Below are 72,089 nucleotides of genomic sequence, written 5' to 3'. Positions count from 1 at the left end.
TTCAAAGCTGCTGGCAAGCTGTAATATCTATTCATTGCTTTACTTAAGTATAATTGCTTTCTTTGAAGCCTGACAGAGGCAAATAATTTGCACTGCCCTCAGGCAGCAATGGCAACACATCACCCCCTTCCTGGAAGCTGCCAGCACCTCCGAGAGGGCAGCTCCCATACTGAGAAGCAATAATACAGCTTGGGCTGCTCAATTTCATCTTCTTTTCATCCCTTCCTTTTTAACTTTATTAAAAACAGCTTTTGTATCCAGTGACAACTTTGCACAGCGAGACAGAGGGCTCGGAAAAAGTGCGTTTTTTAGGGGCACGCTAGTGCCGGAGCCACTTCAGAGGAGGGTTGAGGGAAAGTGAGGAGAGGTTATACTGCAGAGGGCAGCCACTTTAATTTAGATCAAAAAGAGACTCTGGAATGCATGCGGGCCCTGCCCCTCAGCCAGGGAATTAAGGACATAAACACCATTCCGCCTCTCTGTGCTAGGGACCTGCAAAAGGCTCACAGAGCTAGAGCTCAGCCTCTGTCTTTAACTTACTGCTCTGTAACAAACAAACCAATCAAAGTACACAAGGGCCTGGGCTGGGGCCTGCACTTTGCGGTGCCAGCTTGCTGTGGTTTGTTTCACACAACTATGATGTTCAACGGTGCTGGCTTGGTGCCTGATCCAAAGCCCCTGGCAGTTGCTGGGTCCTATGCATATTGGTGACGGTAGTTGGGCCATCCCTGCTGAGTGAAAGTGCCATGGCAAACATTGACGCATGTTGGCATTATCTCCTACTGTGTGTTGCCTTCAAAATGTTAAGGCAGGTTGAAACACACTAGAATTATGTGAGCTGTGAGGGATCACTGTGGGACCCAATTGAATGCAATCCGCCCAGATAGTTATACTGTGCTCACCCCTGTAACAGCTCAGTGCCTGACTCTGGCTGTTTTCAGTGACTAAGGAGCAGGGTTCTCTCTCTGGGCAGAGTCAATTTTTGGAAAGTGGGTGGGGCTCTGTGATTGGCTGGTGGGTGGATCTTCTGTGGTTTGGGGAGTTTTTGGTTGATTGGTGCCGGTGGGCAGAGTTAATGACCTTTTCTGTCACTGATGAGCTGTTAAGAAAGAATGTACTTTTAGAAGTATTTATTTATTTTTCACTCAGTAGGTGATTAATTATTATTATTTGTCAGGTGCTAACAATGTCTTTGTCGGTGAAGAAAAATAAAGATAGCCTGTGCCCCAAAGAGTAACAATATAATATCTGCAATTAGACCAAATTAAATCTCGATTCTTTTATTGAAACTTGGGTTATCAATTGTTCAGGGCAGGGATCATTTTTCTTAAATGCTTGTACAGCTCCCAGCATAGCGGGAACCCAAACTTGATATGAGTCTTTGAGTGTTACTTTAGTGTAAATATTAAATTACATACAAAAGCTACATTATTAAAGTTATATAGGTTGCAAAGTCAAGCACCTAGTAATCAGGAAATGGCAGATTTAAGGTTGCCTCATGTTGTGTATATATTTTCATATACGGTCTTCAATTACATGGTCACGTGCTATTTTTTTCCACAGTATCCCTGCCTCAGACAGTGCACAGGATTGATGGTGCTCAGGAAAATGAGAGAACTGTTCAATATTTTTTTCCTCATCATATTTTAGCACATGCCCCCTGCTTTGTGTACTGCATCCCATTCAAACCCTGCTTGGAAGATGGGATTAGTAATGGCCTAGTAGTGGCTGTGTCACTGTAACGCCAAAGTGTAGACACGTCCTACATCAAGAGAAGGGATCTTTTTCTGTCAATGTAGTTAATCCACCTCTCGGAGAGATGGTAGCTAGGTTGATGGAAAAATTCTTCCATTCACCTAGTTGCATCTACAGTGGAGGTTATGTTGACCTAACTATGGCACATTGGTTGTGAAATTTAGGTGTAGTAATTTTTAGGTGTAGCCTGGGCCTAAGAAATGATGCACTACGCATGCATGGGGATTACTAACTTCACTGGAAAATGACTCCAAACACCTTGACAACATACCATGCGAAGAACTCCTCGGCTACTCCCAGAACAAAATTTCTCCTCCCTCCTAGGGCTGCGTTCTAATCCCCCATTTCTCACCAACTGCCCTCAGTAATTGTTTATACTGTACAGCCCTTGTTCAGTCAGACCAGAACAGGGCTACTGTAAGGCCCAGAAGGTCTAGAACCCAGGCCTGCCACGAAGCAGACATCTTCATGCTGCTAACCAGTAAAGGTTGTAACCAGATTGTGCTGACTCGCTGTGAACACAGACCATGGGAAGTCCTATCTCAAGGGGTCTGAGAGGCAGCAGTCTCATGGCTCGTGATTGGCTCCCTGCTGTATATAAACCCAAGGTGCATTCCAGGAAGTGTCCATGCAACAGTGCAGATCTCCTGCTCTGCACTTCTGGCATTGGCCTTGACTTGATTTGGAATTCACTCCTGATCTGGACCCTGAAACCTGACTCCGACTCTAACAATTGGCGTCAACCCTGGCTTGGAACCTGACTACGAACCCTTCTGCTACTCCCAGCTTCAGGTTTGACCCTGCTCTGACCCTTGGTCCTGACTGCCCTTGCTAGGATCCTGACAGTTTGCCTGGACCACCCTAGACTGTGGGAAGGCCTACCCTGGGGGAACACGGTGGCAGCAGACCATTCCCTGCCTGGCATTCCCCTGCCAGTACTGGAGATGCCTGAATGAACTGACCATTCCCAGGAGGAGCAACCCATGCTTCAAGCCCAAGCATCACAGCTTGCAACAGAGAGCCACACTCTGTGCAGGCAATCCACCCAGCTCCACGATGAAAACGTGGCACTGCGGGTCGAACTGGCACAGCCGACTGCAGACCACCATATGCTATGAGAGCAGGAGGCCCGGCTGCAGGATAAGAACATTGCACTTATGGGCAAGCACTGCGCCTGTGTACCCGGACCCAGTCCCCCTCCCAGAACATTTTAATGAGCACTGCCAAACATTCATGGGGTTTATCAACCAATGCCACCTGCTGTTTCTGCCCCAGCCCTGGTCCTACCCCACTGACCAAGCAAAAGTAGAGCTTATTGTTAAACCTTCTGATGGGCGATGCATTGGACTGGGCCTTCCCCCTACTCGAATGAGTGAGCCCGATGCTATCAAACTGGGATGCCTTCCTCCATGGGTCCCAACATATTTGATGATCTCCACCATGCCTGCTTGGCAGAGGTGGCCCTGTGCAAACTCTAGTAGGGGCAGGAACTGGCCTTCTCCTACACCACCCACTTCTGGCAACTAGTGTCCAACACTGAGTGGAATGAAGCAGCCCAGCCCTACCAGTTCTGGTGGGGACTACGCAAGTAGATTAAGGATGAGCTAGCTCATGAGGAGGCCCTGACCAACCTAGATGCCTTTGTCAACTTTGTCATACACGTTGACAATAGGCTTAATGAGCAACATGAGGAAGAGAAGAGGTCTGTGCTACTACTCGACCGGTGCCCATTGATACCTGTTTCCAATCTGGACCCTGGACCCATGCAGCTGGATAGCACCCACTGCCATGTGACCCCTGAGGAAAAAGCAACATTGCCACCATAGGCTGTGTTTCTCCTGTGTAGGATCTGGCCCTACTATTGCCCACTGCCTATCCTGAGGGCTAGCATGACACAGTTCAGGAAATGACCACGTCCAGGCCTGATAAAGGGGATTGGCCTGGGCAAGCCCTGAGATAATGCCCCCTTACTTCTCACCAAGGCATGCCCCTGGCATGGTGAGCATTCCCCACACCTTAAAGTCCAGGTCTGCCTCTGTGTTCCAGGGGAGCCTTACCGAATCCCACTAGAGTGGACATGGTGCAACGAACGGGGCCTAATGGTCAGAGCCAAGGGTCAAAACTGAAGGCAGCGTCAGATGCCAAGCCAGGGGTCAGAGATGGAGACAACGTCAGAGGTAAAGCGAAGAAGCGGGGTCTGGAGTGAGGCAAGACAGCAGGAACTGGGAGTAGACTGAAGTCTGGGGTCAGAGGACTGGAACCAGGAGCAAGCAGGAACCGGGAGCAGGCAGGAATGCAGGACTCAGGAGTCTGGTAAGCAGGAAGGATCCATAGTAGCAGTAAGCCAGAGATTCCTCTAGTTGCTCAGACAACTTCCTGTTGTTACTTCCTGGTTTATATAGCTCTCCTCAGCCAACCAGGGTGCTGCATTTTTTCTCCCAATTGAGAACTTTGGGGGTGGAGCCCTCTGCGAGCCAACCCTTCACTGGTTTCTCAGGTGAGCTGCTGGTTGATGGTTATGGCCTGAACACTGTCTGGGGCCCTATGGGCCCAGGTTCGAGGCCTGTGATCCCTCACAACTGGTGGATTCTGGGACAGGGGACAGCTTCATAGATGCTGACATGGCTCAAGCCCTGGGTATTTCAGTTCAACCAAAAACTGTCCCTGACCTAATGGAAACTATAGATGGCGCACTCCTATCATCGGGGCCAGTGACACAGGAGATGGTGCCTCTGGAAATTGCCATTTGGGACCATCAGAAAGTCCTTCAGTTTGGAATGATCCATACTTCCCCATAATCCTTGGCATTTTGTGGCTGGTGGCTCATGATCCACATGTTCTTTGGTATGAGCACCAGGTTAACTGCTTCTCCCAGGTCTGCCTATGCATCTGACAAACCCCAGAACCAAGACAGGCCCCCTTTGGCCCTGACTGTAGGTTGACTCCAGCATTGCCCCCCAAGTACAGCAACTATGGTGGTGTCTTTGAGGAGAAGAATGCTGACACCCTACCACCACACCGGGATTAAGACTGCCTGATCGAGCTGCAACGGTGGGCCAAAGTGCTGTTCTATGTGGTGTTGGAACCTGAGCTGGCTGCCCTGTGTTCCTGTCTCCAGGAGAATCTGGCCAAGTGTTTTACATAGCCATCTACTTCTCCTGACAGAACCCCTGTTCTGTTCATTAAAAAGAAAGTTAGGAACCTGCACCTGTATTCCATGCATGGATTACTGGGCCCTCAAACAGGTTACCATCAGAAACCGATACCCCTTCCACTCATCCCAAAACTACTGGCCATGTACGATCAGCCCAGGTATTCACAAAATTTGACTTACAGAGGGCCTACAACCTGGTTTGGATCCAAGCCAAGGATGAATGGAAGACAGGTTTTCAAACCCAGTATGGCCACTATGGTAACGCCATTTGGCCTCATAAATGCCCCTGCAACATTCCATCACTTTGTAAATGAGGTCTTCCATGACCTCCTAGACCAGTACATGGTAGTCTACCTTGATGGTATCCTCATCTTTTCTGAGGATTCTGAGCAACACACCCAGCATGTCCAGTTGGTGCTGAAATGGCTCTGCCAACATGGTCTATATGCAAGGCTGGAAAAGTGCATCTTTGACCAGCACTCAGTGGAGTTCCTGTGCTACATCTTGTCCCCTGATGGCCTCCAAAGAAGGTGGAGACTGTATGGACTTTGGCATCCCCCAAAACATCAGGGAGAAACAATGCTTCCTGGAGTTTGCTAAATTTTATAGGCACTTCATCTCTGGGTTTTCAGGCCAAATTGCCCCATTGACAGTACTTTTCTGCAAAAACAGCACCTCCACCCTTACACCTACTATTCACAGAAGCTCACTCCAGTCAAACAGAATTACAAAATTCTAGATAAGTAGCTTCTAGCTGTCAAAGTGGCCTTCGAAGAGTAGTGCCAATATCTGAAGGGTGCATGGTAGCCAATACAGATATACATGGATCATAAAAACTTAGTGTATCTCCGCTGAGCCAAAGTGCTGAATGAGAGATAGCTTTGGGATTCAGTTTCACCATGCTTCAATTTCACCATCACGTACCACCCAGGGGCCCAGAACAAGATTGCTGGTGTATAGAATCTGGGTGCCTGGAAGAGGGCTGGCTAGGAGAAAGAAGGTATTGGGGAAAGTGTTTTTTGAGTGGCCTGAAGTGGTGTTAGCCTCAGGCCATATTTAGGCTAAATTCACCTGTGGTCAGGAAGGGACACAGGCAACATGGCTAAAGGATGGGGGCAGTAGCAGCTATGACTGGGGGCAGGCTCAGATCAAAGATAAGTTTGGAAGAGAGGGAGCCAGGTTCTGCTCTCAGTTCCATTGGCACAAGTCCAATGGCTGCAGTGCAGTCAGTGGAGTTACTCTTGGTTTACACCCGTTTAACTGAGATCAGCAGATCACCTGCGACGCATTAAGTGAGTGCTAAGTAGATATGAGACTAGGCAACAAAGTTCTGGTCTGAGAAAGATCGGAACTCCTCTTAATCTTGGGGTTGTTTGTATCTGGAGTTTGTTTGGGCCCAACTCTTATGCTAAGTATTACTCATGTATCTTCATGGGTGGAGCATGAACCCCCCATTTGGGGAGACTAGCCCCTCACCCCATCCCACCGCTTCTGCCACCCAGGGCCTTGCTCCTTCAGCCACCCCTAGCCCTGGCCTGGCGGCCTAACCTAGCCTTGCAGTTCCAAGGAGGAAATGACTGTACCTGTGGGTCCAAGAGGATAAAGTGCTAGTGAGTTTGGAGCCATGACCATGAAGGACTTGAACTCACCATCATCAGATATGGGATCACAGAAAGCAGCTCTTCAGGGGCAACTGATTTCAAGAAAACAATTTGTGGGGCCGGGAGCAGTTTTTGTGGAGAAACTCTGTAATTTCTGCATGTGGAAGGAAGCTGGAAGCACTGACGTTCCTGTGTGAGGAAACAAGGAGGAATCACTGGCGTTCAGACGTAGGGAAGGCGCCTGTGACTGGGATGGGAAAATTGTGGTGATAAAGGCTTTGCCAACTTCCCAGCCTAGTTTGAATTTACCAACCTTTTAATTTTCTGTCATTTGAAACCAAGTTTTCTTTTGCCAGGATGATTCATTTAAAAAACAAATGTGTTTGTAGGGAAAGTTTTTCCTTTAGAAGGATGAATGGCCTGCTGCAGTCTTGGCTGGCTCAGTGAGGTCAGGGAGGGGGAAGAGATGGTCAGTTCATACTGGCGCTATATTCAGTCTTCATATTTATTTTATTTAGAGGAAGGCCGAGTTTAGGAATTGTGCTTCTGTGAAAAGCAACAGAGGGTCCTGTGGCACCTTTAAGACTAACAGATGTATTGGAGCATAAGCTTTTGTGGATGAATGTCCACTTTGTCGGACCCCTCTGATGCTTCTGTGAGAGGATCTCTCTGGCATTTCTAACTTAGACAATGGTTTGCTAGAAAGGAGCTTTCTTACTGAGCAAGTGTCCAAATTAGGAATGGTTCTAGAGAAGGTAGATTGGGGCTTCTCTCCTCCCTCCTTCCCTTCCGTTCCCTTCCCCAGCACAAGAATTAGAGCACATGTAATGATCTTAAAATGTGTCAAATTCAGAATCGATAAAAGGAAATACTTTCTCATGGAACACAGAATTAGAGTCACTGAGGTCAAGAACTGAGGCCAGGTTCACAAAGGGATCAGACATTTATATGGGTAACAGAACCATCCAGAGTTATAACTGCTATTAGTATCAACACTTTTGGAAGGATAATATTTGGATATTAAACCTTCTGCTTCGGGGGCTTAAACCAATCTGTAACTACTAGATCTCATCCTGATCCCGCTGTGGGAGGCAGATTATCCCCCCTCCCCCATGTGCTATTACAAGGTTCTTACACCTTTTTCTGCAGTGCCTGGCTCTGGGCACCATCAGACAGGATAGGGGACTAGATGTACTGTGGGCCTGACCCCATCTGGCAATGCCTCTATTCCTGTATTCCTATCATGCAGCTCTCCTGGTCTTCTCAGCCAGGAGTGCATAGACTGCAGGAGCTGCAGAGTCCGAAGGAATATAATTGTGGGTAAGGTGCATTGCTGTGTCACAATGTCCAGGACATCTGAATTACAGCTGTCCGTCTGGTACCTGTTATTGGCACAAGCTGGGACTCCATCCTCCAGGGTGGCAAATTCTCCCCCACACCAGCAGTAAACTCATAGCTAAATAAACTTAGAAAGATGTTCTATGATGGGGGTTTAAAACCCAGTTGAAAACAATTCACCTTTTTCTGTACCTGAGCACTCAGTGGCTCTGAGAGTTATGCCATGGCAATCAATGCAAGGGAGCTGGTGTCTAACACAAATTCCCTTTCCATTTTGTAATATTATGCCTCAGGGCCTTACAGAATTCCTCAGGCTGTGGCAGTGAAGATCAGCTGTGGGATCCTTTAACTGCACCTTTCACTGATGTCTCATATATGGGAAAGCTCTTGCCTGACTCGTTTTTAAGCTGCTTTTTCTGGGCCTGTCCCTAGATGCAGGACTCCTCTTGCCTTCACCTGGGGCTCCTTATGAGAGGGTCTATAGGGTCAGATGCCATGATTAAACTATCTATTTATGTGAAATATAAAGAGACTACACAAAAATGGCCCTAATTATAGCATATTATTGGAGGAGGTTTGGGCAGACATGCAATTACACATGCCATGGAGCCAGGCTACACTGAAGATTGTACAAGAGCGATTCATTACGGCCTTAATTATTTCTCAGTTATAAAATCTGAATAAACAGCCCTGTCCCTGTGTGACTGATACAGTCACTTGACTCATATTGTACATGGTCTGTGCACTACTGTCCTGCTGCAAGAGCTGTCATTACCTAGGAAACAGGCAGGCTGAAATCAAGAAGCCAGCTGAAAATCAACCCGCCTTCATTGATTTTGCAACTGGTAATAAAACTCTCTTCCTTTCTGGACAATTATGGATGTTTTTACTGCTTGAAAAGCAGCTCTCAGTTTATACTGTCAGCAAGATTTACTGTAGTAGTTTGACTTCACAGACTTAATATTTACTTACAGCTTTATATCAGGCAGTCTGCCGGGAGTATTTCTTTCAGTATCTTTCTCTGCCAAAGATCGCCTCAGTGATTTCTTCCCCCTTTTTCATTGAGGTAACTGCCCAGGTCACTCCCATGAGAAATGCTAAATCTCCCCTTCAGATGGCTCTTCTAGATATCACACAGCAAAATCAGTCATTGCTGGGAGTGGACGACGGGGGATGGATCACTCAATAAATTGCTCACTGTAAGATCCTGCAATATTCAACACAACCATTCTTCCCTTCAGTACACCTCCACGCAAGAGGCAGCCTTGTGGTTTGGATGGGGAGTCTGGCTGGTAGCATTTAATTTGAAAAATGTAGTTCTGATCACTTCCTTCTTCAGACGTATCTCTGATGTAACCAGGGGGGGGCAGGTTTATATAATTTTTGGTGGTGCCCAGAATGGGTCCAAGTCCCAACCCACACATGAGGGGGGTTTGGGTTGTGAGAGGGGCTCAGAGCTAGGGCAGAGGGTTGAGGTGCGGGGGTGAGGGCTGTGGGGTGGGGCTGGGGATGAGGGATTCACAGAGCAAAAGGGGACTCAGGGCTGGGGCAGAGGGTTGGGGTGCTGGGGGGTCAGGGCTCTGGCTGGGGATGCGAGCTCTGGGGTGGGCTGGGGCTGAGGAGTTGGGGTGCAGGCAGGCTGCCCCCGGCTGGGGCCAGAAAGGAAGACTCCCCCCAGCCCTCTCCCCACCGGCAGCAGCAAGCTCCAGGGGAGGGGGCCCCCTCTTCCCCACAGCAGCACACTTACCTTGCACCACTGTCATTGCATGTGCTCCTAGGGACCCTCTGAGGTCCAGGAAGCCCCCTTGCCTCCCCTGTGGTGGGTGCGGGGGGAGAAGGTTACCATCACATGTGTGCCTCCTCCCCTGCTGCTGCCCTTCACTGTAGCCTCACTGGGGGTGGGGGATGGGGCTGCCCCTTGCCCAGCATGTGGCAGGAGCGGTGACAGCGGGCGGGGGGCCCCCTGTGCTGGTGGAGGGTCCCGCCGGAAAAGGGAAGGCAGAAGGGCAGAGTCAGGGTCAGCCTGGGTCAGCCTGTCCTGGCACTAGTGGTTGGGGGGCGCTAGGACCCTATGGCAGCAGTTGATGCTGGGAGCCAGCGGAGTACAGTGCGAAAGAGCAGGGGACAGCCGCCTGCTGCCCAGGGTCCAGGCAGGGACACTGGGGCTGCGGCCAGGGCTGGGGGAGAGACCCGGCCCTGAATATTGGTGGAGCTGGGCCCCCGGGCCCTGAATATTGCCAGAGCATGAGTACCATGGGCCCATATAACTCACTGCCCCTGGATGCAATCTCCATAACGAAGGTGACCTTTGCAGGAGAAAACCATGGGACTTTTGTAGACTCCATTAGTCAAATATTTTTGTTTGATAGGGTTTTGTCTCGTTATCAAAAAAACACCAAAATAACATAAGTTAAACTGGCTTCTAAAATGGAATTCAAATATATAATGAATTTTAGCAATTAATATCTTTAACACATCAGTTTTGGTCACCTTGGCACAGAAAGGATGTAGAGAAATATTCTTCAGAAAAATCATCCACAGACAGGTGACAAAAATGACTTGGGGCATGGGAAAACTCTCATCTGAAGAGGGACAGAAGGGGCTTGCGACTGCTTACCTTCAAAAGAAAATGAACAAGAGGGGAGATGAAGATTGAGACAATGGCTGCCCTATAGAGGGGCATCAGGAGCTTCTAGTCACCCTGTCTCATTGCACAAGGACATTCAGTGACACTGAAAGATGTTGAGCCTGTTATCAGTTTAAAATTTGCCAATTTCCTATGAGTTTCTACTCTGTGGAGACAGCAATAGCCCTGCTATATTTTCTCTCCGGGGATGTGACTCTACCCAAATCAACTGGGATAAATGTCTGTTTGAAGCAGCCAAGTGTCTTTCTGATGCAGTGTCATTATTGTGGTGAAACTATGTGATGTACCTTGTTTTACAAGTGTGGTGCTGTGTGCCCAAAATCTCTGCGTAGGTGAAGCTGTAGTTCCAGGCACAGATCAGAGAGCACGTGTCACCTTCCCAGGACATCAGAGTTCCCCAAAGCACCAAGGTTAGGGTCCCAGCATGTTCAGAATTGAGGCTGTACTGCCACAGCAAACCACACAGTCAAGTTCATTTAACCAGAACAACCTTAACTTTGCTCCAGCAGAGCAGTGACAAGTTAGCGTTCGTGGAGTGACGGGAAAGGTCCTGCATAATGTTCTTGTCAGGTTGAGCTGGAGGAAGGCTGTGTTCAGCTGGTTGCCTTTACGGGAGGGAAGTCAGGAGAGTGACCATGAAATTGTTGAAGTGACTTATGTACCAACTGTTGATGAATGCCTAGCCAAGAAGGTTATTGTCCCTTATTTTCTCCTGGTCCCTGATTCAGCAAGGCCCTATCACGTGCAGGCCCTCTCAGAGGTCCAGAGAGGCCCGGGCCACTTCCAGCTTTTGAGACCCATAGCCATAATAAACATTAAAAATGACGACGCATGAAGACAAAATAAGGCACCAAAAAAAGAGTGAGACAATTTGAATATTGTTTTATTTAACAAATGCTTTTCTAGCCTTTTTCTGTGCAAATGGAATGGACATAAAAACAAGTTGTGAAACTTATCAAATGCCAAAAAATTAACAAGTGTCTAAATTTGAGGCCCCCTTTGAGCTTGATCCCCAGGCCAAATGGCCCTGCTGGCCCCCCCTCTGATTGGCCCTGATCACGTGCCTGACTAAGCATAGGAGACACCCATTGCAGAATCTGGCTCCTGGTGAAAACCAGAATATTCAAATGTAATGAGAGATTTGGCTTTTTCTGTCTCCTGGGGTAGAGTTAAGGCTGTACTAGTTATGTGAATGAATGTGGCACTGTGAAAGTGCTACCTTAACCCTGCATCTGCTGGGATGCTAATGTTCTGGGAAAGTGGCAGGCACTCACCCAGCTCATATGCCTAGAACTGCAACTTCATCAGCACAAAGGTGTTTTTATTCTTGAGAAGGTCATTGGTGTGCAGGGAGAGGAGTGCGGCTGGGAGAAGGAATGGGTCTGCAATGGGGCTCAGGGAGTGACAGCTCTCTCCTCCAACACAAGCTACACTAGGCTTTGCAGAACCAGAGAGCTCCCCACCCTGGCCCTGTCTAGGCTGAGCCACAGGGCCTGCCTGGCTGTCTCCTCCCAGTCGCCAGATCTGGCAATGCTTTTGCACAGATGGGATGGGATTTTGGCTGGGGCTGGTGCCAGTCTGGCCATGGCACAAGAAACTTCATCCCTCTAGCATATTTCAGCCACCTGATTGGGTGTCTGCTCCACAGGGCTGCCTCCTGGAGCAGAATAGCCAATCACAGCTGCTGCAGGTGGGGATCTCTTCCCTTGCCCCTCCCCTCAGCAACCCAAAGTTGTTCTCACAGGAGGGGCTGTGCTGATGGGACAGGCAGATGTGGGGCAACAGCTCTTGCTGCAGGAGTCAGGCAGTCTTGTACTTGGGTGGCTAGCCAGTGCCGCTGTCCATGCCAGTGTCCACACTGCTATTTTTAGCATGGTGGCTCAAGCAGCACAGTGTGAATCTGTCGGCTTGGGTCCAAACTGCGGTGTAGACATACCCTAAGAGCCAGGTTCTCCAAGGTTAGGTGCCCCAGGCCCACTAATGTCACTTGGAGTTGGGCATTGTAGGACCATGGCCACTTACTGCCCTCCAAGAGCCCCTTTGCATCTAGGGTTGCCTCAGTGGCTGTCCTGCCTCTATTTATTCTTCATCCAGGCCCCTCTAAGAAGTCAGTCTCCAGTGACCAGCTGAGCTCAAATCCTTTAATTCACTCTTCACTAGTTTGCCTCAGGCTGGCAATAGTTGGTCAAAAATGTGGAACTCAAAAGTCCAAAATGAACAAAGATTTTCAGCCCCTCTTCCCAGCTTTAACTCATAGTCCCAGGCTTTATCTGGCCAGGGCTCTGCAGGAACCAGCCTTTCTCCTTTCATTAGCCTCAGCTCCATACAGTCTCCTGTTCCCAAGCCTCTTTTGCCTCTGACGGTCCGGCTGCTTCTCTCTCTCAACCACACCCATCCCTGCAGCTTCCTGCTGCCCTTTATATGGGAATCCCCTGATTCTGCTCATGTTGGGCTCATCTTGTAATCAGGGCTGGCTTAGCCCCAGGCTCTCCAGCCCATGGACAAGCCGTCCTATTACAGGCACCTAACTAATTTTGGTACCTTGGACAATCCCACTTGGTGACTAACTGCACTGTTAAGCACCTAGGGCTAGATTTTCACAAGTATTTAAGACTTAAGTGATTGTGAGTTTCCCACCTTTTAATGTCATGGAATGCTCCCTTTTTCCTCTTATGAAGCAGGGGAACAGAGGCTCCCCATCTGCCCTCCCTAGACCATTCACCATTTTATAGAGCTGTATCATGTGGCCTCTTCTCCACCCCCTTTCTAAGGTAACAATCCCCCTCTCTTCAATTTCTTGCCTTAATCTCTTGTCATGCCTTAAACTGGCAGAACTTGGAGCATTGTGGAGGCGGCAGAGTCGGTCCCTGGTGAGGGTTTTTAAGGCATTTACTGGGGACCACGTGAAGGTGAAAGTGCAGGAGGGAAAGCAGAGTGAAGGATGCAGTGAGACCCCCTGCCCAGGACCCTTCTCAGATTCATGCTTTAACGCGGAGGTTCCACTCACCAGGGTGGCCCAAATATTGTGACATCCCCTTCCCCTCTCCCTCCCCCCCCCGGGCCCAGTACTTTAAAATATATTTAAAAACAAAGGGCAAAAAGGAGAAAATCAGCCCAGGAAGGTTGAAAGGCGAGCCAGGCCCCTGTGGCAGAGGAGAGTCCCCCTTCCATAGGGAGCTTCTCCACAAGGGTCCTAGCCCTTTTGCCTGAGTTCGCTATTGCCCAGGAGCAATGCCAGTTGTTTGATCAAAGTATGTGTGGCACCGTCAACCAAAACCCTGGGTCTAAACATCCCAAGATGGTGGAGATGTTTGAATCCAGACAGATTTTGCAGCTCAGTCTCCTGTCTAGTTTCTGGAGGAAAAAAAAAATAAATGTGGGACACTCACAGTGGTGGGACTGCACAGGTGGAAATCAGGACTTCTCTATTGTATTCCCAGCACTGCCATTGTCCGACCCTTAGGGAAATGGAGGCACAGAGCCCCTTTCCCCATGTGTAAAATGGGCTCACGCTTACTGAGCTCACAGGGTGCTGGGACAACGAGGGTATGTAAAGCACAGTGATGTCCTCAGCTGAGAGCCTCCCAGTGTCATGAAAACTTTTCATTTTTAGAAGGTCACTGGGAGCAGGTGGGGGATGACAGGGAGATCAGTGGAACTCATGACAGCAGAGCATCCTTTCTTGACTCCACAGGCTGAAAGGACTCTTTTTCCTCTAGAAACATTTAGATCTTTGCTTGATGGTCTCCAGGCAGCCAGGGTTCTGAGCAGTATTCTAGATAGGAAACCTGTCATGAGGAGTTCAAGCAAGCTTGAGCCAGACACTGGCTCTGATGGCCTGATATACTCAAACCACCTTAGCTGGCATGCTCTTCCTGATGAGAGAGCAAGGATCAGACTCACCCTCAGCACTTTATATGGCTTAGCTGGTTGCAGCCAAAATTCTCCACCTGCTTTGCTGAAACAGAAGCCAGTGTGGGAGAGTGGACGGGAAGGAATGGGTTGTGTTTCTAGGAGTGTTCTGAGAGCCCAAAGCAATGCCAAGGGAGCATGGAAAAGCAAGATGCTGAAAAACGCTCTTCGGGCAGGGACACGTTTTCACTAGGGCCTGGATTTTATGGGACAAAGCTGAGCTATTTGGGAAATGGCATTGTAAGGTATTGATCAGCTGTTTTTTTCTCTTGATGAAGCTTTCATTCCATGTCCCATCCTTGGCTGCTGAGTGGGGGTGGTGAACATTCTGTTCACAAAATGGGAAGCTGCTGGCCAAGCAGCTGAGAGCTCCACTTCCAAATGGAATTTAGAGTCAATAAGTGGACTCTTCCTGGTTCTGATTCTCTCTCTTTCTTAGGGCACAGGAGCGCTGAAATCCCCTACTAGTCCATCTCTGCTATATAGCACTGGTGGCTGGTTCCTTGCCTATCTGGCTATGTCAGATGGGTACTGGTTAACAGAGAAAGCATTATATCCTTTGGGAGGAGCTGCACCTGGATCCAGTTTCCAATATCAGGGGTCCTCGACAATGGAAGCTTGTCTTCTCTGCATGTGAAGAGAAGGATGAAACACAGAATATTCTGTATTTGTTGGCTCTCCAGCATGCTTTTTATTTAGAGGTCTTAGCTGAAGGCAAAGAGTTCACATTTGAAGTTTGGAGAGACTCACCTAGCTGCAGAACTGCTCTGCTTTGCATTAGGGAGACTGGTTGCCTCTTTCTTAGAATGGCATTCTTGTTTCCTGAATTTACTTAGGAGCCTTGAAGACCATGACAAAAACTTTTTTTTTTTTTGGTGTGGCAGGTTGCTTCAATTAGCCTGATAGAACACATGTGACATCAATCAAGGCTGGCATCTCCCATCAGTGAGTGCTCCCACTGATTGGCTTGCTATGCTAATTAAAAAATGCAGGAGGAAAGAGTAGAGTCCCCCTGATTGCCTTTTATGTTCTTGTCCACCCAGGTTTTTCTCTTTGTGTAGAAGCATTTAATACTCTGGAGGCCTGCAGCTGACCGTTGGCAAGAGGCTTGACTTTTCAGCTCCCTCGCGATCAGTTTGGGAGGTAAGGTTTGCTTTAGAAATGCTGCTGTGCTGGTGGCTGACTCTGTTTTTTAAGGAAAGACACAAATTCTTTATACAGCAATGTTACAAATAACTTTCCTGCCCTTCTTGTAAAATATGAATGTAGCTGTTCCTTGCCATAGATGTTACCCTTTAACAAGCATTAGACAGATACATATGACAGACAAAAAATATGGCTTTCCTTGCCATGTTTCCTTAAAGCAATGAACACAGTGGTTTTCAGCCTGCTGCATATTGCATGTATTCATTAAGCCTACAGCTGCACTGATTTCCAAACCTGGGTCTCAGGTATAAATTGATATTAAGGCAACACACAATCAGTGGCCTGGCTTGCACAAGTACTGAGCCCCCAGCTGCTGCCATTGAGGTGAGACACCCAAGTTTGAAAATGTTGGCTAACTTTTCACCTAGATTTGGAGAATCCTACATGATGAGCAAACTAGCGCTTAGCTTTGAACTTAGCTGAGCTGAAAACCAGTCTTCTGTAGCTTGAGCTTCCTTTCAAAGAGTGGGTCCTTTAACTTTGAGACCACATTACAGACACAAAGAGACGTAGCAAAGTTAGTTGCGATGCAGCGTCGGATTGAGGAGGAAAGCAAAGGAGAAAGCGGGGAACTGGAGAACCAAGAGGCAATGGTGTCAGTGGGGAGTGGAGAGATTCACTAGCTGTAGCAACCATGGAAGAAGCTGCTGATGACAGGAGCTGGGAGAAGTGCCAAAGAATCCGCAAGAAGTGGCTGATAGTAGCATGAGCCTGGGTCCTGGAGATGCTGCTGCTTTTGCTGTTTCCCAGATCAGCTGAAGCCCAAGTTCCAAGGACAACTTTCCTGCAGAGCAGCTGGGTGTCTTCCATAGGGGGCTTGTGGAACATATCCCTCTGGTGGTTTGCCAGAGCTCTGGGCTCCCTTAAGCATTTGTTTGACTGCAAAAGGTGTCAGATTCCCAGATACCAAAACAGTGGTTGCAGTACACTTATACAGAACTTTGTTCAACAAATAAAATATATTCCCAGATAAGTCACCTCAAGCTGGAGTTAAGATGGAGAGCACTTGTCAGTATTATAGGGTTAAAAACATTGGGGGGCTGGTGAAATTATCCCCCGAACAAATGTTATAAACCCAAGAAATTCAGGGTAAGAAATCAAGCCATGGTAAGGTATGGAAGTGTACAATTAATGCACCCAAATAGCCTTAACTCTGCCCTGTAGTGATATCATGAAATGACCATATGGTTATGATTAGTGTATAACAGGGGTCGGCAACCTTTCAGAAGTGGTGTGCTGAGTCTTCATTTATTCACTCTAATTTAAGGTTTTTTGTGCCAGTTGTACATTTTAACGTTTTTAGACGGTCTCTTTCTATAAGTCTATAATATATAACTAAACTATTGTTGTAAGTAAAGTAAATAAGGTTTTTAAAATGTTTAAGAAGCTTCATTTAAAATTAAATTAAAATGCAGAGCCCCCCGGACCGATGGCCAGGACCAGGGCAGCGTGAGTGCCACTGAAAATCAGCTCACGTGCCGCCTTCAGCATGTGTGCCATAGATTGCCTACCCCTGGTGTATAACATTGTTTGTAGAGGTAACTGGTTTTTTTTTTAAAGACACACTGCTCCTAGTGTCACAATAGGGTAGATTTGGACATCCAGGGGAAGCAACCAACCGCCACCTCCAAAGCTGCAGCACCCAGCAATGTATTCAAGAGAAGTGCAACCTGCAGCTCTGTCTCCCGAATGAGAGGGTTTGAGATGCCATATAATGGTTTATTAAAAAGTATATCCTGTATGCAGCAGCTAGGCACCTAAGAATGATTCTAGTCAGAAATTCAGGCGATGACAAAAACTGTACCATGTGTGATGGTTTCCTAAGGGAATAGCATCATGCGTACCAACACATAGATCTAACTGCCAATACACCCAGCTAAGCAGAACATATAGGACTGTGTGCAGAAGCATAACCTACTGACTGACAATTACTAGAGACAACCTAGGTGAGGTAATCTCTTATTGCGAGACATGCTTTTGAGCTTAGACAGAACTCTTGGGTCTGACTTGTGTGGATTTGTGCAGGTGTTGGATGAGGGGTGTATGTGTTAATTTATGTCTGGGTGTGGGCTGTGCTGGGAAACTTATGGTGCTATGAGAGGGTGGCAGTTGGGCCAGGTAATCCACCATCTGTGCAACCTTCCTCGTACAACCTTTGCATGCAAATTAGCTGTAGGGTTGAGGTGGTGATTGGTTGAGTTACCTCTGATAGCATGATGAACTAGGACTTTGACAAGGCATAGAGACAGGCCTCACTGAAGCTGTAGGCTGCATTGGTCTAACTTGTAAAGTCAAAATGACTGAGAACTTAAAAATTGTATGGTGTCGTGGGATATACACACCCCATCACCTCTTTGGCGCAGGGTAGGGTTGTGATACCGCCGCTGTCACAGTCTCCCTGACAATCCTTAGGTTGCAAGCGGCACGGCCCAGAGGCTGGAGATGGTATAGCGGCCCTTGGGGTCAGGGCAGTGTAGCCAATGGCCAGAGTCAAGTGTTGTGGCCATGGTGTTCAGGACAGCTCAGCCTAGTGGCCAGAGTCAACTACGGCAGCCCTCGCATTCAGAGCAGTGCAGTCTAATGGCCAGAATCAATTCCAGCAGCCCTTGTGGTCAGGGCAGCGTGGCCTAGTGTCCAGAGTCAATTTCAGTGGCCCTTGTGTTCAGGGCAGCACGGCCTAGCAGCTAGGGTCAACTACAGCAGCCCTTGCATTCAGGCAGTGTGGCTTAGTGGCCAGAGTCAATATTGTGGCTCCTGTGCATGGGGCTGTGAGGCCCAAGGGCCAGTGTTAATATAACAGCCTTTGGGTACAGGGCAGTGCAACCCAATGGCTAGTATCAATATAGTAGCCCATAGGCATAGGGCAGTGTGGACCAATGGCCAGTACTCAGGGAGAAGAAAGGGGCTGCCACCAGTGGGATGGCAGACCAGGTAGGGAGGTCAGGGCCCACCCGACTCCACTGGGCCTCAACCCCAGAGCCCTAATGGTGGTGGAGTGGTCTGCTATTGGGTAAGCAGGGATTCCTACCGAAACCACACTGACCTCACTCAGGTGGGAGCTACCACTCACGCACCCACCCTAGGTCACTTCCTACCGCACTTCCAGACACTGTAGTAGTCCATTGAGCATCGGGGTTTCCGGGCTCCTCAGCACGGGTGATTCCCTGTGGCTCCATCGCTGCAGCCCTCCAGTCTGGCTCTCGGGGTCTTCAGTTCCTGCAGGCAAAGGCTGTGATGGCTCTTCAGCTGGAGCCTCTCCCTAAGGTCCTTCCCCTCCAGTGGTCCACCCAGAATGAGTTGGGCTGCTCCTTTTTGTACTGAGGCAGTAGTTGGAGCATGGAGCATGCCCAGCACGGTCTGAGGGGTGGGACTTCTGCTGCCCAAAGTGTGGAGTTAACCCTCTCTTGTCCACTGCGGGGTATACACACCCCGTCACAGGGGGTTACAGACCACGAAGCCCAGTAATGATTGAACCTGGGGATATTCTGAACAAAAGAGCTCTGGGCCAAGCTTGTAGCTGCTTCCATTACTTTACGCTGGCTCACCAGACATTCTAGGCTTCAGAGTGACATTCCTGGAATTGTATCCTATAGATAATAACGGGGATGAGGGAGCAGGGACAATGGGGATGAGGGGAAGCTGGGGATGTGGTTCTAAGGGCTATTTGGTGCAATGGAGGAGTAGGGGACCCTGGACCCAAAATTGCTAATAATTCCTTTTGCAGTTGCACCATCCTCAAAACTGTGCAGGCCCTTGCATTAAGTGATCCCTTACAGGGCATGGGGCTTGTCTCTGAGACTTTTAGAAATGACTTTTCCTCCATTCCATACACCTGATTAAACAGTCAGTTTCTAGCAGCATGTGCACAAAGGACCAGTATAGGCAGGAGGATAAACTTGGTGGGATTAAAAAAACAGTTTCAGCTCACCCCAGGGCCAAGCCTAGCCTGAAACCAACCAGTGGAGATTTGGGAAATTCAGCTTGTTCTCTGGAGCTTAATTTCTGTTCACTTAATTTCCAAGTCTCAGCTCTTTGTGGTTCCAGATAAGACTGAATGTGGATGACTCTGAAATTTGGGGAGGAAGGTTGCTCCATTGAGTCTTCTGGTCTGACCTCAACTGGGAGGTACCAGGAATTCCTGGCAAAAGTTCTCATTAGATTTCCATCCTGTATCCAGGCCCAGATGGCTCAAAGGTCTGGGTAGTTCTGCATGAGTGCCTCTCTTTTCCCTTCCCTGGTCAATCCCAGAGCATCTGCATTTGTCTTACTGGAATGTTGCCTCCTGGACACATGTAGTGGGAAATGGAATTACTGTTGGCCCTTGTGGCTGAATTTTGGGACAAGTGGCAAAAATCTGCCCCCTCAGCTATGGAGAGAGGCATGATGGAAATTCTCCTGCCCTGTAGGTGATGGTGCTGTCACTTATTGCTGGAGGAATTCTGGTGGTTGGTTTGCCATGGATTTCTTTTTGGCGGCTGTGTCCTTCACCACTAAAGTCCATTTCAGTGCCTGACACCGTCATTCCTATGAGCAGAGCTGCAGTCTAGTGTTTGTGCTAGGCAAGGAAAGGAGGACAAGATGTTGCAAGGCCTGTGAGTGCAGACACAGGTGAGGACTGTACACTCCCTAGGGCAGAGATTGTCTCTGCTTTATATTTGTACAGCACTTAGCACCATGGGGCCCTGGCCTCTCAGCACTACTGTCAAACCAGCAATAGGGTAGAACGGCATGTGACCATGCAGATAGAGGCTATATCATAATGTACGACACACACTGAGTTAGCGTTGGAAGGACATTTTCTAATCTTCAAACTGGGGATTTTCAGAAGTGCTCCTTCTTAGTCTGACCCTGCTCTCACTGAAGCCAGAAGTAAAGCTCCCACCTTAATTTCAGTGAGAACAAAGTTCAGCCAGTACTGAGCACTTTGAAATCTCCTTAATGCTTCATTTTGCAACCCTAACTTTCAAATGTGGCTTTCAGAGATGGAAATAAATGATAAATACACAACGGCTCGGCGAAGGAGAGTGGTCTAGGGTCAGAGCAGTTGGTCATGACTACTGGGTTCTGTTTCTGGCTCAGTCACTAGTGACTTTGGATATTTAACATCTCATTTTGCAGAGCTCCTACCTGAAAAATAAGTACAATTACTACTGTGCCTGCTTGCGGGAACATTGTGAGGTTCATGTCATGTTACTGATGTGATTTTTTTTTTTTTAAATAAGCTGAGCTTTTTGTTTTGTTTTTGTTTTTTGGTGGCCTGAGTAGTATTTTTGGGGGGAACTTTGGGGTTGGCGACACTGCACGCTGAATGCCAGTCTGAAACAAACTCTGTTAACACCTTTCTGGGAGAACAAACTTGTTTGGGGGAGGTCTGTCACTTCTCCAATACAATACAAACCTGGTGCAGGTATCCTGAGCCTATGATGGCTCCTACCTGTCTCTCCAGCCATGGCCCATCCCCTTCTCTCTTCCCTCCAGACCAGAGAATGCACCAGTTTACAGGCATTGCCATAAATCTCATCCTCTAGCTCCATCTGGGTTCCCTCCAGCCCAACTCATCCCTTCACTCTCGCCAAGGCCTTCTTGGCTAAATCTCCTCCATCCTCACCCTTGTTGGCCTCCCTGTTGCTTTTGACTCTATTGGTCCATGTTCTCCCCCCTCGACTTTCGTGGCTCCCCCTCGACTTTCGTGGCTCCCCCTCTCCTCCCCCTCCCCTTATTCACCTCTATTTCTGCTTGTGCCCTTGTCCCTCTCCCCACCTTCCTAAGGGCTCTGCACTTGGCTCCTCCTCCCCTTGCACCCTCGGGGGCGATTTCCTATGGGAATCATGTGACCTCACCTTCATGCTGCTAACTCACAGATGGGCTCATCCAATCCCGCATCTCTGCCTTCTCCCCGACCGCTCCCACAATGCAATCCTCTCCGTGCCTCCCATTCACTGTAGCTGGCGACAACAGCATTCTCCTTCCTGTCAATCAATTCTGTAAAACTAGGGGATCCATACTGGCTCCTGTCTCTTCTCTATGCACCCAGACTGTCCTCAAGCCCCACCTTGTCTTTTCCCTCTATCACGTTTCTAACCCTGCTGCTCGTCCTTGTGTACAGGTAGCCAAGCTCTCCCGTAGGCCCTTTCCACCTCCCGCCTGGGTTACAGCAGCTTCCTCCTCACTGGTCACCCATATTGCATGTTGCTCTGACCTCACCCCTCCCCTAGAATCCCTTTCCTGACCCTCCCCACACTGCACCAGGTGCAAGCTTTTTGTCTTCACCTTGAGACTTTTTGCAAATCAACCCCTTGTCTTGTCCATCCCTGCCCTCTCCACTCCCCACACAATGCCAGCTATGGTCTCCCACTTTCTCCTCTGCTCCCCTAGGCATGGAACTGACCCACCACCAGCCACCAATCGCTCCCTCAAACACCTTCTCCAAAGCCACTTCTGGCTCAGCACCTCTGTGGAACCAGCCACAGGCTCAGAGGCAGGAGGACAACCAGTATTTATCCATTCACTAACTGGTTACATACATACAAAATATTGAAGTATTGCAATGTCCGTATCCCAGTGTCTCTTTATGCGCCACGCTTTGTGTCCCGCTGGGGCCATGCCTAATGTTCTCATAGTACAGTACCTAGCATACTGGGGCCCTGAGCCTGGCTGGGGATTCTTGGTCCTAATGTCATACAAACAAAGCAGCAGAAGGAAAAACGCTTCAAAACCATCATTCCTCCTCGCTACACTTTTAAGTATCTAATTATCATTAAACTTGCTTTGGACACCTACCACGCCTCATTTGCTCTACTCTGTTGGAGTCCATTGCTGATTTGGGATATTCCTCTGGGTCTGTGTTGTAGAAATGTGGGCATGTCACTGCTGGTTAGCTTTTACTTAGCACAAGAAGCTTCTGCACGTTTTGCAAATGCAAATTATGAAAATTATGTGTAAATTCTCTGACTGTTTTACTAATCAGACCCAGTGTTAATGTCCATGTCACATTACACCCAGCTGTAATTATGCAGGATGAGAAAGTTTGTGGTTGTTTTCTTTAGACATTAAAACTTAATTCAGGGGCTGTTCTCAAAGGCCTAACAGGAAAGCTGAGAGGTAAATCTCTCCCAATCAGACTAGCCCATAGAATGAAATGCTTTCTTCTACAGCTAATCACCATATATCTCAGCTGGATAGAGGCTAGCTATGTCATTTCCTTAGGCATTTGGTACATATTTGAATTTATAATTTGAAACATAAGTGGATCTTTGCATTTAAGAGAGAAAATCTGTGATGCATAGGAATATGAGAAACCTGGCTCCATCCTGCACTCCTCAGCTTAGAATGGAGAGAGGGAAGTCTTGTTTTATTTCTGCTGTCACCGTTTGTAGCTGTGTAACTGGAACTCTAGAGGCTCTTTCTTGTCTTGTCCTTTTCTTTCATCTAAAACAAAAAGTTGCTCTTTGTGTTTGGAAAATATATTAAAAAAATCTTAATATCCCAGATAACTCTTCAGAGTATCCTCCACTGACTCTCCTGTTGCCTAGTGGCGGCTGCATTCATTTTCCTGGTGGAGGAAGAGGTCTTTATTACATCTGAACATGGCTGACAGCTTTGCAGAGCACTTTGAGGCTTGGGACGTGCTATATAAACCAATCACTAATACTTGCTCTCAGTGCAGTGAGTCCGAAGACTGTGCTTCAATGAATGAGGGCAGCGAAGTGTCATGAATCGTTGGGTGGGTCATTAGAGCACTGGTGCTTGTGAAGTCTTGTAAGGAATATTATTCCATGCTGTATGTTCACATGCACCTGATCTCTGGGCTGTACTGTTGAGTTTCCACCATGGGGATCGGGTCAGGCTGTTTCTTGTCTGCCTTCCCTGCATAAGGGAAGCGGGTTTGAGGGTGGGCCGACGTTTACTAGAGGATGCTGACCGTAGTCCATTTCCAGCCATTAGACTCTAGCTAATTCACACAAAGCCCAAAGCTTGCCTTCTCCTTCTGGGTATGGCAGTTCCTCACTGTGGGCTTTCCAAGCACATTGTACTGTTGTTTGGAGAAAGGAAGGCTGTGCTGTGTGCATGGAAAACACAGAATGTATACTGACCAACACGGGAGTGTAGAGTACACAGGAATGGCACGATCTGCCCCACCTGTTGTAGTTCATCACTGTGGTTGGCTGGGACTTGCAAAGGAGCCTAATCAAACGTCAGTCACTGGGTTTTGGGTGCCTAACCCCCTTTGGCAATCCCAGCCATCAGGATTAGCTTCATAGTGCTGACAAAGGTCATGGTCAGGATCTGGGCTCTGTGGTGCTAGGTGCTGTACAAACACAAAGGGAGGTGTGCTCCCGGTGCCATTCCTGTGGAAGTCCATGGGAAGACTTCAATGGGGTCAGACTGGATCCTAATCTAAGAGGATTCAAGTGTAACAGGCAGTAAGAGGGAGGGGTGAGAGAGTAAGAGATGGAAGAGCCACATGTTCCCTGCTATTGATCTGTTCCATGGCTCCCCATCATTTGCATGTCACTGTGCAGGACTATACATGCTAGTGTGTGGTGTCTTGTGCAGAGCTGCATATTTATCATCATACCCACACAAACCAGCTGCCTCTCAAACCCATACCCTATCGCTGCAAACTCCCCCTGGGAGTTTGGGGGATACAGAGCGAGGCCCAGTATTTTCTCCACTGGGCATTGAAGGATGCTCCTCATCTGGCATGCACCTTGTTCCTGAACAATTCAAACATGCCAGGAGCCAGTGTGTCAGTCAGGAGAAGAGGGATGACCACTGGCTAGGGCTGTAGCTTGGGGCTTAGGAGATGTGAGTTTAAGTGACTGCTCTGCTACAGACTCTCTGCATGACCTTGGGGAAGTCCCTTAATTTTTCTGGGTCTGTGTTCCCCATTTGCACAGTGGGGATAATAGCGCTGCCCTATCTCCCAGGGGTGTTGAGGATAAATAGTGACATGATCAGATCCTACAGTGATGGACATCACTTTTTCCCATGTAAAACATACACATATAATATAGGACTTTCCATGTGTTTGTTATATTTTAAAGGATTATGCAATACAATGCAATCAATATATATATTTGCTGATATAACATATTAGCAGTTATAGAATTGGCTGGTTTTATTACATTGAAAATATGGTCTGATACTTTTTTTCAATAGCTTTAAAATATGTTGTATTATCCCACATTTTACCCTATATATACACATACAACATGTGTATCCAGATGTAAATATATTCCAACTTTGAGACATTTGATCAGCTATATGGGGCATGTTTGACATATTGGGAGTACATTATATATTGCGGGGTGTGATATATTGTGTAGTGGGCAACATATTTAGCAAATGCTATATTAAACAACCCCCCCCCCCCAACCAAATGGCAATTTGTTTGCTTTGGTGCATCTAGACACTGACCCAGTCTTCATTTCCTTTTCCATTTAACTCTTCACTGGAAGGACAACTGTGGGGGTAAACTTGCTATTGCTGGGAAAGTAGCATACATTTAGGTCTAGGGAAGAGTGGCTAAAGAGTCCTTTCCTTCCACTGGGACTGGTGGGGTATGATTGTTAGTACTCCTAAGACATAAGCAGCCTTGTCCTTTGCCTCATCTTCCAAACTGTTCTGTACTCTGCCAAAGCAAATCTCCTATTGCCTTCTCTCTGGAAAGCAGTCTTTATAGCCAAGTCCATTTCAAAACACATTTTACAGAATAAACGAGAAAGGGGAATAAATTAACATCAAACATCTGCAGTGAATTTGCAAATTATAAAACAGATCAAATTAACAAATGTTGCCTTTTACAAGCTCTACTGTGCAATTTCACATTTGACACAGATTAAAGTTGACACAAAATTTCTCATAATGCTTGATCAACTCAAACCACAAGAATGTGCAAAACAAGCTTAACATTACAGAATTGTTGTTTTCTATGTGAACTATTGTTCATGGTTTGGATGTGATTCAAAAGAAATGTTTTGAAGAGCAACAAGCATATGTGAAGTATTTCCTCCTAACACCCAGCCCAGAGAGGAGAGCAGATGAGAATGAAATCAGATCATCACTCCATCTTGGGATGGAGGCATTTCTAGAGCCGTTACAAGCCTGCCCCTTCTATTGACTTAAACTCTGCTCTGAATGGCATTTTAACTATGGGTGAACAAAATGGTCATCTCCACTTTGAAGGGAAGCAATTTTGAAGCCTTAGTGTTTTGTTTCTCCTAATATTTGACTAAGGAAGTGCTTGGGATCTCCAATTTATGCCTTTCCAGGAGAGAGCTGAGTTATTAGCCAGAACAAGGTTTAGTATTTCACTGTGATTGAGAAAAGATAATGTCATTTAAAAATGTACATATAGTGGAAGGGAGTGGGGCTATCAGACCTTGCTTCTAGGGGAACAAGGATCCAGGAAGCGCTTTCTATCACAAGGATACAATAAGCAATACATATGCAACATAGGTGAAGCTGTCTGGAAACAAATGGTGGTCTGAAAAATCATAATACACGTTCTAGAGGCTAGACTTAATTAACAAAATACTCCTGCCTCTGTAGAGTGTGGCTCACCCCGAATCCTTGCAGTGCTTTACAGCTAGGTTGGCTGTGAACCCTCCTTGCATGACAGAAGCCTGCTGTTATCTTGCCTCCTAGGTGAAGGATTCAATGTATTTCTTCCTCTCCCTCAAGATACACCAGTCCCATCCTTTGTCTGTATTCATAAACAGGACCCCACCCCTGCTGTTCTTTTTCATCTTGCAGATCTCCTTTCATAGATTTCACAGTCTCTTGTTTTGCCTATGGCTCAGCAAATAGGCCGACACTGCGAGGCATAGAATACACACTAACCTCCTGACCAGACCGGGAGATAGGGGTCTGTTACCCGCTGCCTGAAAGGAACATATATAAGGAACGTAATCTTCTGATGACCTGCCTTAACTCCAAGACCTTGAGAACATATTTTTGGTATAATACATAACTCCTTAACTATTATCTGCACATGCAATGATTATATCAACCTCATGCTGTCCCTCAGTGAACTATTATGCATATATCTAACCCAAGGTATCCCTGCAAATCTCTTCCCTGTGCCCTCTTCCAGTTATCCCCAAGGGGTCCTTGGGTCACACCACACACATCACTGTCTAAGAGCAGGACCTCTAGGAGGAGCATCTAAATCCTAGAGCTGTCAGGGAGTGCAAATTGGGGGATAGCAGGTATTTGTCCCTGCATTGCCCAGATTGGCACACTTGGCCTTGGAGTACTGCAGTGATGAGTGTGGTACAAGAACCTGAAGAGAAGAGGGAACCTGGGAGTGACCTCTCACCTAGCCCAGGGTAGGACCCCTGTGGAGCAGACATCTCACTTCCTTGCTGCTGAGGTTGCCATGAGTCAGTGAGTCCTCCCCTGGGCAGCTGTGCCACATCAGTGCTATGCGGCCCTTACAGCTGCACCAGAGTGCTCACACCTTGTACCTTTGCCCCCAGTACACAGGCAGTGGTAAAAAGGAGCAAAGCTTCCTGCTCAGTTTTTGCTGCCCTCTCCCACCGTCCCTTTGAGGGCCAGGGAATTGTGCCCAAGGTCACAGAGGCCTGAGCCAACATGCATGGAGTTCAGTGGGAAGACTTGCATCGATTTGAATGGGCTTTGGATCTAGCGTGACCAGACAGTAAGTAATCCGAAGAAGTGGGCTGTAGCCCACGAAAGCTTATGCTCAAATAAATTTGTTAGTCTCTAACGTGCCACAAATACTCCTGTTCTTTTTGCGGATACAGACGAACACGGCTGCTACTCTGAAACCAGACAGCAAGTGTGAAAAATCGGGACTGGGGGTGGGGGGATAATAGGAGCCTATATAAGAAAAAGACCCAAAAATTGGGACTGTCCCTATAAAATCAGGACATCTGGTCGCCCTCTTTGGATCAGGCCAAAGGGAGTTATTGGGAGAAGCAGGAACAGAACTCAGAGTCCCCCACTCAACCCACAAGCCCTCCTGCCACCTGCAAAAGGCACCGAAGACCATCCCTCCTATTGATCCCTCCTCTTCATGCAGCTGTTGAATTGATGCAGCAGGAGTTGGGTAAAGAATGTGAGCCTTGTGAACTAGGGGCCAGCAGAGAGCTTAGCCAGCTCTGGTGGCCTGGCTACCTGGTGAGGAGTGCATTATCCAAACACACAACTGGCAAAGTACTCATGGTCCTGCAAAAATAACACAGCCATGCATCCACCTTTGCACAGAGACCTTCCTCAGTTGGCAGGAAATCCACGGAGAGCACTGAACTGAAAAGGGACCTCTTTCCAGGCTGGACTGCAGAGCTTGCTGTTCCCCTGCACAGCCTGAGGGAAGCACCTGGCATCACTGTGGCCTGCAGCAGCCCTGACCCAGCTCTATGGACTAGACACACCCAGCTTTCTGCTCTTTCTTTGCTAGGCACTGGCCAAACTAGTTGTTTTTTTTTGGAGAGGGGCCAGGTGCAATGTCTCATGGAGCTAGCGAGGCAGTGGTAGCTGTGCACTGGCATTGAACGTGCAACCACTCACTGCAGGCTCTGAACTGGCAGCAGGGACAGGCCTCAGGAGGTGGCGGCCATGAGATCCCCATACAAAAGCCAGGGTTGCTATTTGCAAGGAGTGCGCCTTGCTATGACCTTCTGCTGATGCATGCTGCACACGGTGTCTGTGCTGCAGGAGATGCTGTCGTTGGGCATATCCGTCCCTGATCACTTGCACTGGTCACTAGAGAACCCATGGCCTTTCTGTAGCAGCCAAGACCATTGCATTCTCTACCATTGTCCTGCAGTTCCATGGTGGGGAAAACTCACTGCCCTGCTCTGCTTGCATTACTCAGGCAGTGCAAAGGAGAGGAAACTACCGGCCTTTGCAGAGCAGCTGGGGCGTAGACATGCCTCAACCCACTGCCTGGCCTAGAGAAGTATAATATAATATATGGAGATATACCCATCTCATAGAACTGGAAGGGACCCCCAAAAGGTCATTGAGTCCAGCCCCCTGCCTTCACTAGCAGGACCAAGTACTGATTTTGCCTTAGATCCCTAAGCAGCCCCCTCAAGGATTGAACTCACAACCCTGGGTTTAGCAGGCCAATGCTCAAACCACTGAGCTATCCCTCCTCCACTACACCTCCTGCACTGGTGGCCCTGCAGAGGTGAGTGTGTGTGCAGGGATGGTTCCGTATAATAGGTGGGGTGTCATTCCCAAGTGGGCCTGTGACCAACTCCCATGTCACCTCTCCTCTCCTGCTTGGGGCTTCAGATTCTGTGCCACAGGCTGATGGCAACGGGAGCGGGCACCTCTGTCCATGCCCTTGGCTGAGATAGGGCAAGAGGGCTCCCCTGTGTCTGTGTTGGCACAGGGGTGTTTTCTTACATACTGTAGGCACGGCATCACCACAGTCTCTGAGCAGCTCCCAGACTGAAACTACCGTAGCCTCTCTTTACCCCCACGAGGTAATGGGTATTATTCTCCCCAGTGTATACATGGGGAACTGAGGCACTGAGAGACTGAGTATCTAACCCAAGTCACGCTGAGAGTGTGTGCTAGAGACAGTATCACAGAAACCACAAACCTGTGCTAGTTTATTTCCTTTCTGGCATTGCAGTGAGAGGAAGTGGACCGCACATGATGCTATTGTTGCATAGTTATGGCCCAAGGCATGGTACTGACTCTAGTGCAGTGCTAGGGCCTGGGCGGTGCGCTGTGGAACTCTGGGGTCTACTTGGTGAGGGGGTGTGATAGCCATGGCTGTGTTTGTGAATAGTGAAGCTGGGCAAATCCCATCAATCAGGTTCAGCAGGTAGAGTCACGGTTGTTAAAACGAGCTTTGCACATGTCCTTAGTGTGATTTGCCTGTGCTGATTTTAGCAGCATTGCGCACAAGAGCCTCCCAATGGGCTGATGTGACCATGTAGGTCATACGTGCTCTCTGATTGTGCAATGGGCGCAGGATGCCTGGCGCTGGCTCTCAGCCCTGCCCACACACAGTTCCAGTGACCACTGAGCTTGGCTTGTTGAGGACACACACAAGAATTGGCTTCTGAAACACTTCCTTGGCTCCTGCACATCCCAGGGCCCAGCTCCATAGGTGACAGTCCATATGTTGTGTATGCCAAATAGCCCCTTGTTGTCACCATAAACTGAAGTGCTCAATTTAAACTCTTCCTCAACTTCAAAGCCCACCTCCTAGCAATGTGTTCTTTAATCAAAGCAGAACCTGCAACTGTAGAGCATTTGAGATCTCTAGGATGATACATTTCTGCATCTTGGTCCCTTCCTGCTGGAGCTGATGTGTTTGGGTAACAGAGATTGGAGTAGCATGGCAGGTAGAGAAGGGCTTTTGATGCTGGAAAAACAAAAAGCAGAACGAGCTGAGTAATTTTTGACATTCCCACCCAGCTTAACGCTCCTGTCAAGAGGAGGCTGCCAGCTAAAAGCCGAAATATCAAAACTGCAGGAACTGCCCATCTCAAAGCCATTGACCCATGTATCTCTCCAGCTTCAGAGAGCGAGCTATCCCTTGATCCACACCCACCTCTTTTTCCTAAGCGTCTCTATGGCTAATGGGTAATTTGAAGCACATGTGTTTCTGTATTTTATTAACCAACTTTGAAAGGTAACATTTGCTCACCAAAATGCAGCACACCCATTGCAGCCAGCCTTCCTCCACAGGGCAGTGACTCCACTAGTACATTGCAAAGGTCAGCTTTATTCAGCTCATTTTCTGCAGCCGTTTATCCCAAGTTTGCTATAGAAAGACAGGAGTAACACTGGACTCTGAGGAATTATTTATTGCCCTATACAGTGGCATCTCAGGGAGTTTTGATTGATTCCTTCCTGAGACTGGTTGGTCATCATCATGCAGGTTTTAACTGCTGAAACAAAGGGTATGTCTACACTACGAGAGTAGTTCGATTTTACTTAAAGCGAATTTGTGGAACCGATATTACAAAGTCGAACGTGTGTATCCACACTAAGGACAGTAATTCGACTTTGTGAGTTCACACTAACGGGGCAAGCGTCGACATTGAAAGCGGTGCACTGTGGGCAGCTATCCCACAGTTCCCGCAGTCCCCGCTGCCCATTGGAATTCTGGGTCGAGCCCCCAATGCCTGCTGGGGCAAAAAATGTGTCGAGGGTGGTTTTGGGTAACTGTCGTCATTCAACCGTCACTCCCGCCCTCCCTCCCTGAAAGCGCCGGCAGGAAATCACTTTGCGCACTTTTCTGGTGATTGACAGCACGGAGGCCACAGCACTGCAAGCATGGAGCCTGCTGTAATCATCTCTGCAGTTATGGCCGTTGTCAACACCTCGCACCTTATCATCCACTTTTTTCAGAGGCAGATGCTGAGAAATTGGGGGAGGAGGCTACGGCAGCGCGGTGAGGACATTAAGTCTGAGAGGGACACAAACCTCTCACAAAGCACGGGACCCCGCACCGTGGACATCATGGTGGCAACAGGTCATGTTGATGGTGTGGAATGGTGATTCTGGGCCCGGGAAACAAGCACGGACTGGTGGGACTGCATAGTGCTGCAGGTCTGGGATGAATCACAGTGGCTGCGAAACTTTCGGATGCGTAAGGGAACTTTCCTGGAACTTTTGAGTTGCTGTCCCTTGCCCTGAAGCGCAAGGACACCCGGATGCGAGCAGCCATGACTGTCCAGAAGTGAGTGGCCATAGCCCTCTGGAACCTTGCAATGCCAGACAGCTACTGGTCAGTCGCGAATCACTTTGGATTGGGCAAATCTACCGTGGGGGTTGCTGTGATGCAAGTAGCCAACGCAATCGGTGAGCTACTGCTCTCAAAGGTAGTGACCCTGGGAAACGTGCAGGTGATCATAGATGGCTTCGCTGCGATGGGATTCCCAAACTGCGGTGGGGCTATAGATGGAACTCACATCCCTATCCTGGGACCAGCCCACCAGGCCAGCCAGTACCTTAACCGAAAGGGCTACTTTTCAATGGTGCTGCAAGCACTGGTGGACCATAGGGGACGTTTTACCAACATCAACGTCGGATGGCCGGGCAAGGTTCATGATGCTCGCGTTTTCAGGAACTCTGGTCTGTTTAGACGGCTGCAGGAAGGTATTTACTTCCCGGACACAAAATAACTGTTGGGGATGTGGAGATGCCTATAGTCATCCTTGGGGACCCAGCCTACCCGCTAATGCCCTGGCTCATGAAGCCCTATACAGGTGCCCTGGACAGTGAAAAAGAACTCTTCAACTACCGGCTGAGCAAGTGCAGAATGGTGGTGGAGTGTGCTTTTGGATGTCTGAAGGGGAGATGGAGAAGCTTACTGACTTGCTCTGATCTCAGCGAAACCAATATCCCCATTGTTATTGCAGCTTGCTGTGTGCTCCACAATCTCTGTGAGAGCAAGGGGGAGTCGTTTATGGCGGGGTGGGAGGTTGAAGCAAATCGCCTGGCTGCTGATTATGCCCAGCCAGACAGCCGGGCGATTAGAAGAGCCCAGCGGGACGCGCTGTGCATCCGGGAAGCTTTGAAAGCTAGGTTCCAGAGTGAGCAGGGTAACCTGTGACTATTAAGTTTGTTTAAACAGAAGCTGAACCTGCCCCCGTTTCTTTACTCAGTTAATGTTGACTATCCTCTCCAGTTACCAACCCCCTTTTCCCCCCTTCCAACACACCTTTAAAAATAAAATAAATGAAACTTTGTTCATTAACACCATTTTCTTTATTAAGGATTTCGTGGTAAAGTGTTGAAACTGGGACACCGACTGTGGTGGGGACCGGGTGTACTGATGGAAAGGACGCTTCTAAACTGTAGGAATGACAGGCTCCTGCTCCTAGAGCAGTCCGCAGTTGTTGTTTCAATGGAGCCTGCCACCCCTCCTTTTCGGGACTCTGTGTGCGGGGGGTATGTGACTTTGTGGCGGAGGAGGGCGGTTACAGATCCCCTGCTGCGTGGCTCTGTCATCCAGGCTAAGGACTGCTGCATAAGATCTTTAACCGCCACAAACTCACATAGCTCCCCCCCCACAGAACATGAAAACCACCTCCCAGACTGACCAGGGTGCCTAGTGACTGCAATGTGTGTGTGACCTTCTGCTGAACCTGCCCCTGTGTCTGTACCCTGGTAAAGGTGACTGTCCTCTCCAATTACCAACCCCCTTCCCCCCCTTCAAACACACTCTCCTCTAAAAGAACATGATGGAAACAGTAATTAACAGAAACGTATTTTTTATTAACAACTACACAGTTAGGGGATGAAACTGGGACGGGGGCTTGGGTGAGGTGCTTTTGGAGTGAAGGAAAGGACTTATCGTATCTTTGGGAATGAGAGCCTTCTGTTACTTGAGCAGTCTGCAGGGGTGAAGTGACTGTTTTCATGGCCCCTGCCGCCCCTCCTTCTTGGGACTTTGGGTGACGGGGGGATGTGACTTTGTGGCGGGAGAGGGCGGTTAGAGAGAGAATGCAGCGGGGCTCTGTCCTCCTGCCTCCGGTCCTGCAGAACATCTACAAGGCACCGAAGTGTGTCCGTTTGCTCCCTCATAAGTCCAAGCAGCGTTTGAGTCGCCTGCTGGTCTTCCTGCCGCCACCTGTCCTCCCGTTCGCTGTGTGATCGCTGGTATTGCGACATGTTCTCCCTCCACTGGGTCTGCTGTGCTGCCTCGGCTCGGGAGCAGCCCATAAGTTCTGAGAACATCTCGTCCCATGTCCTTCTCTTTCGTCGCCTGATCTGTGCTAGCCTCTGGGAGGGAGATGCCGGGGTAGCTCAGGAGACACTCGCAGCTGTGGGATGGGAAAAAGGGAGTAAATTCCTCACAAAGATACAGTTTTGCGAACAATAAATATAGTCTCTCTGTGAACAAGACCATGCACAACACCTATCACATGCGCACTCAGTACAAGGTCAAATTTTTGGCCTTCCCATTGAGTGCCTGGGGTCTTGCTGTACAGATCACACAAGTGGGGCCGGACAACGGAATTCGGCTAGCGGGCGGACATGGTAAGCCGTAGACTTTTGGCTGCTTAAAGCTTAATTTATAGCAGTGCCCTCCTTTCACGTTCAAAGCAACGCTCCTAGCGTTGGCCAGTTCCTGCTGCTGACAATCTGGCCAGCATGAACTCTGCCCCTATCCCACCCCCCTCGTGGCTCTCCCTGGGAAAGATCCCTCTATGCTGCCCCTGTCATGCCTCCACCGTGTGGCTGTAAACGGCCGGTTACAGTTATGTAAAGAAACAGGCAATCAGTCCCAATACTAACATTCCCCTAATTGAAAGCAGGACACCATGAGTGATATCACTCTGATGAGGATTTCGGAGACAGAGAAAGACCGCATGCTGCGTGAATGCCAGCAAGCACCAGGGCCGTATGCCGCCATGCTTTGCGAGGCAATGTGCCCGGAGTACTTGCTGCTAGCCTGGCGCGGAAAAGTTTCCTACCATGGAGGATGCAATAAGGCTGCTCTCCCCAGGAACCTGATGCAAAGGCTTTCACAATACCTCCAGGAGACCTTCGTGGAGATGTCCCAGGAGGATTTCTGCTCTATCCCCAGACATATTGACAGAATTTTCCAGTAGCTGCACTGGCAAGGACTAGAAACTAAAGCGCCTAGGGCAAAATAATCATGAAAAACCCATTGTTAAGATACCATTCCTATTCTGTTCAAAATAAATGTTTAAAACACTTACCTACTGATGTTTCCCCTGATTCACGGTCTGGGTTACCGCCTTGGGAGGGTTGGTAGGGGATCTCCGTGAGGCTGATGAAGAGATCCTGGCTGTCGGGGAAATCAGCGTTGAAAGCGCTGTCGACTGCCTCGTCGTCCTCATCTCCTTCCTCATCTTCCCCATCTGTGAACATCTCCGAGGAAGCTGCTGTCGACAATACCCCATCGGCAGAGTCCACGGACAGTGGTGGGGTAGTGGTGGCGGCCGCACCTAGAATGGAATGCAGTGCCTCATAGAAACGGCATGTGTGGGGCTGGGATCCAGAGCATCCGTTTGACTCTTTGGTCTTCTGGTACCCTTGTCTCAGCTCCTTAATTTTCACGTGGCACTGTGTTGCATCCCGGCTGTATCCTCTCTCCGTCACGGCTTTGGAGATCTTCTCTTAGATCTTCGCATTCCGATCGCATTTTTTGATCGCAGCTCCGAAAGCACGGACTTATCGCCCCACACAGCGATCAGATCCAAGACTTCCCGATCAGTCCATGCTGGGGCCCTCTTTCTATTCTGCAATTGCATGGTCACCTCTGCTGGAGAGCTCTGCATTGTTGCCAGTGCTGCTGAGCTCGCCACAATGTCCAAACAGGAAATGAGATTCAAACTGGCCAGACAGGAAAAGGAATTCAAATTTTCCCGGGGCTTTTCCTGTGTGGCTGATCAGAGCATCCGAGCTTGGACTGCTGTCCAGAGCGTCAACAGAGTGGTGCACTGTGGGATAGCTCCCGGAGCTATTTGCGTCGAATTCCATCCACACCTACCCTAATTCGACATGGCCATGTCGAATTTAGCGCTACTCCCCTCGTCGGGGAGGAGTACAGAAATCGATTTAAAGAGACCTCTATGTCGAAATAAATAGCTTCGTTGCGTGGACGGGTGCAAGGTTAATTCGAGTTAATGCTGCTAAATTCGACATAACCTCCTAGTGTAGACCAGGCCAAAGACCAAGATTATCACCTTGAGGCTGGAAAGTGAAAATCAGTCAATTTGTTACAGGCTAGAAACCATTTCTCTGACTTCCTTCCCGCCATTGGTTCCTAGTCCTTCCCTCTCATGGTTTGTTGCAACACGAGGAATTGATGCAGAGGAGAGACAGTTTGTCCCCTCACCCGAAGTCCCAGCTGTCCGTGTTGTCCTGTAGCCCGTCTTGCTTTCACGAAGAGCTCCGGCTCCACCTCTCCCTCGTGTGCATCTGAACTGCTGCCCTCTGCTGCTTGAGGGCCAGGCCCGTTACAGTGAGCATGGAAAGCCCTGACAGCCCTGGAACCAGCAGGCATTCTCCTTGCTCAGTCATTTGGCATGAGAAAAGAGGCATCCTGTCCACCCTGCTGTGCTCTGGGTGGCTCTGGTGAACAGCATAGCAAAGGCTGGGCATACCCTGTGGCTGCAGAATCCAGACACTAAAAGGAAACCCTGGGCCAGAGCACTCCATCTTCTGCTCCAGGGATGTGTGGAGGGGAGCTTGTACCTCTCCTCGTCAGGGACTGCGAGGGCTGATGTAGTCCTGGCACAGGCATGGGCTACTCAGGGATGCCCTATCTTGCTTCTTTGCTGCAGTGACACCTATGGTCCGAGCCTGCTTGGCCACATGGCATTCTACACCTACGTGGCTCAACATGTGAGGTTGAGACTCAGACCTCTCCAAGCCTGGCTTGCCATGGTATACTATCCCTCCAGACATCACCTGGACAGGGTTCTCATGGTTCCATCTCAAATCCTCGACTTGTTGACAGGGTGGTTAGACTGATGCACATTCTGTGTGGGGGTATCCTTCACAAGGCCTCGTCCGTCCACATATCTGGTCTCTGATGCCTTGGCACTGGGCTGGGGAGCCCACCTGGGGCATCTTAGGACTCCCAAGAGGAGCTTTTGCTCCATATCAATCTCGGGGGAACTCAGGGCAGTCCGCCTATCTTGTCAGACATTCTTGCCCCAGATCACAAACAAGACAGTCTCGGTTCTCACGGACAATACATCGGCCCTGTACTACATCAACAGGCAGAGCGGAGCTCATTCTTCTCCCCATGCCAGGATGTAGTTCATTTGTGGGAATTTTGCATCATACATTCGACTGGGTTTTAAGCATCTTACCTGCCAGAGGTGCAGAACCAGCTCGCAGATCACCTCAGCAGGTCATTCTCTCCTTACCACAAGTGGTCTCTGTGACAGCTTGGACCCCCCTGTCTGGGATGCCACCTGATGTGCTGGGGTCCCATTGCATCCGCCCGTTCCACCAGTCTGGGCTTCCTCACCCTGTCCTTGCTGTGCCAGGCCCTCAAACCTTCTCTAGCACACACATGCGCGCGCACACACACGGCCACACCCAACCGCAGACATAGACTGAAATCAACTCTGTGTGGGAAGCTTCAGCTCAGGGATTTATCCAGCACTCATGTACACACCTCCTTTGGGGTGTAAACCGAAATAATATTGTCTTGCACTGTATAGCGAGATCTGCATAATGCAATCTCATAAAAATTGCCCCCTCCCTCAAGGTGGAAAAAGATACGCACTGCTCCCCCCCCTGATATGAATTGCACAAACTGGGTTTTGAAATGAACAAGAAATAAGTTTATTAACTACAAAAGGTAATTTTTTAGTGATTTATAAGGGATAGCAAAGAGAACAAAGCAGATTACCAAGCAAATAAGCTTAGTTTGTGTGTTTTATTTTAATACACTCAAGAAACAAGTTACAAAATGTAATGTCTCACCCTCAATGTTGTTTTAGGCAAGTTGCAGAGTTTCTGTGGCTTAGAGTTCCAGTTATTTCTCTTTACAGACCATAACCCTGTCTCAGCCTGGACTCAACCCTGCCTTTTCCTCCAGGTGTTTTTAGCAGTCTTCCTTCCTGGGCAGGCAATGGAGGAGAGTCCAGATTGCCTTGCTTCCCAGCCTTAAATAGAATTTACATAAGACAGGAAGCCTTTGTTTCCAGTGGAAAAGTACCAACAATGTCCAAGGTGGTATTTTGTACCAGGTGATCTTATCACCTGACCATGCAATGTCAAAGCAACCATGAAACCAGGTTTATTTGCAATGTCCACAGGAAGGAACTCCAGGGAAGATGGGAGATTCACATTTTCGAAGACTCATGTTTTTTTCCTAATGGCCCATTAAGGCTGATTGCTAACAGTCTGGTGGGCGTTTCCCAAGTACACACCCAGTGGTAATTGTTACATAGACAATATTCCTAATTTCAGTTACAGAAATGATACATGCATACAAATTGGATAAACACATTCAGTAAATCATAACCTTTCCAATGATACCTCACATTACCCATCTTGCATAAAACATATTTTACTTGTGCCATACTGATAGCCTAACAATATTTCTATGAAGGATATGGGGTGTAACATCATAATCCCTTCACCCAGATGTCACAAGGGACATCTTCCACAGGTGGGGGTTTCCTCACATAGACCTGTTCACCACCCATGCAACAGGAAGCATCAACAATTCTGCTCCCTGAGTCATGGTCAATTCATCTGTTCTACACCTTTCCCCCCCATTCTGTTGATTCACAATGTGCTGACGAAGATCAAGTAGGACTGTGCTCCGGTCATTCTAATAGCTCCAGCATGGCCAAGACAGCACTGGCACACCATGCTCGTTTGACTTTCAATGGAGGCCCCAATCACGCTCCCTCTGCACCTGGACCTGATCTCCCAGAACCACAGGTGGTTGCTCCACCCAAACCTCAGCTCACTGCACCTGAAGGCCTCGAATCTTCATGGCTAAATCCTGAAGAGCAGACTTGTTCAGAACAGGTTTGTAGGTTTCTTCTGAGCAGTAGGAAACCCTCCATGAGGGCAATTTACCGGGCAAAGTGGAAGTGGTTCTTTATCTGGTCTTCTCAACGTGGAGTCCCACTCATGCCCATTCACATTGCAGCTCATTCTGGATTACCTTCTATCCCTGAGGCAGCAGCAGTACACCTGACGGCCATCTCAGCATTCCATCCGAAGATTGACAATAGGTCATTCTTCTCTCATGAAATGGTTATTCATTTCCTCAAAGGCTAGGAGAGGGTACTCCTTCAAATGAAGGAACCAGCTCTCTTTCCGCCCCCGCCACCTATGGACCTGAACTGTGTCCTCTCAAAGTTAACAGGCCCACCCTTTGAGCTGCTAGCAACATACTCATTGCTGCACCTCTCTTGGAAGGTAGCATTTCTGGTGACCATTACGTCGGCCAAGAGAGTGTCAGAGATCCAGGCCCTCACCGCAGAGCCCCCATATACAATCTTCCTTAAAGACAAGGTGCAGCTACACCCACCTCCACAATTCCTCCCAAAAGTGGTGTCTCAGGTCCACTGCAACCAACCCATTTTTCTCCCAGTCTTGTACCATAAACCACATGTGGACAGGGAAGAGTGATGCCTGCACTCCTTGGATATTAGACAGGCCCTGGTGTTTTATACTGAGAGTACCAAATTGCTTTGTAAGTCACCACAGCTCTTCATACTGATAGCTGAAAGGATGAAGGGTCTCTCCATCTTCTCTCAGAGAATTTCATCCTGGATCACATCATGTATCTGGGCGTGTTATGACCTCATGGGGGTTCCCCCTCTGCTTAACCTGGCTGCTCATTCCACGAGGTCCCAGGCCTCAAGTCCCAATTCAAGATATCTGTAGAGCCATGACTTGGTTCTCGGTACACACGTTCTCAATGAACTATGCTATTACTTAACAGGCCAGAGACAATGCACACTTTAGCCATGTTGTGCTACAGTTGGCTTGCCATTGAACTCCATGTGGTACAAAGTCAAATGCCTTACAGAAATGTAAGTATATTATATCAACACTAATACCTTTATCAACCACACTTGTAATCTAATCGAAACAAGATATCAAGTTGGTTGGACAGGATCTATTTTCCATAAACCCATGTCGGTTTGCATTAATTACATTACCCTCCTTTAATTCTTTATTAATTGAATCCCATATCGGCACTCCATTTTCTTGCTTGGGATCAATGTCAGGCTCACAGAATTAGTTTTCTTCCAGTCTTCTGAAACTTCCCCAGTGCTCCAAGACTTATTGAAACCTTAATGGTCCAATTCTAAAACTCTTCGATGCAAGTTATCTGGAACTCCTGATTTAAAAATATCCAACTTTAGTAGCTTCTGTTTAACATCCTCTAGAGATACTAGTGGAATGGAAAGAGTATTATCATCCCCATATGTTGAGACTGCATCATCTGTTTTTTCCCTAAATACTGAACAGAAATATTTATTGACTACTCATGCCTTTTTTTTGTATTATTATTGATAATTTGATCATTTCCATCTAACAATGGACCAATACAATTATTAGGATACTTTTTGTTCCTAATATATTTAAAAAAACTCCTTTATTGTCCTTACCTCTGCTGGCCATAGAGTTCTCCTTGGGGCTGTTTGTTTCCCTTATCAGTTTGCTACAATTCCTAACTTCTGATTTGTATTCATTACTATGAACTTCCCCTTTCTTCATTTGTTTTACATTTCTATCTATATATTTACAGCTGCCTTAACTTTCCCTCTAAATCAGGTTGGTGTTTTAACCAGTCTGGCCTTCTTCCTCAGTTGTGGCTTTTGGGGCATCTCACCGGGTGTTGTTAAATGATTCCCAATTATCAATCAAATTTTTCTGATTAAATTCTTCCTCACAGCTGATTTGGCTCATAATTGTTTTCAGCTTTGTGAAACTGGCACTGTTAAAGCACCAAATTTGTGTCACTGGTCTGGACTTTATTCTGCTCATGGATTATAAATTTGATCAAGTCATGATCAACTTGTACCTAGGCCACCATTAATTTTTACTTCTGTGGTTGGTGCCTCTTTATCTATTAGGATGAGGTCTAATACAGAATCCCCCCATGTTGGCTTGTGACAGAGTATTATCAGCAGCACCCTGATCACTGACATTGCTGCAGCCTAGAGAATGCTACCAGCCCAGCTGGAGGCAATTATATACTTTGTTACTGTGAGCTCCTGGGTGGTGATCACTGGACTAACAAGGCAATTGGGAGAATATAAAAGGAAGAAAGAGGAAGCAAGGGGCCGCTTGGAAGGGGGCTTAGTTAGAGGGCGAGCCTGGGCTGAGATGTGAGGGCTGCAGGGAAGTGTACCCTTGCCGTAAGCCTGCATTGCATGGTGTTACTATATAAGAAAAAAATGAATACATACATGGTACTCCTTGGTGAAAGGTTACAACCCAGCGTGTGTTTGTGATTGTGAAACCACCTGGACTGGCCAGGCAATGTGGTTCACCGGGGAGCGACGGAGGCACCCTGTGACATGGCTGCAATGCTTTTGGAGTTAGGAAATTGTCATTGATAATGTGTAGAAATTCCAAGCATGAAACCTCCAGCCTACATCACCCAAGTTAAAGTCCCCCAGGATCACCCAGCTTTTCTCCTATACGTTATAGATCGGTGTGTAAGGAGCTGGTCATCCTGTTCCCTCGGGTGATCTGGTGGCCTGTAGCAGACACCAGCTAGTACCCCATCTTGTGCTTTGTCTGTTAGGACATTGATTCATAAGCATTCAAGATAATTTTCTTCTGAGTTATCAGTGACTCAGAAACAGGTAATACCATTTTTGACAGAGTGACTCCCCTCTCCCTTTTTGCCCACTGGAGTCTTCCTAAATAGGTTCTAGCCATTGATTTTAACCTTCCAGTCATGCGACTCATCCCACCAGGTTTCTGTAATGCCACCTACCCCAAGTTAGTTGCACGGCCTCAGAGCAGGCTATCTAAGGCCGTGCAGGGGGGAGAGGCGCCTCTCCCCTGACCCCGGAGCTGCCGCAGTGAGAGGGCTGGGGAGAGTCCTCTCTCCCCGCTGCAGCCCCAGGACAGCCTGCATCCCCTATCCCCCTCATCCCCAGCCCCACCCCAGAGTCTACACCCAAGCCAGAGCCCCCATGCCCCAACCCTCTGCCTCAGTCCTGAGCTGCCTCCTGAACCCCAAACCCTGCATCCCTGGCCCCACCCCAGAGCCCACACCCCCAGCCAGAGCCTTCACCCCCCTACAACCCAACCCTCTGCCCTAGCCCTGAGCCCCCACCCGCACCACAAATCCCTTGGTCCCACCCCTGCCACACATCACCTCCATATTGGTGCACATAACAAAATTCATTCAGCACCTGGATGTAAAAAATTAGAGGGAACATTGCACGTAACTCAAATTAATTTTCATAAATGAGTGATTCCAAGTCGTCTTGTTTGTTACTCAGGCTCCTAGCTCCGGTGTATAGGAAAGTGAAGAATTTCTTCTCCTAGTGTCTTTTGGTTCCTCGATTTCATTTTGTTCTCAACATCTCGGTTTTGTGCTGAGCGGTCATATCTTCCCTCTTTTTAACCTCCCCTTTTGCTATTAGTTTAACCCCCTCCTCACTACTCTACCCAGCCTGGTCCCCAGGAGGTTGGTCTCCCTTCTACTGAGGTGGAGGCTATCCAAACTATACAGCCCCCTCTCCCCCCTGAAGGTGGACCAATGTTCCACAAATCCACCACTCCACCCCCCACTACTTACCTAGCCAGCCATTCACTTCCAGAATCTTCTGCCTTCTGTTTGCCTTTGCTCATGAGACAGGATGGATCACCAAGAAGATAGCTTGGATATTATTCTTTTTCAGCACTCTTGGTAGATGTGAGCATGGGTGTGTGAGCGCATGTTTGTGGGCCTGGATGCGTATGGATGTGTGTGTGAGCATGGGTATCTGTAGGTGTGTGTGAGAGAGTGGCAGTGCTTAATTTGTGGCTCAAGCAATTTTTTTACATTCATAACTGATGCAGCAAGCCCAGAAGTCCCAGGGCTATGAACTGCCAAGCCTAAAGATGCCGGAGCTCAGCCCTGGCAAGCCCTGGCACAAATTAAGCACTGGAGAGCGTATGTGTATGAGCATGTGGGTAAGGTAATATCACATGAACGTGTTCCTAGGTAGAAGGTTCACAACCTGGAACTAGCTTGGGGCATTGAAATGAGGTACTTGGCAGAAAGAGATCAAAGTGTGAAAAGCTTGCAGAAGTGTAAGATCCCTACAAGATCAGAGACTGGGGCCAGAAAGGGCTCCAGCATCTGGCACTAATGCAGGAAGACTACTGTAATATTCCCAAGAATTATCTGACAGATTCACAAAAACATCACCTCGTTGCGGGGCGTGACTGGTCCTAGACAGCTGATAACATTTAGGCTGGTCCAATAGCATTGAGATCTAATTGTTCTTGCCTGTCCCACCAGAATGACCGTGTCTCCTGAAATAAACCAGAAAAACCCAAAGGAAAAGGGAAAAGATAAGTAGGGAGATCAAAGCCCCTCCTCTAGAGCATCCCCCCCTCCAATGCACCCCCCACACCACAGCATGGTCTTTTTAGCCTGTCCTCCCTTGGATCCTGCTAACTGGGAATGCTGGGGATTGGTATCAGTTACTTATACATCTCCGGGTAGGAGCCAAATAAGAGAATCACCCAGGAATGCAGAACGCAGTGTGAAGAACTAACTAAGGCTCTGCCAGGGAGCTAAACACCTCCCAGGCCATGATCTGTGATGGAGTTAGCTGCCAGGCAGGGTGACCATGTGGGGAGAGGTTATATCTAATGTTGAATGTGCAAGCTGAGATTGAGAACCCCCCACCCCACAGCCAGGCCCAAGAACACGCAGTGCAGTAGTATCGATTCACCCTTCCCCACACCTGAAGGAGCCAGGCAGGACAAAGCGGGAGTGAGAACAACAGTGACTTCTTTTAAAACAGCAGCATCAAAAGCATAAAGCAACGTGAGCTCTGTCACAGGGCTTCATCTGCCCAGCACGGACGAGTCAGATACTGACTGCACCAGCTAAGACAGACCAAGGAAGATGTATCGCCACACAAACAGATCTGCACATACATGCATTTGGCCACCTAGACAGACACACTCTCTCTTTCTTTGTCTCTCTCTCTCTGTCTCACACACACCCTTCCCAGAAAACACAGAATCATAACAATGTAGGACTGGAAGGGGCCTTGAGAAGTGATCTAGTCCAGTCCTCTCACTGAGACAGGGCCAAGTAAAGCTAGACCATGCCTAACAGGTGTTTGTCCAACCTGTTCTTAACAACCTCCAGTGATGGGATTTCACATGTCTGTCCTTGGGAGAAGCCCACATAGCCTGGCCCCATCTCCATCCTTCCAGAGAGCCCAGAACGGGGACATCCAAGAGGACACTCAGTGCTCCCCTCCAGCACACACAAACCTGCCCTCACTGTGCCTCTCCTGTCCCATTCACCTGTATAACTAGCACCTGGGCCTGAGCATCCAGGTTGGCCTAGTCCGGCCGTGAGCACCCCCACTGCACAACTATCCCTGAACAATACCCGGCCTTCTGTGTTCACACTGGCACTGCATTCGTCCATCTGAGGTGCTAGAACTTCCGGGGGCACATCCCCTGGGACTTAGTGCCACACTAAGCTGCACCGCTTTATTAATTCTTTCACAATGTATTGTGGGAGAGCTTGTCTGTCCTTCCTGGGCCCCTGTGAGAAAGTGCTTTTAGCCCAACAATAAGTAAAATAAACCACTTCCTGCTTAGCATCCTTTAGCCTTCTGTCTACAGCCTCCATTCCAACCAGTGCCACAGTTGATCCAGCTCAGGACAGTGACCTATCCCAGCGGCTGGCATTAACACAACTCTCATTTCGGCAACAGGAAGCAGATGTAGGGCATGAGACATGGCAAAGGGCATTTCAGCAACAGCTTGTCCCCCTGGATAGGCAGGCTGCATTCAGAGATGGAGCAGTGCAGACAGCTGATGCAGGGTAATAGGTGTGGAGCCCACATATGCTGACCAGCAATTCTGGAGCAGGGCCACAAGCATAGAGTGATGGGATCACATTATCCCATGTCTGCATGACAACCAGCAGTGGCTCCAGAACTTCCGCATAAGGAAGCAGACCTTCATGGAGCTGTGAGAGGAGCATCAGCACCAAGACACACGGGAGGGAGGTCATTTCCAGTCCAGAAGTGCGTTGCTGTTGCCATCTAGAAGCTGGCTACCCTGGATGCTACAGGTCTGTGTCTACAAGTTTGGTGTTGGAAAGTCAACTGTTGGAGTTGTGGGGATGGAGGTTTGTGAGGCAATTACTGTTATGCTTCACCCACTGATGGTGGAGATTGCTAATGTCCCCCAAATAAAAGTAAATGGGGATTCTGAACTGTGCTGGGGCCACTGAGGGTGCACATGTGCCCACTGTCTGACCCCTCCAAGGTGCACATGAATATGTCAACAGGAAAGGATAGTACTCACTCATTATGCAGGCCTTGGTCAATCGTAGAGAGAGGTTCAGGGACACCAATATGGGATGTACTGGCAAGCACACGGGATGCCAGGGTATTACAGAGATGTGGTGTTTTCCAATTAGGACAATCTGGGACTTTATTTCCCACCCAATAATATGTATATCAACATGTTGTGTGTGCCCACGGCTATTTTGGGAGAGCCAACCTGCTGCCCTGGCTCATGAAGCACTACCCTGCTGAGAGAACACCTGGCAGGGGAAAGTTCATACGCTGAGCAGCATGGTGAGGGAATGTGCCTTTGGCCCATTGAAGGCAAGATGGTGCCTCCTGCAAACCCATTAGGATGCCAGTGAGTCTAATGCCATCCAGGTTATTGGGGTGTCCTGTGCACAGCACAACAGATGTGAGGAGAAGGGGGAGAACTTTTGCCAGCAGGGGACTGATGCCTGCACTGGTTAAATGATTAAAGGATTAGAAAACCTGCCTTATAGTCATAGTCTCAAGAAGCTCGGTGTGTTTAGATAGGTCAAAGGGTGACTTGACTATAATCCATAAGTACCTACATGGTGAACAAATATTCAGTAAAAGTCTCTTCAGTCTAGCAAAGAAAGGTATAACATGATCCAATGGCTGGAAGTTGGAGCTAGACAAACTCAGGCTGGAAAGAAGGTGTAAATTTTTAACAGTGAGAGTAATTAACCATTGGAACAATTGACTAAGGGCCATAGAGGATTCTCCATCACTGACCATTTTAAAATCAAGATTGGATGTTTTTCTACAAGAGCTTCTCTAGGAATTATTGTGGGGAAGTTCTCTAGCCTTTGTTATGCAGGAGGTCAGACTGGATCATCACAATGGTCTCTTCTGGTCTTGGAATCTATGCATCTATGATGATGCCCCAGTTGGGGGGAAAATAAGGAGGGGATCACTTGACATGCTAAACCTCGCCACCAGGGACAGCCCACTCCTTCACAGGATATATGTTTCCTTTACCTAATAGAATTGTGGCATGCAAATTAACTGGAGAGAAATGGTGATTGGTTGAGCTATCTCTGATGTCTCACAATGACACTGTCTGAGAAGGACCTGACCTTGTGATCTTCCCCTGAAGTATAGTCATAACAATTAGATAAAACAGGCTAGATCCTCAGCTCGTGCAAATCAGTGTAGTTCCATTGACTCCAGTTTATATCATCTGAGATCTTACGCCAGAATAGTTAACATCTCTGCTTCATTACAAACTATATTCTCCAAAGATAGCCTCTCACGCTGTCTGGAATGGCTCACACGTGAGTACCAACCTCAGGCAGACTATCTATATGTAGATTTCATCAAACAAGTGTAAACTCCTCTGGCACTATACAGCCTTAACATGGAGTAACAGACAGTCCCCTGGGGCATACCAATCTATCTTGCTATCCAGCCAAGCCTGCCTCTGTGATAGATGGTCACTTTCCACTAAAGATCACAAAATATTCAGGTTATTCCCAGTCCCAAAGGACTAGTCACTTACCCCAGGCCAATTTGCACCTTGGATCTCACACCAAAGATTGCTTGTAGCCAATCCTATAGTAAACAAACTAAGGATTTATTAACTGAGAGAGTTATTTACAAGTTTAAAACAGGTAAACACACATACTCAAGTGAGTTCCAGTCTTAAGTGAGTTGCAGATGGTGATAGAGCTGCTGAAATATGCCAGTTCTATAAATCCTTTCAGGCTAACCCACATTAATCCTGGGGATCTCTTGCTTATGTTTAGGAATCTTTATCCCTTAGGGTATAGCTACATTGCAGATGTATACCTGCAGATAGATACCTGCAGCTGGCCCATGCCAGCTGAGTTGGACTCCTGGGGCTCAGACTCAGGGGCCATTTAATAGTGAGGTAGATGTTAGGGGTCAGGCTGGAGCCTGTGTTCTGGGACCCTTCCACCTCACAGGGTCCTAGAGCCTGGGCTGCAGCCAGAGCACAAACATTTACACTGCAATTAAACATCTCCTTAGCCTGAGCCCCACTAGCCCAAGTCAGCTGGCATGGGCCAGCTGTGGGTTTTTAATTGCAATCTAGACATACCCTTAGAGGCCAATCAGCATAAAAAGACCCTAATTCCTTCTGGTCAGGGATTTTTATTCCCATCTCCCTCAAGTCCAAACTGATGGGCTGAGTGCTTCTGCATATCCCCCCTCCATGTGTGTGCTGGGAGCAATGAATAAAATCCTTGTTCTTTGATAGTTCTTTGGATCCAATAGGCCTTCCTGCTGGGCCAGAGAGAACCCCTTCTCATGGGACCAAATCAGTGTTTCAAACCTGGTGATATTTCTTTCCTGACTGGATTTATAGTTTCAGAGCAAACAGTTTTTCACTTACAGAACAAACACCTAAGTATTACCTTATAGCATGGGTTACAGATGTTCTAAGTGAGATTAGTGCATGCAGCAATTTACAAGCATTTCATAAAGTGTAAACACATCGTTACAAGTCTAATTCCTATTTTAGCAATACTAACACACAGGTGAGTCAGACTGGTTTCCAGCTCTGCAGTTGATAAGTGTTCACTTGAGGCCTAGAGACCTTGGCATGAGCTGGCACCTGCTCTGCCAGCATCACATAGCCTATGTTGAGTTTTCAGTAACTTAACTGTATGGAGAGTTTGAAAGGTTTTTAACAAATCAGTTTTTAACTAGAAAAAAGATGAGAGAGAAAAAAATAGGTAGAACCCTTTTATCATTAATTAAACTCATAAGCTAGTGAACAGATTTACTTGTACTTTCACAGAAAAGTAATTCTGTCCTCTGAAAGCCGGGGGGTGGGGGGTGGGGAGGTGGGGGGAAACGTATCTACAAAGACAATAACTGGGTCTCAGGATCATTAGTAACTGATTAACTTTATTCTTGGGTATATATTTTCCCCCAATTTGATGATGTTATTGCCTCCAACTGCTTATTATTATTACTACCAACATACTGTGTGTAATTAATGAACATAATCCATTGGTTTATTGGTGTATTCTCCAAAACAATGAATAACTGGAATTGTACAGCAAGTTTGTGCTTTACAGTGTATCCTGTGGTGACGACGCAGGAAAGGAAACAGAACGCCAGGTCTGTGGTAGCTAGAGAGCTTTACAAGCCTCTTGCAAAAAGCCTCCCAGGAAAACTTTTCCTGGGGTTTTTATTTCTCTCCTTACTTTGTTTACAACTCTTCTTAGTGGTTACATTCTTGCGCATAGAAAAGCCAGGCAGTATACATGCACATAAGATAACGAACCCATCTCTTGAGCGCGTGAACACCAGCTGCGAGGGTACAATCAAATCAGCCAAATAAGTTTCCCAAACACAAACGCTGGATTGAAGGTCACTCCTGCCTCGTAGCCATGGGAGCAGTTTGCCGCGCCTGTGGGCTGACGATTCGGGAGCTATGCGTCCCTACAGTATCCGACTGAAAACATCCTGTGCTGTTAGAGTAAAAACTGGGTGTATTTTTTTAGCTGTTCTTGAGACTTGGTTTTCTGGATATTATTTTAATTTAGAAAGATGACATCCGTCTGTCACATCTGGCCACACCCCATTTTATTCCTAAAGCCCCAATCCTGCCAGCACTCCTGCAGGTGCTGGTCTTTGCTACCATGAGCTGCTCAGCTCATATAAAACCTTTCCCCAGAACAGCAATAGATAATGCCTTGCACATTGTGACATGCCTGGTGTGATGCTGGCAGACCGGATGCCAGCTCTTGCTCAGGCTCACAAACAGCTTCCAGCATGCAAGTCAATCCCAGTTATGTCTCTGTGCACTGCAGCCAGCCAGCCACACCTCGACTCTTACAAGCCTTGGTTATACTGCAGTGTGACCCCGACACATTCCCAGTCTTAGATTTCCCCCTAGAAATGTATGTCCTATCCAGTGGCGTAGCCAGCTTCTAAGAGGAGGGGGAGCAAACATAAAAAAGGTGCCCCCCCTTGGCCCCTCCTCTGGCCACGCCCCTCCCCTTGGCTCCTCCTCCGGCCGCACCGCTCCTTCCCCCCCCCCCCATGGCTCCTCCGTTCCTGCCGTGCCACCCCCGTGGCCCCCTCCCTCGCTCCTCCGGCTGCGGGCCGCCAGCCTGCACCCCCCCTTGCTCCTCCGGCCGCGGCTGCTGGCCACGCTGCAGGCCGTATGCTGCGTCCCCCGCTCCTGTGGCCTTGCCCACCGCCCCCTCATGGCTGCCGGCCACGCTGCAGGCCACCAGCCTGCGCCCCCCCTCACTCCTCCGGCTGCGGCTGCTGGCCACGCTGTGGGCCGCATGCTGCGCCCCCTGCTCCTCCGGTCGTGCCTGCCGCCAGCCTGCGCCCCCCCTCGCTCCTCCGGCCGCTTTTGGAAAGGCGCCGCTTATAGAACATGTGCTGAAGGGAAGCGGCTGCTTCCCCTGCACCCTGCTAGCTACACTACTGGTCCTATCCTGTCCAGCCCTCTCCTGGGCAATACAAAGTTTATATAAAGTCTGTTATTGCTTTAATCGAAATAATATGCACATAACTTGCCACCCCAACTGGAATTTCCCAGACACTTCACTTAAACACACTGGACTAGATAAAAAAATAAAATAAGTTTATTAACTACAAAGAGAGAGATTTTAAGTGAGTACAAGGGATGAGGCATAAAAGTCCGAAATGGTTACAAGAAAATAGTTACAATGCTACTGATGCCTAACTTAACAAACTGTATCAGATTCATACAAAGTTTTCTACCATGTGCTTTCAGTAGTTTTACTGACCAAACTTCTTAGGTCAGGACCCCTTCTCCAGTATAACAAATGCTTCCTTTGTCCTTCAGATACTGTGAATGCTGTGGGCAGAGAGAGAGGGTGTATGTGCCTTGAGGTGTTTGTCCTTCCTTTTTGTAGTTTCAGTCTCCCTCTTGAAAAACATTTCCAGATGAGATTCAGGAGACAAAGAATCTATATGGAAGGATGTTCCTTGCTGCTTTTTCCTTACCTGTTTGAGCATCCTTCGTTTCTCTTCCTGCTTTATGACTCTGTTTATGGCAAATTAAGCAGAGCTGCATTCCTTTGTTTGAGAAAGACCTCTTTGACAAGCTCTGTTTGGAACAGTTGTTAACAACACCACACAGTGGAATCTTGTAACTTCAGATACAATGTTGCCACACATATTTTTTTCAGAACAATAATGACCAGAAAATTATGAGTTTTCAAATGTTACCTCGGAAGGCATACTTTGTACAAAAATTATTACCTGTGTAGGGTGTGGACACAGGAGAATATTCTGTCACACTCATTCTGTCCAAAATCTTCCCCTGCTGGAATCTGAAAGAAACCCTGCAAGGTCTTCTCATGGACATAGCCTGCCAGCTCTCAGAGCCCCAGGGACATGAGGGGTGGGGTATATTTTGAAACATTGACTATACTGGGAAAAATTACAGGAATTGATTTTCATGCTGGTATATAAAAGGCCATTTAGCCCAGGCAATTGCTTTTATTTCTCCCTCCAGTTTGTTTTAAGTCACTTAGGGTGCGATCCATGAAGGTACTTAGGTCCCTAAGTCCTGTTTTTAAGCACCATTACAATCCACAAAACTCCCATTTGGCTGCCACCTAACCCTGTAGGTGCCTAAGTTACAGCCTCTGGGCACATGCCCTGCAGCCTCCCTTGTGCCTACCTCCTGCCTGAGGGATTCACAATGTGGGGAAGATAGGTGTTTGGCTGCTGAAGTTGTGTGCAGACACCTGATCCATAGCCACCTATCAGATCAGGCTGACTTCACATAAAGTAGCCAAGTGGGGAGAAGGAGCTTCTTTAGGAGTGAGAAAGGAAAATATTCATCGAGCGTCCCTTTCTCTCTTTGCATTTTGAGTTATTCCATTGGAGAGGACCTAAAATTGCCCAGGCAAATGTGCTATTGTGAATGTCTCAGGCAGAAGTGATTAGAGACAGTCAGGCTAAACAGTAGATACTTGGAGGCTCTTGGATGACAGTTAATACGTTTTCCGTGAATGATGTTTAATTAGAGCTGTAAGGGTTTGGGAAGCCAGATCCCTTTGCAAGTCTCTCCAAATTCCCTGAAATCAGCTGAATTATATTTACTCATCCCTTAGCAGCTCCTGGGGTTTAGTGTGAAGGTGAGTAACTTTCAGCATGGATTTGTGGCTGCGGGCCGGGGCTCTTTGGTTTCCTTCCTCCGCAAAGACTTATGGCAGTGTTGGCCAGCAATCACTGAGAGAGACTAGGCACTAGGTTTCAGAGTGGAAGTCTGGCTTCCCATTGAATGAGACCCCCTTCAGTTGCAGGTTAATTAATTGACTGTCTGTCTGCCCCACCCCTTTTACCGAGCACTCTCATTAAAGCACAGCTCTGCTCTGAAAAGTAACTCTGGAAAAATGGCATTGTGGGGTCCTATGGATACTGTGAGCCAACTCAGATGGGTTCCATTTACAAGTCAAAAGATATTTTTCTAACTTTGAGTGCTGCACACTCGCCCTGAGCTCTGAGAAACAAGAACTGGTGTTCTCGTCTACTGGGTCTTGGCTGGTCAGACTGCACATTCATTCAGGAAGGGCAGAGGCCTCCTGTCTGGGTATTGGAAAGCACTTAGAATAACGCCCCCTGTGACTTGTTCCCCAAGACTGCCAGCTCCATGGCTTTCCTGCAGCACTGTCTATGCTCTCAGAGCAGGCTCCCGACAGAATGCTGCCATGACTCATCTGTGAGAATCTAGAGGTGAGACAGGTGAGATCAGACCCAGGATGGGTTTATATCCAAGGAAGAAATGGGGCAAAGGTTTGGATTTGGATAGGGTAGTGTGAAAACTTCACAACATTTTGTGAGGCTTCAGCCCCAAATGGCAGAATTCATGAGGTTTCTGACATCCTGGAAAGGCGGCCGAAACAACTGTCCTTGTGGGATTTCCCACATCAAGAGGACAATTATGTGAGCTTGTTTTTCACGAGGTTTTGGCCCCATATAAACTGGAACTGGAAAATGCTGGGTTCCTTTTGGATTTCCTGAACACGGACCAAAACTACAGAGGTGATGCTGGCCAGGGGGTCTTGGTAGCCCCGCTCAGCCATGAGCTGTGGAGTTCCGCTATGATTCCATCCCTGCTAGGTCCCTCTCCCATCCCAACAGGCTTGGGGAGCGTCAGCACTGTTTTGATTCATCTCTGGTGTCTAATGAGACATTTCTTTGAGCTGTCATGGATGAGGCATTGGGGAAGCAGAGCCACAGGGGCTGCTCAGAAGCGAAACACAAAAGAACCCCCCTGGGTTTGTTGATCCAGCTGGAATTCTGCAGCTGGCTGAGGAATGGTAAAAAATACAGAGACCTTTCCTGAGAGCTGGCACTGTAACTTATGCCAGCTCTAGCCTCAAGGCCACACTGGAAGAGACGAGAGTCTCTTGAAGCCAAAAGAAAGGCATGCGGTAAAGTAATACAGCAACGAGTCAGTATAATTCAGCTGATTTCAGGGAATTTTAGAGAGACTTTCAAAGGGATCTGGCTTCCCAAACCCTTACAGCTCTAATTAAACATCATTCATTGAAAATGTATAAACTGTCATCTGAGAGCCTCAAGTATCTACTGCTTGGCCTGATTGTCTCTAATCACTTCTGCCCGAGACATACACAATAGCACATTTGCCTGGGCAATTTTAGGGCCTCTCCAACCGAATAACTCAAAATGCAGAGAGAGAAAAGGGACACTCGACGAATACTTTCCTGTCTGTTTCACGGAGAGACCAATTAAAATAAACCTGACACTTTTGCGCTTCTCAGTCTAGAGTTCCCATTTTCTCTGCCATATACTTAGCTCTATTGTATGCACTTAAATGCTCCTCTGGACTCCTGCAGGGGAGCTCATTTTCCTCTTAGCCTCTTGTGCAAACATTACTGCACTGAAAGATTTCCACTCTACTGTACAAAGGGGTTTGGGTAGCACTCAGGGATGATTCTTTCAGATCTCAGCTCTATAATTAGTCTGGTCTGGTCTATTAGATACAACAAAGTCAGATTGTTGTTTCAATTGGTGACAACAAGGTCCCTGTAAAACCAGTCCCTTCCTCTTGGGCAAGATCAATAACAATTAGGGCTTTCACGGTTGGCATTATTGCCTTGTTAAGAAATGGAATCATTTAGCAGAGGCTCTTTGATAATAGATGAATTTGGATTAGTGAGTGTTTTAAACAAAATCACATTCTCTCTCAAAAGGACCAGAATGCTGATTTTGTGTATTCCACTGCATTTCAGCATTGCCTTCAAAGGAGTGGCAGACATTGCCCAGTACCCGTAGAAAGTCAAAATTAGTGGTAGTTAAATGTTGTGACACAGTTTTCATTGTGCCCTTCTGATTTTACCCACTCATCCCGCAGGATGGAATTTTCCAGTTTTGGTCGCTGCCCAAAATTCTTCTTTTTCTTTTTTGGAAAGTTTAACAAAAAACATTTTTTTGGGGAAATGTTTAGCCAAAGTCTGTAATGTGTGAAGATTGTGATTAGCACCTATAAACATTCTAGGTTCATCGAAACCCCCCGGCCAGCTGTCTTTGATATAGAGAAAGCTGAAAAAATGCTTCTCATTGTAAATATAATAATAATAAATAATATAATATAATAATAATAAATTCCAACCACACTCTTTTTGAACAGAACTAGAGCCAATTTGGTTGATTTTATAACTTGAAATTTTTCCTTGGCTTAATTCTGTCTGAAGGAGAATATGCCTGGGGGTGGAGGTGGGAAGTAAAAATCAGAAATTTGGAAGAAATTGACCGAGAGAAAGCATGATCTGCAGACATTGGCTTGCTCTGCAAGGAACCAACTGCCCTGAGCCAACAGAAGAACCCCAGCACAGCTCCACACGTTAAAGCTCAGTTTCCACTCACCCAACCTGTTTGCTGAATGGGGGCAGGCTCAGACCCATAATTACTAATTCTACAATGCAGCAAAGCGTCTCCATTGCCATTAGAAGCAAATGAAATTATGGAGCTCAAACCCCTAGGGAATTGGTTATGTTACAGTCTCTGAATGGAATTTTCATTTTCCTTAAAGCTCAGCAAACACTCATGTAGCCAGGAGATGGACCAAGAGTTGCTACAAAGTCATAATCTACCCTATAGATAGGCATCATAATACAGTCCCCTTATCTGCATCCTGACTGACAAATGAGACCAGCTTGCTCTTGCATGGTAAAACCATTCTGAAAAAAACATGATGTTCCCTATTTATAATCCCGGTCCTTCAGCCCACTCTGACAGGCCTTCCTGTCTGATAGTCTCCAAACTTTTTCCTGGGACACTGAGGAGTTTCTGTGACTTCAGAAAAAGGAGGAAAGAAATCCACAGCTCTTCCTGATAGGCTGGCAGAACTCTGTAGCTATTCTGCGCCAACTGCTGTGACAGGTTAAGGTTGACTTTACTGGCCTTCAATTATCCAATCTTGGGAGCAGCCCAAGCATCACTGCAGGCCGAAAAACAATAACAGCTTAGATCTATGGGCTGGCATCTGACAATGGAAATGGCAATGGAATAGCACGTTGGGTTCTTTCTTGTGCTGGGCTAGTCCAATGGGAGCACTGTACTGTGGAACGCATCGCCATTAGGGTTTTGAGCAGGGGCCCAGGGCACACAAGCTATCTCCTCGTGCCAGAACTTGAGATTTCTAAAGATGCAGGAGTTTTCATAGACTGGTAGTTCAGAGCCCATGTGTCCCAGAGGAAGCTATTGAAGGCACCTCTGATATAACACTGCATTTGTACTCCCTATGCTAAGCAGGAGAAGAAGGAGGTACCTTTCTGGTGACATGCATCCTAATATTGGCTCATCTTACTTTGCCTCACCAGGGGGATGGAGTCCAGATATGAAACACATCCTCTGCCAAACAAGCTGTTCCAGGAGATGCCAGACCATTGATCTGGGCATCCTGGCATCAGAGTCAGCAGAGAGGGGACAACCCAACAAGCTCCTGACTATTCTAGAGAGGTATGTTAACTTGCCAGCAGGGCTTCCCAGGACCTGTCCACCTGCCTCTGTCATTGGAGGCAGAAGAGGCCAGCACAACCCAGTGTGACAGTCCTCTCGCCTCTCCTAGACCTCTAGTTGTTATGGCAGCCACCGAGGTAGTCAGCTCAGGGCTGTTATGTCAGCAATATCTTTACCCCAAGAGAAGGACCCTCCCCTCCCCTTATTTTCTGGGCTATAAAGATGAGGACCACACATTACCAGCCCTTAATGGCCTTGTACTATGGAGGAGTGATTCAATGAGTCAACCTGCTTTTCATTAAAAGTTTGATTTTGCCCAACCCCAAACCTTCAAATAACGTCATTTCCACCTCAAATTTTGCATGTGTGGTACCCTTTTACCCAAAATTGACGTGACTTGGATACAGGATATAGGTGATATAGGATTCTAAATAGGTAGTTTAGGGTTAAAATTCAGTGTGACCTAACCATAGAAGAAGTTAAAGTGTACAAAGATGCATAAACTTCTTTTCTCTAAAGAGTCACAAACTTCCCCTTGCAGTGACAACTGCCGGACTTGCAGGGAAAGTTTCTGAGCATTGCTACATATAAGCAAATACAATGCCAGCATTGACTCTGCCTCTAAACTTTGCTCCACATGTGCCAAGAGTTACTGTGCTTACAGCCAGGAATCCACATGTTACAATGCTGTAGTGAGGAAAATAACATGTGTCACCACTGCATCACTCTTTCAGAATTTTAAAATGTCTTTTTATATATGTATTTATCTCTTCCAGACTTTTCAAATTTAAATGCATTTAGAGCTTTTTGATGAATGGGCTTTCATTATGTATCCTTATTACTTGTCTTATTTATAGCCTTGTATTTCCTTTATTGCTTCCACATGTTTAACTCAACATAATGTGCAGCTCCAACAAAGATGGAAACTCCACATAAATGTGTGATTATGTAAATTGTAGATGCTGGGGAAATATATAATATAAACGCTAGAACAAATTGAAGTGAGATTGTCTTGAAATGAAATGGTAACCTAATTTCTCCTCCCTCTTTGTAAGTACAGTCGAAAAATTAGCTCAGTGGTGTTTTAACAAAGTTTCTGACCCATCAGTCCTCCATCCACAATGCAGCACAGAACAAAGCTTAGGGAATACACAAGCAAACAAGCAGCGGTGCTTTAGAAGGATTTACATCTCTAGTGGTAAAGCTGCATTTACAAAGATATTCAGGCTCCTAAAGCTGGAGATAGATGCTTAATGGGATTTTCAAAAGTGCCTAGGTGAGTTGGGTGCCTCAGTCCCATTGATTTCAGCAGGAGTTAGGTGCCTCCGTTCCAGCACAGGCGGCACTCTAAATAGGCTCTGCCAGGAATGGAGCCCAGGTCATGCCATGCCAACAGAGGGGCGCTGGCAGGGCCTGGGTCTGGAGTTTGCATCATGACTGCCAGTGCTGCAGAGAGGGGAAGCAGTTTGGAGGAATGGAGGCATCACCCCAAATTCAAACAAAGCCGTTCTGGGGTTTGTGCCAGCCTGGTTACGGTCTCCCATACGGTCTCTGTTTGTGCTCATCGCTAGCCAGTACAGGATCCCCAGTGTCTAGCTGGGACCAGCAGCAGGAAGGCTGAAAATACAGTGCAAATGATCCATGGTGTTTCTGGCCTGGCCTGAGACAGGGAGCACCAGGAATCTTGGAAGACAACCTGTGATTTTTTTCCAACCCAGTTGAGTGGCCCCAGAGGGGGAGGATAAACTTCATATCAGCCTCCAGCCTGTCAGGCATGGCTCCAAACTGAGCCATAGCTCTGAACTGCTACCATGCTGGAGCTGGGGGCCTCTCGCTCCAGCTCAGGTGATCCTGCACCTCCACCCAGCACTACATTTCATGGGGAAATGGGGTTGGTCCCTTGTCTGCTTCCTTCTGACAGATAAAGAAGGCCTAAACGCTCTTTGCTTAAGCCAGGGTATTTCTTGGATTGTTCCCCAAGGCAGGTTGCAGACACTGGGCACAGAGCTAATACCAGCAGGAAGTAGTTATTACTCTGCATAACTCCACCCACAACAAGCAGCTGGCTGTAAGCCCACTAACGAGCACTCACCCTGACGGCCATTCTTCTTGGAGGAAATTTCAGCAGTGCTTATTCAGTCACTTAATAAAGACAGAGATTCTCCTAGGCCTTTGACAAACCTGCAGACAGACGAATAGATATATTTTTCTTTCAAATGTCTACTTAAAATGCTTTCCCAACATGACAGAGATTTCAATGAGTCATAATAAACAGATGTTCCTTGGAGTAAAAAAGCCAGTCGTCCCTTAATATTGGCCATGTTTCCTCGGAGCAGATGCTGGCTTTGCTTTGGGACGTACAACACAGGGAGACCTCTTCGTTCTGTTTATTGTTTGAACTTGTAGGAACAAAGTCAGGAGATAGAACAATCACAAAGGAGTGACAGCAGCTGCCCAATTTCAGCTTGTGCCAATGCTTGCATATAAAAGAGCAGCACTCATGCATTCTGTTGCCCAACTAGTGAAGGCCGGTGAATGAACCCATTGTTGTCAAGGAGAGAAGGGGGACATTTTTGAAAGCACCTAATTGACACAGGAGCCAAGATCCCATTTTCAAAAGTTACATAGGCACTTAGGACTCCAAATCCCAATGACTTTCATTGAGTCAGGCTCCTAAGTCATGAAAGTGTTTTTGAAAATTTTACCCAACACACGTCTCTTTGAGGGGGAGCTATTGAGCTCACAGTGAGATGGGAATAAAGAAAACGTAGTGCCAGGGAGACATCTGAGGTCCAAAGTCAGGTAAGTTTTTGTGAAAAAGGGGCCAGGCACTGAATGAACTTGGCTGTTATGGGCCAGAAAGGAGCTTGTATGGTGCCCCCTGCCATTTCTGCAGAATTTAAACTTTCATTAAAAAAAAAAAAAAGGGGGGGGTTTCTAGCCCTTCTTTCTTTCTTTCAAAGCACTGGTCCTTGTCTCTAGGCACCGGCAGAGCCATGAAAAGGAACAAAAAAGAAAAATCGCCAAGGAATATCTATGTAGTGTTATTGTAGCCATTTTGGTCTCAGGATATTAGAGCGACAAGGTGGGTGAGCTAGTATCTGTTATTGGACCAACTTCTGTCCAATAAAATATATTACCTCACCCAACTGTCTCTCAAGTAATATCTAGGTATGTATACAGAGACACAGTCAGAAATTCCTACCTTACCTCTAATTAGAGATGGGCTTTACAACGCTCAGCTGTTATCTGAAATATATTGGGTTTTTTAAGAACTAGATGATGTATGTGTTGTACATATGTGCTATGCTGTAAGTATTAATGTCTGTACACACACGGGTGTGTTTGTGTGACATGATGTGGATGTCAATGTATGTACATACATGTTGGGGCATCTGTGTGATGTGATGTGATATGGGTCTGTGTTGCGGTGTGCATTCTCCTTTCCTGTGGTGGGGGAGGGGGTCCTCTCCTTTGTTTTCTTCCTGTACATGGGCTGGTATTTTCCTTCAGTTCACTTGTCTCCACTGGAGTAGTGGCAGTTGATGTGTTTTTTAACCACTGTAGAGAGAATACTAAGACCTACCATTAATGGATTCATATTTGTGATGGTGCTGTGTAGCTCACCTGACATGGAAGTTAGCATAAAAGGAATACTCATGAATGGTGGTCAGAGTTGCGGTTGAAAATTCTGCCAGCAGCTGGACAGCAGTGTTATGTGTGAGGTTTTGGGAATGTGTTTTTTTGAGATACACATTCTGTTTGAGACTTCTGGTCGAAAGGAATGATATCTGGGCTGAGCCGGTCCCTGAGGTTTGTAATTGAGGTATTATGTATAGGTTAGAGCCTGAACTGTCTCACAAGGTCATATTTAATTTCCACAGAGTAGTGATAGCAAAACTGCCATGCAGAGATACTGGTTGAATTACCTGGGCATCATCAAGGTACAGTGAAAATGAAGACTTAGATGAAGACAGAGAAAGAGAAACTGATCAACATGACACATACAAATCACTGAAACTTGCAATAAATGGCACCAGGCCAGACAAGGATGTGGGCTCCCTCACCTTGGTCATGCCTACACACAGATTTTGCAGACAAGAATAAGCAAATGCATATAGTTGTAGTTAATGCTTTTTCCAGGTGGCCAGAAGTGGAGCAAACGATGTCCGCCAAGACACAGCATTGGATAGTTTGCCTGAAGGGATTATTTGGATAATGGTGTCCAGTTTGTTTCTGGGGAATTTCATATCTTACGAGAAATGATCTGAAATGCACTAGATCAGCTACTTATGACCTGTCATCAAATGCAGACACTTGAAAGAATATTGGAGATGAATGAGTGTGATGGGGTGTCTACCCTGCACTGGCCCTGATAGGATTCTCAGGTTTCTCTCTCATGCAGAAAATGGCAACCCAGCCCCAGTGCCGCACTGAGGTGTGCACTACTTGAGGACTCAGTGACACCCACTGAACGACCACTGCCACTTCCTGAGAGAGCCTGGGCTTTCCTTGGGGGTCTCCCATCCCCTTGCTGACTTGGCTCAACCTTGTTTAGCTTGAAAGAAGATCCCAGCTAAAGGCAGTGGGATGCAGTCTGTGAGTTAATGCTCTAAGTATAAAGGCAGGAGAGGACTGTTCCAATGTTCTATCTGTAGTGGTTGTCTATGGACCAACCAGTTAGTTTATATGGCCAGACTTTGGAATGATTTGAAAGATCCATTAGTGGTGCCCAGAGTTGTAGGCTTGGGGTTGTTTGCTTGTTTTTCAGTCCCAAGCCCTGTGTTGTCTTGTTTCTGTGGTTGTTTCACTATGGCCCAGGTGTTCAGTGAGCAGCGCATTTGGAGACAAACAACATGGATTACGACTTGTCCTCGCAACTGGTCTTTCCCTGGAAATGTCACATTTCAAACCAGTTTAATCAAAGAGTCCACATTTTACTTTTGAAACAACAAAGAGTCTGGTGGCACCTTAAAGACTAACAGATTTATTTGGGCATAAGCTTTCGTGGGTAAAAACCTCACTTCTTCGGATGCAACACGGCTACCCCCTGACACTATTTTACTTTTGGTTATTGGAAACATCTCTGCATAAATCTGCATTCATACCAACATGGGCTGACCTGTTTCTTTCAGACACTTCCCACCAGACAGAAAATTTCAGTCACTTTTTGGAACAAACAGAAAACCAAACATTGTTGCATGGCTCCGCTTTCCTGAGCAGAGTGAACAGTATGCTGCTTCTCCTGCTCCACACTAGCTTCCTTCCCTGTCTAGTACCAGGCCAGCTTTAATTCCCAGGTGACAATCAGTCAGGACCAATTCTGCAGAGTGCTGGCTGAAGCATGTGCCAGCATCTCCATTTCAGTGACTCTAACATACATACCTTCCCTTCTCCCTCTGGCTAATGCGGTGAGACTGGAAGTTGTGTTACCGATACCACCATGGCTGTCTTGAACGCAGAGGATCACAATGACCTTTTCCATTTGCAGTACGCAGGGCCGGCTCCAGGCACCAGCTTAACAAGCAGGTGCTTGGGGTGGCCAAGGGAGAGGGGCGCACCTGCGACAATTCGGGGGCGGCAGGTCCCTCACTCCTTCTAGGAGCGAAGGACCTGCCGCTGAACTGCCGCCGCCGATCGAGGCTTTTTTTTTTTTTTTTTTTTGCTTGGGTCGGCAGAAATGCTGGAGCCGGCCCTGGCAGTACACCTGTCTTTTTTCCTGACACTGGTTCCATTCAAAGGCAGGATCACATTTGACAGCCATCACTTCAAATGAGATTTAGAAACCAATCAGTTCAGCTTTGGAAACCCAGTCAGGCTCCAAAACTCATCCATTTCAGAAAGAGAGAGTAACAACAGTTTTCTGCTCAGAAATTGTTCAGTATCTAATAACCAAAAAGTAACAGGAAGTTTGTGGCTAATACATCATGGTAACTCTGCTAAGCAGCCTGTTGGGAAGCAATTCACCGTCTCTCTCTATGTAGACAGCACCTGGCACAGTGGTCCATGCCTGGGGCTCCTCGGCATTATCGCAATCATTAAAATATCACTAACTCTCTGGAGATAATTTCTCCCCTTTCCCCGGTAACTAAACCCTAGAAAACAGAGACTCCAGGTCCTATTGGCTCCTCTTTCACCTCCCCACTCCAGGGGCAGGGTTCCTCCTAGCCAAGATGACTACAAGGGCCACCACTTTGTCCTTGTAGCTCTTAATCTCTAGTAGTATAACTTCCTTCTGCTTTTCCAGTCGCACTCCTCAATATGTCTCAATATTTCTCCATTTATCTCAGCCAGGTATGTCACTGCTCCCCATCCCAGTATTCCAGATGAGGTCTTACTGGAAATACCTCACCTAGGAAATCCTAGAGTTGCATTAGCCTTTTTCACAGCCACATCACATTGGTGGCTCATAGTCATCCTGTGATCAACCAATGCACCCAGGTCTTTCTCCTCCTAAGTCGCTTCCAATTGGTATGTTCCAGCTTATTGCAAAAATTCTTGTTAGTCTCTAAGTGCATGACCTTGCACTTTGCACTATTACATTTCATTGCATTTTTATTACTCCAGCTTTCAAGGCCATCCAGACCTTCTTGTATGATATTCTGGTCCTCCTCCATATTAGCAATACCTCCCAACTTTGTGTCATCCACAAATTTTATTAGCACACTCCCACTGTTTGTGCCATGTCAGGAGCATCTGAGACATTTCTGGTTGTCAGAGGAAGGGGACTGAACACTCCCCGTTACAATTGTGGGGGCATTTCTGGGAGCTTGACTTCCCCAGTCATGGTGATTGAGAGACCCATGGAGGAAGCCACTGCAAGGATTCAGTGTCCAGGTGATGGAGCAGACTCTGCAGTGGTTGGTGAAGCAGCATAAGGAGCTGCAACAGCCATACTAACGGGAGAGACAATCCCTGCTAGCCTGGCAAGCTGAGCAGCAGAAGAGCCTGCAAGAATTTATCAGGGAGCAAGCACAAGAGCTGCAGCAGTTGCTTCACAGACTGGCGAGTCCCAGTGCAGGGAACGGTAATCGCCACGTTGGTCTGTGTTAAATGGAGCCTACAGGTGACCCCAGTGCATGTCTAGTGACACTTGAGAAGGTAACAATGGGAGCTGGCTGGGACACAGGAATGTGGGCCCTCCTGTTCGTACCCTATTTGGTGTGGGAGACTCAAGTGGCCTGCGTGGCTTTGAGTAATGAACAGGCCTGGAAGTACAATGATGTTAATGCAGCCATATTAGACTGAATGGTCTTGTTTATGGAGAAATATTGACAGAAATTTTTGGGCTGTTATATGGACTGGAGATGTATGGCCCAGTGCATATGCCCAAATGTAAATGGATTGGGCTACCCACTGGTTAAAGCCAGATATGCAGAGTGTGGGCAAAATGATGGAGCAATTTCTACAAGGCTTCCTGGAGAGCACCTGTGTTGGGTTAGGAGGCAGCAATCCACAACTCTGGGGGGAGTGGTCAAACTCACAGAAGAGAAGCAGATTTCCCCTGAAAGGTGGGGGTTGTCCATCCAACAGGCCTGAGCCAGGAAAGAAGGTTGGAGAATTGGCAGGGGTGAAGCCTTCAGAGAAGAAAAGGGAGGAGAGCAGAGGAACTCCTTAGGGAAGGTGGGAAATTACTGGCTACCGATGTGGGAAATGGACATATGAAAAGAGAGTGCCATATACAAACAGTGGACTGCCAGAATTTTGTGGTTGGACCAGGAGTGGCGGAGAAAAATGCCAACCATCTTGGTGAAGGTGGGGAGGAGATGGGAGAGTAGCCTAGTGGACACTGCATCAGGGTGTTTGCTGAGTAGGAAAGACGTGGTAAAGCCACACTGGATCCTGCCTGGGGAAAGGGTGAGTTTAGAGCACGTCCGTGGCGAGGGAGAACTCTGCCCAATGGCCAAGATATCCCTGGAGTTTCAGGGAAAGTTCAGATGGAAATGGATTGGGGTTGTGGATAGGTTGTCACTTCCAGTGGTGTTAGGGAGGGACTGGAGCCCCTTCCCCTGCAGGAGGAAAGTAGGTGTCTAGGGTTCATGGCAGAAGGGAACAGAGCTGTCACCAAAGATAAAGAAAGGGCTCGAAGTAGAGGAGCAGGAGAACCCTAGACAATGTGATACCCGCCAGGGTGAGGAAAAGAGAAATGAATGTTCCCAAGGAGAAAATGGTGGTGGTTGGGGGGTGTTGGGTGGGGAGGAGGAAGAACTGGCCAAACAGGCATGAGGGGAAAACAGAAGCTGGAAAGTATTGGATGGGGGATAGGCTGTCCAGAGATTGTTTGCTAGCAGGGCCTCAAGAAGAGGACCTCGAGATCAGTGCGTGGGACCAGGAGAATGAGAGGCCATAGAAGGAAAACACAGGGAAGGGATAGGCCCTGGCTCAAAGTAAAGAGGGTGAGAGGGAGGAGACTAACTCCTTGAGCTGCCCCGGCTGTGCGGACCAGTGGGCTGAAACAGAACTATGGGGATATCCCCCACCCATGAAATGTGATTTCTGTGGGTGGAGGGGAGACAATCACCCTGGGGGCAAGCAGCGGAAAAAGGTCCCTGGTGCCTCATCTAAAGAAAGGAGAGCACACGGGAAATGGAACCTCAGCGGTAGACAAGGGGGGGAGGTGTGTGACAGAATGCTGGAGGCTACCAAGTGAGCCGGCCTTCTGGTCACTTAGGCACCAATTAGCTTCCCTGGAGAAAGCTGACTGGGGAATATGTGGCTAATTAGCTGATCAGTCTGGAGGCTGCTGAACCAATTTGCCATCAGCTGAGGGCTACAAAAGAAGGCACAGGAAGGAAGTGAGGGGAGAGCATTGGGTAAGCTGAACCCAGTATGTGCTGAGATTCCCAAGGGAAGGAGATATCCGTTCCTCTCTGTGCCCTTGGGGAAGGGCAAGAAACCACTGTAAGTACTTGGCTGCATAAGACTACTGGGGCTGGTGGCAGGAATGTAAATAAGTAATATGGAGGTGTCATTCACAGGAAAGTCAGAGATAAGTCAGAGATGTTTCTGGGCAGCAGAGAATGGGGACAGAGCATGCCCTGTTACAAGCCATTCAGACAGAGTCTGTGCCTCTAGCATGCTCACAGGGGACTCCTTGCTGGCACCACCCCCTTTCCGTTGGCATTTCTTGCCTGGCTAACATCAGCTGGACTCAGCCCCTGTCCAGCAGCTCTGCCCAGCTCCTCTGCTTCCCTCCGCCCCTGAGGCAGCTCAGCTGTCTTTGTCCAATCTCTGCCCGGCAGCTCTGTGCTGCTGTGCCCCATGCAAAGTGGTCTGCATGCTATGGCCGTTCATTTACGGGGACCGGCTCCAGCTGCCTTTCCTTCAGGAGCAATAGCATTCCTGCCCAGGTGGAAGCAGAGGTGGAAGCTGGCTGGTGCTGGCTCTTCTCCTCATTCCCAGCTGTTATTGGGAGCAGGATCTTTTCTGAAATGACTTCCACACTTCTTACTACTGGCTGGCAATGTTACTTCTGAATTACCGGAGGCTGAATGTCTGAGCATCTTGGATAGGGAGATGGGTTATGGGGATATGTACATTGCCCACTTTCTAGGTTAATTGCTCGACTGGTTAAACGCTAGACAGCCCACACTAGTTTTTATAGCAAAGTGAGTTGAATGTGGCTGGGAGGTCCCAGTGGCTGTTGGTTTGGAGGGGCACGTTGTGATAGAGCATGAGAGGAAACAAAGCCAATTGCCCACTGAAAGGACCCAGGTGTAGTTGAACATGAGGGAAACTTTTAACTAATCCATTTACAACCAACTCAGACTGGCAGCATTTGCCAAGTTTCCACTCCAAAGTCTAGAAACATTGACCATGGAATAGATTTACAGCTCATTACATCACTTTACCGTCACTTATTTATGTGATATCTGAAGACGTCTATAAAAAAATACTCATCTTAAAACAGTTAAAAATGTACTTTGACCCTGATGAAGTTCAGATTTTGTGACATTTGGGGTTTCTGGTTGCAAATCCAAGGTAAACGTGAATGCTTCCTCAGGCCATCGGTACTTTATACTGACCTGCAGGAGCTCGCTGATGTTTGCTCTGCAGTGAGGTACAGGACTGGTTTTGCTGACGCTTCTTCAGAAGTTTTGGTCCTGTGGGGAATTCCAGGATGTACATAAACTGAGGTTAAACCACAAAAAGCAAATGCTGCAAAAGGCAAATGGATGTCATTGCTGTTGCTAGTTTTGCTTTTTTTCCCCAAGATGTGTGGTTATGTTGAAGTTTCATGAAATGAAGCCAAACAAAGCACAAAAGGGCCTGCAAATGTGTGCAAATTTTCAATGAGCACTCATACCTGATCTGGGACTACAAACAGTAAAATACCTTAGTCGTAACTGTATAGCTATTGCATAGTGTCATGACTGGCAGAATTAAGGTTGTACAGAAGTCCCAAGATTGGATTTCTTGTAAATTCAACCTTAAATCTGAATACCCTGGGTTTATAATGTTTGTTTGGGGGATAATACACCATCTCTACCATGTATTTCACCCAAAATGGCAGCTATGCCCTCCACCTTAACTCTAGCTTAATGCAGTTGTTGTCTGGGAAAGATGCAATCTTTAATTATCAGATCATATACTGTTTTATCCTACATGGGTGTTCAGCAGAGTTTGAAGTAAGGTAAGAACAGTAGGACAATGGAACAGATGCCTAGGGAGGTTGTGGAAGCTCTTTCACTGGAGGTTTTCAAAAGGAGGCTGGACAGCCATTGGTCTTGGATGGCTTAGACACAACAAATCCCGCATCTTGGCAGGGGTTAGACTAGATGACCCTTGCGGTCCCTTCTAACCCGATGGTTCTTTGATTATCAGCCCCTAGAAGGGGACCCAGCTCATGCTTTGCCAGTGAGTGACACAAGTATATGTGACAGCACTGAGATGTAGGGTGTCCAGATTCCTGAGTTCTATGCCTAGCTCTGGAAGCAGAGCGCTCTGGTGGTTAGAACAGTAATTACAGGCACCATTGCCAAGCTCACGGCTCTGGCACGCTCATTCTGAGAGACCTTGTGGCTGAGACTTGGCTCTGTCATGTGGGAAACTTGGGTTACAGCTTCGCCTGGAGTGACCTAGAACCTGGTTTGTAGATGGGGAGGGGGTGATGCTCGCTTCCTCCTGGGATAGGATGCTGAGCCTTTGTCAGTAATAAGGATGATCTGCTCCAGCAAAATACTCAGATTGTGCAGTAGAGGAGGGGAGATTAGACTCCAAGGCTGCCAGTTTCCTAACAAAGTACCTCTTCCCTTGTGCCAAAGGCACTTAGCAGGTCTGTGGAGAGCAAGAGAAGGGAGAGGTGCATGTGCCCTTAGCTCTAATGGCTGGTATTTGGCCCTGGAACCAGGAGGCATGAAAGGGGACTAGCAGGCTTAGTGCTGATTCAGAGGAGCTAGCACCCTAGCTCCCAGGAAAACCTTAAAACAAAAGGTTTTAAAATGAATGTAAAACCGTCATCCCATGAAAGCCGCACCCTAGGGTTAGTCAAATGGCAGAAGGCGGCTAAGGGCTTTGGGGCTCTCTGATCCCTTGTGCTGGAGCCGCTCATTTCATTAGCTTTCCACTCGCTGTAGCTGATCTTGTTCCCTGCCGACGGATGTTCAGTTCTTCTTCTGTTTAGGTGAACTGTGTGTTAGACATTCCTGGCACCCAGTTTTGCTGCCTCCTCCGGGCTGGCCTGGCAGTGGCAGTGGCAGGGGAGTGGGAGGGATTCTTGTTCCTTACAACAAAGTCAAGCAAAGGAAGAGATCGGTGTGACACCAGATTGGGTGCAGTGTGATTGGAATGCTGTCACAATCTACCTCATCCTCATCTCATTTAACATTGGTCACAGATCCTGAGCCCTGGGGAATTCCAGATATTGCTCTGGGCACATCCTTTGGAGCACAGCTTTCCTGTGCAATGGACTTTGCAGCTGGATCTGAGATGTTTACATATTGCGCATTAGAAATGTAGCTGAAAACATTAAAACTCTTTCAATTAAGAGCCTTTTCCCCACATGTGATCTGGCTGGCTTGGATTTCTGACCATAGTTTGCTCCTAACTAGCTTTTGGAAGTGATCCTACAAGAATTTATTGGGACTGTCTGGAGCCTAACATGAAACTTTTGCCCTTGCTATGTTAGCGCTGTGATTTTTTTTTTTTTTTAGGGGTGTTCACTTGAAATTAGGTGGAAAGAGCAGTTAATAAATTAGAACTAGAAATAAAAAGGGGAAAAGCCCAAATGTCATAAATATTTTCAGTTGAAACTCAGTCAAAAGCAGTTTCAACAGTGGATTTACTGCACGGCATTGATTTCATTTGACAGGATAATGTGCCAAAGAATAATGCACGTTGAGAAAGAGCTTCAAGACCTCTCTATTTTAAGTGCATTTTGTTTCAGTTTCAGATTGAGTGTACAAGTAGAAATTGAAGCTAAATCCCAGCCATAGATTAAATATGAACCACAGAGGCATGGTCGATCCACAGAGATTCAAGCTTTATGAGCTGAGATTTATAAACTGCCCCTAGTCTAGCAAACAAACTTTTAAACAGACTATTAGAGAATGACAGCCATTCAATTAGTGCCTCTAAAAGCCATTTTTAAGTGGAAGCATTTGCTTTTCTGTGCAGTAATTTCTTAGATGCTCCAGTTTTCTGGTACAGGCTGATTTAAGCAATAGGTTACATACCACACTAAATAGTTCTGAAATTTCACATTTGAGTTCCTTCAGAACTCTTGGGTGAATGTCATCTGGTCCTGGTGACTTATTACTGTTTAATTTATCAATTTGTTCCAAAAATCATCTGACAGCTCAGCCTGGGACAGTTCCTTAGGTTTGTCCCCGAAAAAGAATGGGTCAGGTTTGGGAATTTCTCTCATATCCTATGCAGTGAAGACTGATGCACGAGAATAGTTCATTTAGCTTCTCCACTATGGCTTTGTCTTCCTTGAGTACTCTTTTAGCATGCTGATCGTCCAGTGGCCCCACTGATTGTTTGGCAGGCTTCTGCCTTCTGATGTATTTACATTTTTTTTTTTTGCTTTAAGTTTTTGGTGTCTTTTGCTAGTGGATCTTCAAATTCTTTTTGACCTGTCTAATTATACTTCACTTGCCAGAGTTTGTTCTTTTCTATTTTCCTCAGTAGGATTTGACTTCCAATTTTTAAATGATGTCTTTTTGCCTCTTTTACTCTGTTTAGCTATGGTGGGTTTTTTAGGTCCACTTATGTATTTTATTAGTTATTATTATTATTATTATTTTATTATTTGGGGTGTACATGTAGGTTGAACCTCTATTATGGTATTTTTTAAAAGTTTCCATGCAGCTTGCAGGCATTTCACTCTTGTGACTGTTCCATTTAATTTCCATTTAACTAGCCTTCTCATTTTTGTTTAGTTCCCCATTTTGAAGTAAAATGCTATTGTGGTGGGTATCTTTGGAACTTTCCCCCTAAAATGATACATTTGATTACGTTATGGTCGCTATTGCCAGGCAGTTCAGCTATAGTCACCTCTTGGACCAGGGCCTGTGCTCCACTTGGGACTGAAACAGGAATTGGCTCTCCCCTCGTGGGTTCCAGGACTCCAACTAACAGTCATTAATGGTGTCTAGAAATTTTCTCTTCATCCCATCCTGAGGTGACATGTTCCCAATCAATATGGGCGTAGTTGAAATCCCCCATTATTATTAGGTTTTCTGTTTTGGCAGCCTCTCTAATCTCCCTGAGCACTTCACAATCACTGTTACCATCCTGGTCAGGTGGTTGGTAGTGGATTCCTATTGCTATATTCTTTTTATTCAAGCATGGAATTTACGTCCATACAGATTCTATGATACAGTTTAATTCTCTTAGGATTTTTACTATATTTGATTCTATGCTTTCTTGCCCATATAGTGCTACTCCCCCATCAGTGTGACCTATTCTGTCATTCCTGTATATTCTATATCCTGATATTACCCTGTCCCGTTGCTTGTCATCATTCCATCAAGTTTCTGTGACGCCTGTTATATCAATATCCTCTTTAATACCAGACACTCAGGTTTACCCATCTTAGTATTTAGACTTTTTGCATTTGTATACAAGCACTTAAAAATGGTCAATATTTAGTTGTCTGCCTTCATGTGATGAAACTGAATGGGACACTTTTTTGTTTGTTTCTCTTCAGTTCCTATTTTATTATATCAACTTCTGATCCTCTCCTCTCATCTAGGATATAGAGTATCCTCTTTAGTAAATCCTACTTTAAGGGACATATCTGTCTAAACTGTGCACTCCTCCGCATGTCGGCTTTCTGCCAGGCCTTAGTTTAAAAACTTCTCTACGATCTTTTAAATTTTACTTGCTAGCGGTCTGGTTCTGTTTCGGTTTAGGTGAAATCCATCCTTCCTGTATAGTCTCCTCCTTTCTCAAAAGGTTCCCTAGTTCCTAATAAACCTAAATCTCTCCTCCCTACTCCATGATCTCATCCACACAGGGAGACCCTGCAGTTCTGCCTGTCTAACTGCCCCTGTGCATGGAACTGGAAGCATTTCAGCCAATGCTACCATGGAGGCCCTGGACTTCAATCTCCTTACCATCATTCACTCTAGTTCAGACCAGCAAGTGACCCGTGCCCCATGCTACAGAGGAAGAGAAACAGATCTAAGTCCAACTCTGTCACAAAATCAATGGCAGGATTAGGGCCCCACAGGTAATGGAGCCGTGAGCAGTAATTAGACTGGGGGAATCCAGTCAGACAGACTTGCCTGCGTTCTTACATTTTCTAGAATTCCAGATGAGCAGGAGCAGTGAGCCCAGTAGCTGCGGGATATCTGCATATTGGTGAAGTGCTTTATACCACTTCTCCCCCAGTCCCATAGAAAAATCCTTTCAGATTTACTTGACTCGGAGGCTGCCTTCTGCTCTGCAATCAATCAGTGAAACTTTAGAGGTGAAAAAGTTCTATCCCTGGGATAGGGTGAATCCCTTTTAGAACCGTTCCTGGTTCCCATGGCAATCAGAAATTTATATCCTTGTAAACAAACAACATTTGAGTGGCTCTGCATCCCTTCTTCAGCCATCTGCTCTCTCCAGATGGACATATTATCCCTAGGAAAAGGACTTTTCCAGGTCTGTGTGTTATGAGACCTCCATCCCGTCATGGTCTAGCTGGAGCTCGCTTCCAGCCCTTTCCTACAGTCAGACACACATTGTTTCTCCTTTTCTACCCAGACTCTGAGGGCCAGACCCCACCTGATCTCAAGTAAATGGGCAGCTTACCTCCTTTCCATGACTACTGTGGTGTGTTTCTCCACCATGTTAGCTCAGCCCAGGCAGCATAACATGGCTGACAAGCCCCATTGTGATGGAGAGCTATATGCCTGAAGCTGTGCTAGCTGGCCATTCTGGAGCCTATGGGGCTGCTTAGATAATAAGGGAGGTGGGCCCAGACCTGAACACCAGACCGGGAGCCACAAAGGTGGCAGAGGTTTAGATCTAGCTCTGCCACATAGGCCCCCTCTCTGGTAATATTTCACATTCCAAAGAGCTTCATGTCAGCGAGCCCCCTGGCCCCAAGGCAAGGCAGGCAGATGTTGTTAGCTCCATTTTGCACAGGGCGAAACAGTCCTTGTTTGGCAAGACACCTCTTTTCTCTCGCCAGCCTTAGCGTTTCTCCCTTCTGGCAATGGTGGTCCTGGGGTAATCAGTCCCACTCAGGCAGGGTTTGCCTTCCCCCTTCGGTGCTCCCTTGGTTGTGTCTTCAAGATAGGCCTGAGGGTAAGCCTAAGGGATGCTCCTTCCGCACTCAAAAAGGGGAAATAGTCCCATAGACCCAAACAAAGGGTGATACCTTTCTCTGCCTCCTCGCTGGAAGGGGTGTCATCCTGTTCTTTGTTCTGGGGTATCAGTCCTTCCCCTAGCCAGCACTCGGGCATGTCTGCTTCCCCTATGGGAAGGAATACAGCCTCTCCTCCTGGAGAAGCTACTAGCTGCTGCTGCTGCTAGCCTTGTAACAGCTGGTGTTTCTCTCTCTCCTCCCTTTTTTTCACTGGAGGAGGGGGTTTTAAAAGGTCTCAGGCAGCCCTTAATTGGATTCAGCTGTCTCCAATTAACCTGGGTAACCCCTTCTCAGTTTGTAGGAAAAAGGACCTGTAACATTCTAGAGCTAACATATCTACCTTCCACTACACTTTTGCATCCACGACCAGCTGGGGATATCAGCTGGTGGCTCCTGCATGGAGCTGTGAGCACGGGTATGTGCTTGGCGCAGTTCACCTTTGTCCCTGAAGCCTGTCCCTTTTGTGGCGTGAGGGACACTCTGGAGCACACGTACCTTCAGTGCGCCAGGCTGAAGCCCCTCTTCCGGCTCCTCCAGAACCTCCTATTGAGGTTCTGGTTGCACTTTTTCCCGCACTTGTTTATTTACGCACACCCAATCCAAGGTCCAATGCCCCACGAAGTCGCGGGACCACCTTGTCAACCTCCTCCTGGCCATGGCTACGGTGGCCATTTGTAATACCAGGGAGAAGAGGCTGGCGGGGGAAGAGGGGCAGGCCCTGCGACTGTGGGGCTGTCTTTTGTTCTTTTCTCTGATCAGATATCCGGGCAGAGTTCCTCTGGGCAGCGTCCGTCGGCTCTCTCGATGCCTTCGAGGAGCAATGGGCGCTGTCCAGGGTTCTTTGCATGGTGTCCCCTTCTAGTTCCCTAGTTTTGGCCCTTTGATCCCTACGCCTGTTCCCGTTATTGCCTTTGTCGTTCCCCGAACTTGGTTGGGTTCTGGGTTCAGTAGCTCCTCCCTAGGCTGGGGGAGGGGCTTTTAGTAGGGGGTGAGCTAGCGCCCTCCCACGTCCTGGCACTCAAAATGACTACCCTTTTGCACCCATGACCCTCTGGGGATATCAGTTGGCAGCTCCTTCATGGGGCCATGAGCACAGTTGTGTTCTTGGTGCAGTTTGCCCCCGTCCTGGACTCCTGCCCCTTTTGCGGCGTGAGAGAGACCCTGGTGCACATGTATCTGGAGTGCGCTAGGTTGCGGCCCCTGTTCCGGCTCCTTTTAGATATCCTATTGTGTTTTTTGGCTGCACTTTTCCTCTCACCTCCTTATCTACGCACTCCCTATCTGTGGCCCCACAAAGTCGCAGGACCTCCTTGTCAACCTCCTCCTAGCGATGGCCAAAAGGGCCACCTACAAGACCAGAGAGAGAAGGTTGGCTGAGGGGGTTCTTTGTGACTGTGGGGCCTATTTCTCATCCTCCCTCTATTCATGCATCTTGGTGGAGTTCCTCTGGGTGGCGTCTGCTTGCTTCCTTGACATCTTCAAGGAGCAGTAGGTGCTTTCTGAGGTTCTCTGCTCGGTGTCCAGTTTAGGTTCTCTCATTTTGACCCTTTGACCTTCACACCCACCCTTGTTTTCTTTTTTGTTGTCCCCCATAATCAGTTGAGTTCCTGGACAAAATGGATCCTCCCCAAAGGCTGGGGGAGGGTCCCATAGCCGTGGGTGGGCTTACCCCCACCCACTTCCCCTGGAATTGTCAATAGGACTACCCTATGGCTTTATCACACCAGAAAAGGAAATG

The sequence above is a fragment of the Trachemys scripta genome, chromosome 7 (genome assembly GCF_013100865.1).
Source record: "Trachemys scripta elegans isolate TJP31775 chromosome 7, CAS_Tse_1.0, whole genome shotgun sequence".
Classification (NCBI taxonomy): Eukaryota; Metazoa; Chordata; order Testudines; family Emydidae; genus Trachemys; species Trachemys scripta.
Note: the sequence above shows the minus strand (reverse complement) of the source record.